Here is a 72,089-nt window from a genome sequence, read left to right on the forward strand (position 1 = left end):
GATTTACATCATTATGTTAAAGAGGAATGAGGAGAATTCTGCTTTACTTTAGCTATTAGGCAAACAGTGGGAATAATCTGGATGGTTTTTTATAATCAGAGGGAAGGGGTCAATGTCCTATCCAGTGAAATGTCCTGCTCTGTTCACAGAATCCCATTTCCTATATTTTCACTTACGTAGCTCTTTCCTTGTTCTGAAAGACTGTGGTGATAAAAAGGCTGGGAAAACTTACAAATTTCAGCAGTCATCCTGGTTTCAAAAGGACAATATTGGGCTAAATATAACAGTCCATAAATCAGAAGTGTTCCAAGAGTTCTGCCATAGACTGATGCTTTTTTTCTGCCTTCAGCTGATAAGAAGATACTACTTGCAGGATATTAAACACCCTCTAACATGGTTATAGCACCTTGGCTCCAACCTCAGTATTACATAGCTCTGAAATTAGTTAGTGTTTTTAAGGAAAGAGACAGACCATATGAAAAGTCTCTTCCTTTGGAAAAAAAATAATTAAAAATCAGTTGTGTGTGGCAAATACCACCTCATAGCCTCACAGCATGCCTTTGAAGATTAGGACTAGTTAACTAACTTGTCCTTTCAGAAGTGAATAGGTTTCTGGGGTTTCATCTTGTAGAAAAGTAGCCTTCAAAACATAGCATAATTCTTTTTTCACTTGCCTTTTTTTACCGATGACAAGCCAAACCAAAAATCATGTTATTTTAAAAGTTTGGCAGGACTCTGCAATGCCATAGTACTTCAACAAAAATACATTTTTTTCCACAATGTTTTCCTTCATTTTTTGTTAAGTGTGAATGCTATACCATGTAAATTTGTCAGGTGTTTGTGAAATGTGTATATTTAACTGCTTCCTTTCTATAAAAGCATATATTATTTTTACAGCTTATAGTAACTTTGCTTTAATGGTGCTTTAGTTCCAATGGGAATGAAAGAACATGTTGGTCAGACAAGTTAGTGTTGTCAATATTCTTATAGGAACTTTTTTTAATGAGGAGAGCTACTGTAGGATTAATAACAGTAATAAAATAAAATAGTTAACACTTTTGTAAGCTTTTACATCTTCAAGGCCTGTGATATCTAACCTACATGTGAATTAAAGACAATCCTTTCAAGAAAAAGAAACTACAGCAATTTACATCAGCTCAGAATGATATAGTTGCATGTGAACTAGCATTTTTATAACAAAGTTTATACTGAAGGAAAACATTTCTAAATATAATCCCAATCCCAAAATGTAAGTGAGAGACTCCTCTAAGGAATTAAAAAATAAAAATCAAATAAATAAATGATTGTGTCAAAAACCTACTCTTTAAATGACTCTGTGCTGGTTTAGCCACTATATCTACAGCTTGTTCTTTAATGTCTTGGTCTTTCTTCAAGAACTAGTCGCAGTCAAGTGTTTAAAAGCAGACACTATTATGAGAAAGTTTAACTTGATGAGTCACGTACTATTAAATATTGGTTTTAAATGTGGCTAGCAAGCTAATTTGAATAGACCCCTCAAATGTTCCCACAGACTTTTGCAATAGTTTGTCACAATTCTTCCCTGATTAATATCAGTGTAAGAGTAATGTGTTTCAGAGATGTAAAAATTGATTAAATGAGCATGTAATCAACATAATACTGTTTTGTTGGTGGTGATGTTGGTGGTGTTTGGGGCAAAAGAGTATTTTTGATGAGGATCTGTATTGTAGATAGAAATGTTATATTTTTCCTAATGCAGAATTTTAAAAGTCTTTTTTGTCTCCTTACATGTTTCTCAAAGGAGTGGAAGTTTAATACCAAATGTTGACATGTGAAAGAATTACATCTGTATAAGACTATAAGACTTTGCTACATTCTATTTTTACCATCTCAGTTCTGTTAGACGGTCTCATCCCAAGCATTAAAAAAAAAAAAAAAAGCAAACAAACAAAACCAGTTAGCCAGTTAGCACAACTGGTTCTGTAGTTCTTTGTACCAGCAAAGTACTGATGCAGTTATAAGCACTTATATTGATTTGATTCTGATGCAGTTATAAGCAGTTATATTGATTTGATGAAGATGATTTCCTGAATGCTGTTACATTTCCATTGGGACAACTTTTGTGTTTAAGAACACTTAGGGATATAAGTGATTTTCAGATAACAGGTTTAAAACATACATGTATATTTTATATTCTTTATGCTGTATCCATGATTAGAATATGTTTGATGAAATCTTCTGGATTTATTTTTAAAAAGAGAGTTTTCAGATTTTCTACAAGAGAAACCTGAGTCTGTTCTTCTGTAGAGAGGAAAAAGAAAAAAAGAAAAAAAAAAAAAAAAGTGCATCAATTAAAAACTAGCTTCCCTACAGCAACACTATATTTGGTCAAGCACCATGACTCATCTTTCCTAGAAATACTAGTGATATCACAAAGTCTACTTCCTTCTTGCTGCAAGTAAGTTTAATCTCCCAAGTACACAGGGAATTCAGTTTTCAGAAAGCCTGTAGATTTCTAATGCAGCAATGTTTCATTCCGCATTGGACATATAGCAAAGCAAGTGTTAAGCAGCTCTTCTCCTACTAGGAATTTTAAAGCTCTGTTTTTTCCCCTGGTTGAGCCAAAAGTTGTAACATTAACCCCCAAAATAGCCTGTGCAACCTTTGTGAACTCTCTGAATTTAATAAAGGTAATTATCTGGCTATATCTGTCTAGTCTTATGCTGAGAGAGGAAAGGCACAGCAGTAAGCAACGGTGAGGAGCAAGTATACCAGGAATACAGTGAGAGTCCTTTGGAGACCTACTGGAAGTGAAATTACAGCTGCAGCCTGCAGCAGTACAACTGTATTTTATGCTTAGATGGGGAAAATAGGATTGAAGACTGGCTGTCCAGCAGAACACTGTTTTTTTTTTGCTCTGTCTGGCCTGGACAATATATAATATTCACAAATAACTATGAGGCTAAAATATTCAATTTGTACAATGAAATGATTCCTGTTAAGTCAGCAGATGAAGCATATCCAGGGATTTTTAAAAGTGTACAGAATAGCTGCTTTTCAATGCCATTGGTGAGATAAGTTTTCTGTACCCACCGATTCACTCAAACTGAGAACAAATGGGTTTAGAGTAAGAGAAAGGTACTGAAGACATTAGTGTTGCAACTGCAGTGTGAAATCTGTGTGGCAGACCAGTGGGTGTCAACCAAAAGGCACAGCTTGGAGCACTGTCAAAGGCCGAGTGCTTATGTTTTGCGAAATTGTCTCATGATATTAACTGTTGTCAATCCAGTGATAAACACTGTGGAGTCTGCAAGAAGTTAGGGGTCTTAGAAGATGTGCAGGTCAATACAAAAAGCACAATCACTGTGATGTAAGGGGAATGCCAGATTTCAGTGTCATCAGCTTACAGATGAGCATGGAGCTCATGGGCAATCCAGCAGCAGCTGTGTAGCTGAAAATAAATTGTTATATGGATTCCTTTATGAGGGAAAGAAACAAGGAAAAGCGCAGAACCCAGTCAGGACCTTTTTGATCTATCCTGTCACAACGGGGTTATAAAAGTCTATTTCACAGGGAGACATTTCAAAAGCATCTGAGCTTTCAGTGCCTATGAAAAAGAAGTATTTTATTCCATAAGTATCACAGAAGAGATCGTATAACTGTATATGACATGTACAAAACATCTATGCTGTGTTCACATCATCATGAACAACATTACTTGGTAGAGGATAACCAAGAAAGTCTGTTGAACGGATGAAATGAATAGGATTTAAATTCCTTAACAGCAAGTACCTATATATTAGGAGCTAGTCTAAGCTGATTTCTAGTTTGCCCCTATAGCTATTGAGGAAGAAAATATTTAAAGCTGGGAAAAGGACCTGATTGTTGTAGGTGCCTACCTCTTTCCATTGAAACCAGCTGATAAGCCAAATGGGTATTCTGCCATTCAAAGGGAGCTGGACAAATCAGAGAAATGGGCAGAGGGGAACCTCATGAAGTGCAAGAAAATAAATGGCTAGTTCTGCACCTGGGTAGAAACAACTCCATATACCAGTACATGCTGGGGACTGAAAAGCTGGAAAGCAGCTTTGAAAAAAAGGCCCTAGGTGTCCTGGTGGAAAGCAAGTTGAACATGAGCTAGAAAGGCACCCTCATGCCAAAAAGCCAACAGCCACTTGAGCTGCATTATGCAGAGTATTGCCAGCAGGTGAAGGGAGGTGATCTTCCCCTCTGCTAGGGGAAAGCATTCTTTTGATATCGCACCTGGAGTGCTGTGTCCAGCACAAGAGCTACTGGAGAGAGTCCAGCAAAGGGCTCAAAGATGATGAAGGGGACAGAGCATTTCTCGTATGCAGAAAGGCTGAGAGAGTTTATAATTCTGTGTAAGGAACTCAGTAACGTAGCTCAGTAACAAACCATGGTACTAACCAGAAGATGGCTTTCACACAGGATTCCTTCAGATCTGGAAAACCAACAAATGTAGATAAGGCAACTGATGTATTCTGGGTTTGCATTGAAACTTTTTTGTACATGAAAACAAAAATTGAATATGGAGAATGAATAATTACTGTTTTTCATGAAGTTTCTCAAGCATCTCAGCACCTTTATAAAACTAAACATGCTTTTTAATCTTAAACACCTATAAAATTCTGAACTCAAATTGGAATGCATGAAACACTGCAAAGTGAGCATTAAAAAATGGGGCCATGCATGTTTGTTGTGTTTTCTATGCTTCCTACCAGTCATGCATATGCATGCACTTTGCATGGAAAAGAGTAAATAAATTATGACAGAAAGTATTTATCCAAAGACAAACCAGGATAGACCTAGCTGTGAAGGAAACTGAAGACAGGCATAAAAAGAGATGCAATGTAATACTTGATTTATGAAATCTTTATTTTAGCTGTAGTTTACATGGAATATAATTTAAGGTCTTATCAGAAGTTACTAAGTACCAGTGTACAAAGATACATCTGTTTTTGGTTTTCATATCAAACGAAGTTATCATACTACCAGAATGCTAGTGAAATACTGAACTACTGATATAAATAACAGATATTTAGGATGGGGCCACTAGTTGGACTAGTGCTGGGATTGGTGTACCTTAAAAGGCCTACCAAAAAACTTCCTGCCTTAAAAAAGAGGCTAGAGGCAGCCCACTCTTCTTCAACAAATAGTATCAGTGGAGATGTGGAAAACTCTCCTCTGAAGAGCTGTTGTGCTGCTCGATAGCTTTGCTCCCTGTGAAATACAGGTAATTTAAGAAGGTTGTCTAGTCCCCCTGAGTTAGTACCTGAGAGTACTAACTGAGAGTCAGTTAGTACCCTGAGAGTACAGGGAGGGTATAGCATGCCATCTATACATGGTGCAGCTCCAGCCACAGTCAGCTGAAGTTGGGATTACTTCTTCAAGGTGGAGTAAATTTTTACAAGTTAAAACTCTCTGTTTTGTTGCACATACCTACCACTGCCGGTTGTAAGAACAAATAGAGTAGAGGTAGAGCCACTCAAATGAGGTCTGATGCTGGAAGCAATGCATTTACCTAATCCCCTGAGATTGGGCAAGGAGGAAGGGTTGATCTGTGGGAAGCTCCACACTAACACAACCTGCAGTTTCCAAAGCCAGTGTACCTCTGCACAGCACTGCAGTGTGTTGCAGAGAAATGCAAGCACAGCAGCCAGCTCGGGCATCCCTGCATGCCACTGACAGCACAGCATGGGTCTGTCTTCTGGAAGCCTGACAGACAAAAGCTGGTGTTGTACTCAGCCTTTCTCAGTGCTTAATTAAATACAGACTACTACCTACCTTCAGTTCTCTGCTTCCTTTTCCTCTGTTTCCCAACCTTTCAGTGGGGTAAGGTTAGCTTCTTGTAGCCAACAGTGGTGCTGCAGTTACATTTTTCAGCTTACAGGCCAGCATATTTTCTGATATATTTTTTATCCAGTCTCTCTCTCTCTCTTTTTTTTTTCTTTTCTTTTCTTTTCTTTTCTTTTCTTTTCTTTTCTTTTCTTTTCTTTTCTTTTCTTTTCTTTTCTTTTCTTTTCTTTTCTTTTCTTTTCTTTTCTTTTCTTTCCTTTCCTTTCCTTTTCTTTTCTTTTCTTTTCTTTTCTTTTCTTTTCTTTTCTTTTCTTTTCTTTTCTTTTCTTTTCTTTTCTTTTCTTTTCTTTTCTTTTCTTTTCTCTTTTCTTTTCACAACAGCTAAACTGCTTTAGCTATATCTTTCTTCAAGAATTCAGAGAAAGATATCTGGCCCCAAAAGCTGAGCTTGAATTGCTGAGTTTGATGACTGTACGATGAATGAGAACAGACTCTCACAGTGAAGCACTTTCAAATAATTTTCCCTGTAGCTGGATCTGCTTCCTCTGCCTACTGTATTTTTGTGGTTTATTGTGAAGCTACTAATTTCTTTAATCCTGATAGAAGTAACGTAAGAGTTAAGAATTGATATCAGGCTCTAGACAGGTGTAGATGAATAAGTTGGTTCTTTCTTAATGTTTTCTTTCCTTTTTATTTTGCAAGTAATTAATATGTAGTGGATGCCCTTTTTCATTATAGAACCACTTCTCCCCGCTTTCATAGTGCCTATTATATTTAACTCAGTTTTAAATACTTTTTTTCAGCCACAGTTAAGCTTTGCCACCACAACAGCTTAATTTCCTACCCTCCCCTGAACCACCCACATGCTACAGCAAAAAGAGTCTATGTGGTTTTATCTTCATTTGCAAAAGCAGCTGGTCTCAACCTGTTCCTACACTGAGCATTTCATTTCATGCTGAGAGTGTTGCTCTGCTTTTGTTTTATCATTCTAGGCTCTAAGAGGCTCCTGATAGACCACAAAAAATCTCAGCAATGAAATGGAAGGAACTAACTCCTTAGCAGTGATCTAACTGCCTCCAGACGTCACTTTTTGTCTGCAGCACAGCACGAGGCTTTAGAGACTTCTGGCAATTAAAACAGTGCTATTAAGGGGTATGTCAGATAAAGTCTGCCATGTCTTTGCTATCTGAGGCCTCATTACCTGGGTTGTTCGAAGTTGATCATCCTGTCTATTTTGAAGAGGGGGAAGCCCAAGCCTGCAATTACTTATCTACATGTTTGAAGCTTGATAAGTCTTAGTTTTCTTTAGCACCTCACCCACTAAGAAAGAACCATTTTTAAGATTTATACATTTCAGATTTGGATTTCTTTTTCAGACTTTTATGAGAGCAATATGACCTTGTTAATCTTTTTTCCTGAAATTATAGACAACTTGTCATATCTCAAGTGGTGTCCTGTCACATGTTGAAGGCATCTCCCACCTCAGGTTCTGCAATGAGGGGTTCAGTCCTCATAACTCTCATTTCTTGCTCTCCTGTGTTTGTGCTGGGCTAGCACAGCCCTAAGGTTTGACTTCAGCTTCCTTACATGTGGTTGAGGAACCAGCAACATATGTTTCCAGAACTGCAGCAGGGGAAGGAGGTTGCTGATGGAGCAGTAAATATGACAGTGTAGTAAATATGAAATCTGACTGTGAAATGTTACAGAGCTACGTGATAATATTTAATCAAAGCAGCAGACTAAATATAATTTTAAACACTAAGTATAGAGTAATGTACATTGGAAAAAAAATCACCTCTACTATACATAATCGGTGATTGGCTCCGAACTAGATATTACTGCTAAGAAAAGGGATCTTGGAGTATCTCTGGTCAGAAAGGCAAACCGCAGATCAGGCATCATCAGCACTCAGAAACAAATGGCATGATACAAACTATTGGGGAAAAAAAAAAAAGTCTTTGCAAGATCCTATGAGTCCCTCTCCTCTCCTCTCCTCTCCTCTCCTCTCCTCTCCTCTCCTCTCCTCTCCTCTCCTCTCCTCTCCTCTCCTCTCCTCTCCTCTCCTCTCCTCTCCTCTCCTCTCCTCTCCTCTCCTCTCCTCTCCTCTCCTCTCCTCTCCTCTCCTCTCCTCTCCTCTCCTCTCCTCTCCTCTCCTCTCCTCTCCTCTCCTCTCCTCTCCTCTCCTCTCCTCTCCTCTCCTCTCCTCTCCTCTCCCCTCAATATAATCAAATGAGAAAAAACCAAATTATAAAAAGTAAGGATAAAGAAGAATCTTGCACAACTCTCATATGAGTCCTAAATGGATTGTGACTAGATAGACAGAAAATGGATGACTGAAGAGCAATGTGATAGTTGCCTATAAATGACTTTGAGAAAAGTTATTTGTGTTTATTATAATGTAAAAAGTAGAAGGAAGTATATGAAGCTACCAGGTGACAATAAAAAAAAAAACAATCTGAAAAAGGTTTTGTTCACAATACATTTATATAAATTGTGCAACACACTGCTCTGGTTGTCAAACTTTACCTGGCTTCAGAAACAAAAATATCTATTGAACACAGGGTAGCAACTTGGGCTCAGCGTGTCCCTGAATGGCTGGTCATAGCAGCCTCGTAGCTGCCAATGGGTAAGTACTGAGCTTCATTGTGCCCAGGTTCCTTTCATGCCTGACAGGGTTGCTAGTAGGCTAGAAGGATGTTTCTGGATAACCCAAAATAATATCTACTATAGTAATATATACCACTTCTAGCATGTATGCCATGAATTTAACATCTTAAGATTAATGATATTAAGACCTAATACGATTACACATAGACTATGAGAAGGTGGCATACTTTGTTGGTGGAAAACAATAAATATTGGTTCCTAATGTAGGTTTGAAGAAAAAATTGCCAACTACTAACTACTGTTGCAGTCCTTTTTTTTTTTTTTTTTTTTTTTTTAAAACAAACACTGCTGTTTGTTGTTTTCAGTTCAGAAGGTCTCTCATGAAATCTCAGTAGTGACAGGTGACTTATTTGCAGTGCATCAGCCACTCAGTTCCTGCAAAGCTATCATTTTATTTAAGAGCTCATCCATTTTTATCATTTACAATATCATTTAAAAATGCTTTTTTTTTTACTTCAGTAGACAAAATGGCAAAATGACCTTTAGGTGGGGAAAGTGCAGTATATTACTGAGAAAGATACTGATTTAATCTGTGTTAAAGATTAAAGGACTGCAATCTATAACTCTTATAACAATCTATAAATCTTGTTCTCAGGTATAGTGCCATTCACTTTGGCACTTGTTTTCAGAGGAAAGGGTGGTCAAAATTCTGTACAAGTTGCCAGACTGGATCTTCTGTTTTGCCATAAACTTCTTGTGTGTTCTTCCTAGATGAAAAATGAGGGTACTTTTTCTTTCATCTCATTTTCAACACTTTCTTTCTCCAATCAATCAAGCCTATTTCCTTACATATAAGAACAGCATCTATCAAGACAGAATACTGATCTTATTTGAGATTCTTAGGTATTGCTACAATATCATTAATGTGAGTAATAAAATAATAAGTAATAATTCGACTCTGGTATCTTTGCATTTCCAATGTGTCATAGGACAGAGTAACTGAGAACTGAATTTTGCTACTGAATTTACAGTATTGCAAACAATACACAGGGCAGCTGAATAAAAGAATCTAAAATTTATCAGGAATCCATTCAGCCATGTTTTTGTTATGTTGGAAGAATGATGCAATTGAGCAGTTCTGTAATTTCATCAGCCTCTTGGATATAATCTAATTTAAAAGTTATTGTACCGAGAAATATTTATTCAAAGATTCAGGAAAACAATATAGAATGCAAACCATTAAAGCCGCCCTCAGGTTATATCTTTATATTCTATTAACTTTGTACAACAGCTCCAGGTTTTCTTTTTCAGTTTAATTCAAATAAAGGAATGAAACACAGCTGCTGTGTTGTATAAGTTTTGAGAGGATAGAAACAATAAAGTGTAGAATCAAGCAGAGTTGCATCTTTTGATTGTATGTGTTTATGTTTATGCAGTTTTGCGTTAACAGCTCTATGTATTTTTCACTAATAGTGATGTAGCTCCCAGTTCTCTGAAAGCCATGACTTGAGGTACCTGACAAGTCCCACTGAGGCCAGGTTCAGCCCTGTTTAAACTGTGCTTGTCTGTGAATCTGTGCACTCCATCCCTCTCATTAGTATCTTCCTCCCATATTCTTGAGTGTTGCAAACCATGACAATATGCCTCACCAAGCATGCAGTCCTTAATACTACAGTGCTCAAATGCTGCAGCTCAACGTTCATCAGGCAGACTCTGTTCTGTGCTTCCAGAGTTAACTTTCTACAGCAACTGTTCTACTCTGCTGAACTTTGTCTTTAGTCTGTTTCTTTTGATGCCTGTCTTAGTAGCTTCTTGCCTGCCTTTTTCCAGCCACTCCAGACTTCCCCATGGAAACTTCATTCTGATCTTGTGGCACTGGTTGCCAGCAGCTTCCTTCCAGCTTTCCTTAGAGCCTCCTCCAGATTCCCCACTCTTAATTTACAACCCAGAACAACATCTTCCTCAGCAATCACCCCCCTGTGACTCCTCCCTCCTCTCAGTCTTGCCTGGCTTCTTCCCCTTGCCTGGAGTAGATGGCCTTTGTCCTTCTCTTCCAGCCTTATACAGCTCCTGTGCTCCTCCCAGGAACTCATGATGGGGAGGAGGCAATCTGACAGGTCACTGAAAGAGGTTCTGTTCAAATACCAACATGTTTGGCACAAAATATACAGAGTTTGGACAAGAGTCTTGTGAGCCTAATCCAATTTCCGTTAAAGTCAATGGAAGTCTTTGCTCTGACTGTAATGGGTGCTGGATCAGGCTCTGGTGGCTGGTGACTAATGTTCTTTTCATTGTAAATTTCATAATGCAAATATCCACAGAGGAACATGACCCAGAGAAATACAAGGTACTTATTTTTCAATATTCATTCCCAACTCTTGGCAACAGCGATCTAATACAAATATTGTTTTAAATGCTATCCAAGGAGACTGTTTATCTCTATTCTTCACCTAGCAGCCTAGAAAAACAAACTTCCAGTTTAGAAATCTGTTTGACTAAGGAGACATTTATATGAGAAAAGACTCATTGAATCTTTGTTAAAATAAAATAGATATTATCTTTTACTGCAAAGTTGAAACTCTTTTCTACCTGGGCTCCCTTCCTACTTCCAGTAAAGCTGTCACTTGAGGTATACAGGACCATCACTTTGCCACTGATAAAACATTTACTGTGGACTACAACTTAACCTTAGCTGTGCAAGCTTGCATATTTATTATGTTAATCCCTACACTTGGAATCTGAAATTACTATCTTGACCAAAATAAATAGCAGTTGGAAAGCCCTCAACTGTTTTTCGTTCTTCTGCAGGTGTATTCCTCATTTAATTTGGGGTGTGTACGGTGGAAATGATTCAAGTCAGTATCGACTACTCCCATAAATAATATAGATGTTTTCCATCCTTAGAATTCTACAGCATAGTGAGAAACAGTTGGCTGTGCTGCATTAGGACATAACATGTGAATATGAATGTAAAATCTACAGCCACTTCAGTAAAATGAATAATGAAGATATAAAAAATAATCTAGGCCCTCCATACACTTAGATTTAGCCTCAAGAAATTGGCAGCTAATATCTTCAAAGATTTCATCTCCACTGAAGATGCTTCTGGCCCTCACAGGTTATTAAAAAAGAAAAGAAATAATTGTCTCAATCTTTGTCTCCTCAGTTTTGTATGTGTAAAATGGGAATAAGGCTGTCAAGTAATCTTAAATTAATACTTTAAAAATAAGTGGATGAGTGTATCTGTGAAGCCCCCACATTTAATGGCAAGGTCATATCCAGGATATAATTAATAAATTTGTCTGTATTGCAGACTTCAGCTTTGGCATGCCAAAAAAAAAAAGGAATAACTATATTTAATAAGAGTGTATAACTCACCATTCAATAGACAGGAGCAGGAGAAAAATAGGATTTTGGAGCATGATAGTATTATGATGTATTGTGTCATGAAAATTAACACTCACTGTCAAGCTAGTCTCACATTTTATATTTTGTGAGTGGTGATTTTGTATACTTAATTTCTTTTTATCTTTGAACAGGCTTGCCCGTTGAGTAGATCACAGAGAAGTCTCCAGGAGATGTCACCTTGCTTGTTCCTTGTCACTTTGCTTGGTCCTTGGAGGAGACTGGAAGCAGGCAGTGGCTGGGAAGTGCCATCCTGGAAGCAGATGCCTTCACTCCCCAGGGCTCTGCAGGTGACCATGGAGCATGTGCCCATGGTACATGTCCAGTGCTTTCTTGCACATGCATTCAATGGCTTTGTTATATTAGGATATAAAAACACACTTTGGGCATCCCAGCCTGAAAATAATGCCACTATTTACAGTGTTTTACTTGTTATGACTGGACTTTAGTCCATCCTCCTAAAAGAGAATAGAAACCTGAACATTAATTTATAAGAATTTAAATGAAATAAGGAAAATGCATTTTAAAAACAATATATGGATTGTGCACATATGTTTTTAAAGCATTATTGTAGCTTTAACTGTGAATTTCAGCAAGATCTGTGCAATGCCAAAGTATAAAACTTCAGTATATAAAATGCTAAAACTTTAAGAATGTAGGTCTGTTTTCTCCATGTAAGTTATCTTTATCATGATAAATTCATGTTAGCATGTTTCGTTACTCTTTTTCATGAGAATAAGATTTGTGTTGTCTAATCTATTATATTGATTACACAATGATGAACTGCTTTGGCCTTTTCAGTATGCTGTTATGGGATTGGTTATCCATTCCAGTTCATTTCTGCAAGCTCCTATGGTTTAAAGATGAAAGAAGTGGAAAAGCCAGCCAATAAAATGACATAGCTGTAGAAAGGTTAAAGAACTATGCAGCGTTTGGCTAAAACTGACAAGCATTAAAGTTTGCATTTCTCATTCCTATGACAAAGATGGTAATGAGAAGAGAAAACAGCAGTATCTCATCCATTTTTACGACAGTGATTGTAATTAAATTGGAAAGGATATGAAAGCAACCTGTTCTTACTATAATTTATATGTCCTTATCTTACAGCCCTTCCTCAATTCTTCTAATTTAAAGTCAGCATACAAGGGTAACCTTTGGACAGTAATTCTCTGGGAAACATGCATGACTCTATGTACAGACTACTGCGTTAGAAAGTGGTGTATATATTTCTAAAGAGATTGATTGATATCTTCTGATATGAATATTCTAGACTAGAAAAGGAACATTTTAAAGTATGGGTAACAATTTTACTGCTTGATGGTCCCCAAAGTGAGCACATATGTCATATGAATCTTTCGTGAGTCATTATTCACATTTAATTCACATTCGCATTTAATAGGATTGATCTTTACTTTGGAGTGACCAGTGATTCTAGACTCAGGAATTTCTGTTTTCCATTAACTCAAACATTAACTTTTCTCAGGAAAATGGAAGATAAAAATGAGATGAAATGATAGGAATCAATCACTTTTATCAGTGTGGTAATACATAAAGGAATCAATTTCCTACAGAACTGTATGAAAATGTAGGACTGACTAAATATTTCACCATGGAAGATTAAGTTTTGATTAAATGAAAGTTGTTTTTTTTTTTTTTTTTTTTTTTTTAAAAAAAAAAAAAAAGGCTGGCCTACATAGAAAAATGTAAGCTTTAAATAATCATTGTGAATATTTCAATACCATGTATTGTCAAAAAGTTTATTTTTCATAGACTAAATAAAGGTAATGTTTGATAGAGTTATTATTATTATTATTATTTATCCAGTACACAGACAGTTTTAAAAGTTTCCTGAGAAATAATGACTGATTGGCTATCATTTAAAATCTCAGTTAGGCAACACTTTTTAACTTAAGCTCACCTTTAAGCATATGTACAAAAAGATTAACTTTGATGAGTTAGCTCAGATCAGCATCTTTGAGTAACAAGAATTGGAACCTTATGGCAGAGCCCAAGGAAGGAGATGTCTATATAAGCTTAAGAAAAGTCTGTGGCAAGAAATGCCAAACACAAATAACATTTGAGAATGGCCTTACATACTGATACAGCTGAATTTATAGAGGTCCTGCTGTTCCTAGAGTTATAAAATGACGCTATAGTTTCTCCTCTCTCACAGGGTGTGGATCATGCTATGACGCCAGTCCTCAGCCTAATGTTGTTGTTGCACTTTGCTCCCAGGGTTTATAACAGCTCAGAACATTATTGTATAAAGACCTACCACATTATTATATGAGGACCTACCAAGTTAATTGGAAACATTCTAGGAAAAAAAAAAAAGTTTTTATCTTTTTATCTAGTATGTTATGTGCTTATCTTGTATTTAGTCTTACATGTTGTAGTATTTGGGTTTGCAAGCAGCAATGTACTGTCATTTCTCTGTTTATTTATTTTTTGTAATTTAAATGGGGATAGTTTCCTTTAAATGTTTTCTATTGGTAAATATTTGTAATGATAAGAAGTGTGCATGACTGTATATTATTAAAAAAGTAAACAGATTTGTAATTCATTTTCAACTTCTGGTCAAAGCATTTTTCATCCCAGCTGGGGTCATCTCTTTGTTTCTGCTACTTTGATCACAGAATCATAGAATATCCTGAGTTGGAACGGACCCATAAGGATCATCAGGTCCAACTCCTGGCACCACACGGGTGTACCCAAAATTTTAGACCGTGATGACACTGTATGTATTTGAAAGGTTAATACAAACTGTTTTAGTTTGCAGTGTATGATGGAAAATAATTGTTTTATCAGCAATTTATCTGTTTTGTTCATTTATAAAGGTGGGCCTCTGCAAAGATGACTGTTTGTCTGGGACAGAGTGAACTTCTTGAGCGAAGCTGTGCTCCCTGAAAACCATTGCATGCACAAAGGATGCAGGACAGAAAGAAGGAGTTATGTGAAAATGCAGTCAGGAGGGAGAAGGAGTATGCAAGAGTCTGGAAGACTTTGGAGATGGCCACAAAGCATCTATATATGACTAGGTTTCTGGCAAGATGGAAATAGGCCAACACAAAAAGCTGTTGAGTTGTTGATCTCAAGTCAAACCTGGTAGAAACGTCCTTCTGTAAGAAATCATTGAGGGGGGAAGGTCCATCCGAGAGTCATTTAGTCATTTCAGTTGTTTTGGGATAACAATAATTAAAAGTGCCCCAAGTGCCCTTCTAAATTCTGTCCTGACCTAGGAGCCTCATCTGGTGCTTTTTTTTTTTTTTTTTTTTTTTTTTTTCTTTTCAGATGAAGTAGTGTAAACTCGTGCTTTGGGATCCTAAGATCTAAATGTCTGCAGATGGCTATCCATCCAGAGAACTAACGATGTAAGTGTGATGCCCTGGGGCATGTGCATCAAAGAACATTGTGAACTTGGCATAAGCTTTTGCAGGGGAAAAAGGAGAGGCCACAACTCATGTGCATACGTTTTGGTGCTGTGGAGTCTGAGGCAGTTTTGGATGCAAGATCTAACTTTCAGCCATAATAAGGGAAGGCAACAGTTTAACTTGAAATTCCAGGTTCAGTTCCTGCAGGTGATGACTTACTCATCTAATAATGAGGCAGGAGATATAGTGCTGTTGGGATATACTTGCTTAATGCACCATTACTATAATGACTTGTAATTAGACACTAATCACCATATAAAATGCTAATAGAATAAATGTACTTGATATTTTTTCATGCTTCTGGCAAAAGTCCTCTAGGCATACCATTTTCTCAAGGGCATGCTGAGCAAAAGCAGACTGAACAAAAGATTTGGGGCATGGCAGTCACTTAGCTGTTGTTTCTCTTTTGAAAGGGAATTATCGGTGGTTTGAGGATCATTTTAAACTGAGGAAAGTGTTAGGTGCCATTCAATTCACAGTCTCTGCCTCTGTGTCCTTCTGTCTTCCTTGCCTCTGCAGCAGCAATTAGCTATGGGGTTATGGCTCTGCTTGTCAAGAAAATGACCCAGGTGGAAATTAATATCTTCTTATTGTCAGATTACATTTTAGTCTGCTTGGTGGCAGGAGAAACATTTGGTTTGAAGATCTGGAGAAAGAGTCATGGAAAAGGACAAGGTACTTCTTTTGGTAATGGTCTTTGCTTATGTCAGCTTAAATTAATTGTCGATCATAACCTGACTTAGAAGGCATAACCTGACATAGTAGTCTGCAATACCCATACACAGGCAGGTGCACCTGTGTTTATGCTGTTCCCCTGCTTCACATCTGGATACTCGTGGGCTCAATATACTCACAGCTAGGTTCCCACACAAACTATCTCTGGATAAACCCTATTTCTATTCAGCTTTTTATCCCCCATTTTGATTCATTCCTTTTGTAAATATGCCAGTTAGCAATCTCCGGGTGTAGAGAAGGCTTTGATAGCTTTGGCTGGTTTCCATGTCAGTTAGCAGCATTATGTCATGTGTCTGCCTAGTGAGAAGAAGAAGGACTCTGTACCTGATCTGGCCACCTTTTACCATCTGTGGTTGATGTGATGACTAACTGGCTTATTCAGTTCCTTGACACTGGAGAAGATAAAAGGAACAATATTTATAGGGAAAAGCAATATCTTTTATTTAATCATTTGTGCTATTTAGGCTGATTTCATGTTTCAAAGTCCTTATTTCAAATCAAAAATTCCTTCTGAATAGAATAAGAATGGTGTCATAACTGGCACATTTTTGATGGTTATGAGAAGAAAGGTAGGAAAAGATAGGCCACATCCTAGCATTTTCCCCTTCAAAACTATGGCTAAAGTATCACAGCTGCTATTACACCTGGGTATACGGAAGAGTAAACAATCAGTGTCATATCTTTTAATCTTTTAATAGCTGATATTCTTTAAAATGTCTGTTTTTTAATTTATTCTTTCATGGAAATATACAAGAAGGCAAGTCCTCTGTACAGGTTTGCTGAATCTCAGGACATGTAAGCCTCCATAAATGATTCAAAAGGGATAGATTGCATACTGGTCTGAATATTATCAAGGGTTTGGTTATATTCACTGTAAGAGTCTCTTGTAATACTCCCAGATTCTTAACAATTCAGCAAAAGACTTTCTTCGATGTACTAGCAATAACATGCCACCAGCATAACTTGTTACGTAGTGACATCACTTTTTCGCTTTTGTGAATTCTAAGGTTACCATAAATCTTCTAGACAAAAAATGTGAAGCTTAGATTAAGTAATATGGATAACAGAAAGCCAGCATTTGTTAACACTTTTGCTTCTCTCTGAATTACTAATAGCTGATGATTTGCATATTGCATGTATCACTAATATCTATTATTGGATTGTGGGAGTTCTGCTTATTGGTTTTAGTAGTAATAGCAGATGCTGTGGCATAGGACAGATCAAATGAGATTTTAAATAGATAACATTCATAGGCATATAGAAACTTCTCACCTGAAATTGTTTTCCATCAATGCATAACCTGGGATAGAGGAAGACTCAGATTTTAAAGTGTTTGGGACTGCAGGCCTTAACATCCAGGCAGCCATGCCTTGTTTGAAATCCAGACTTCTGCATTGTGCTCCTCTCCAAGAAATTGCAAAATCTGGACCCCTGAAAATGAATGACAAAACAGCAGAAAGCTGAGTAAGGCTTAAACTGAAGAGATGAAAAATTACAAAATTTGAAAATCTCTGAGCCCTGCATGCCTTAGGAAGACATCCTCACCCAGGATCCACAGCTTGGATTTGTTTTCTAACACTTGGTCAGGGCATTTCCTTGGGAGATGTGCCTATCAGTGGGAAGGGCTGAACCATGATCTTCTGCCTTCTACATGAGTGCTCAAGCTGTTCTTGAACTACTGTGTTAAAGGGGGACAGTAGCTGTTGCCAAGACTGACATAATTTCAACTAAAGTATTAGTTTATGTCGTGTTTTGTATGCAGCCTGAGTCAACTAGATCAAGGTGAGACATCTCAACTGCATCAATGCTTGGAGGCTCTGCACAAGTGCAGAAAACAAATTTTACTTTCCTTAGGTATATGTGTACTCACCTCAGGGTAAGGCAAAAGACCAACTGTTATGGATTGGATTGCCCCTGTTCTTTCTCAATCTTTTTTTTTTTTTTTTTTTTTTAATTTTCTTCTTTTTTTTTTTTTTTTAATGTGATCATAGATTTCAGTTTTCAATTGGAATGATAGCAGTAATAACATTATCTATTTGAAAAATGTGTTGTTCTATAACCAAGTATACTTGAAAACAATGTCTGCTTTTTGTTTTTTTTTTTTTGTTTGTTTGTTTGTTTTTTTAAATAATTTTGCTAGATCCACATAATAACAGTTTACCTCTGATTTATTTTGATGATTAATTGCTATATTTGAAATATCTGTAATTATTATGAGGTTTCCAGATACATGATGAGCAGCAGACACATGGCTGCAGTTTCAAACTACGGCAAGCTATGTAAGATCTAAATATTTGTTACAAGATTCAGTCAGCTCAAGAGACTGATAAACCAAACTACTATGGTAAAAGTAGATACAATTCAGTAGGAGTTACAATTGATACTGTCCTGTAATGTGGAGTTAAATAGACAGTTCGATAAAAGGAATCTAAATGCTACATGTATATATATATTTGTTACCTTCATACTTTGCATGAATTTGCAGAGAGTTTTTGGAGTTTTATTTAACACCCACAGAAGACGATGTCAAACTTTCCATTCACTTTAAAGGTAGGTGGACTTGTTTATTAGTCATTTTAGCAAAACCCAGTGATTTTCCTGTCAGCTTTGAGGTGCTAGTGATCCTAGACTGCTCTGAAAGACATTTTGAAAGATGTGTATTGTTGGAAGATGTTTGAAAGATGCAAAGCATATGTTGCAAAATAGAAAATAACAACTTTTTATAAATAGGTAAGAACTTACAGGATTACTTAAAAAGAAAATTTTATAATTTCCAAATCACTGCTTTCATTGACAATGAAGTAGAACAGTAAATAATAGATTTAGAAGTAACATCTAGCAGTAAAACATTTTTGAGACTGGTAGCCTTCAGAAGATTTGTGTGTGTTGTAAACTGCGTGGAGGAGAGAATACTTTTCTGCTGTGCTTCTGGAATGCCTCAGCACAACAAGGCACTCACAGGTGCCTGAAGCTTTACGCAGTTTTACAGTATAAATAATACCTGTAATACCTACTAATTGTTAATCTAAAATAAAACCCATAAGCAGAACAAAAATTCAATCTGAAAAGGATTAACGCAGCATGAAGACATCCCTACCTGCATGGTTCTCCTACATCTGGTAGAAAAGAAAAAATGAGAAACTGCTACCAGAGTTTTACAGGGTGTTCCCTGCTATGTTTAGCTTTTACTTGTGACATTAGATGATCTGTCAGCATGTTTCTCCTTTATGTTTTCTCACTTATGTAAATATGAGATGTGTTCTGCCCCCTGATTATTTTGAAGCTTAGGAATGAATCAAATGTGGTTTGCAGTTATTTTACAGACTGATATAACATTCAGCCATCTATAGGGCTTCACTTTGTTTAGCCAAGTCTTGAAACATACATTAACACAGTGTAAGCAAATAAGGAAGGAAGGAAGAAAGAGAAAGAAAGAAAGAAAAGAGAGAAAGATAGAGAGAGAGGAAGGGAGGAAGAGAGGAAGAGAAAAAGAGAGAAAGAAAGAGAGAGAGAGAAAGAAAATCGAGATGATTTAAATGTACTGATGTAATGTTTTTTTCCTAATGTGCTGTTAAAGGAGGGGTTATGTCATGATGTACTAGCCACTGACATTATCACATGGAAAATTAACTTCAGATCAAATGCTTCCAGATCAGATATTATAGGATTACATTAACTTGTGGATTGTCTTAGTGGCGTCTCTTTCAGATGTAGATCTTGAGATGTCTTAATTTTAGTCAATATTTTTAGTGGGCATAACAGTTCAACAGTTACACCCAGAATTAATTTGTTGGGTTAGTTTAAATGGCTTTCTTGCTCCATCAGAAAGCATCTGTGGGTATGCCTCAATGATTCATACGAACATGGCATGCCCTTGTTTACTAAAATTAACTCTAAAGAAGGGCTAATTAACTTACCTTGAGTGATGAGCTTGGTTTCACTGCTTCTGATACTCAATTGACCTTCAACATCAAGCATTAAAAAGTATTTTGACAACCTTATAAACCCAAGTTTTTATTTGTTACAGCAAAACGTTGTGTAATATACCACTGTCTTTACTTTTCATTTTATCATTGAGTGGTTCTGTTGCAGTAGTGAGGAAGATGTGACAATATGGGCTGAGCAAATCTGTAGTGAGGGACTGATACCATTTATTAGACAAAGGTAGAAAAAAATGGATAAATCATCAGTGTAATAAGAATAGTCAAGGTTTCACTGTGAAAAACATCAGTGTAAACAGGAACAGAATCTTTCTTAAATCTATATATATTGAGATTTTGGCACCTCAGTTTCACCTAAGTCTTATCTAGTGTCCAGACCACCTAATTTCTATATGGCCTGCCTTATTTTGCCCATGCAACACTGTTTGAACTGGATTCCTGAAGCTAGGTATCCACACGTAGTTCAGATTACTTTACTCAAGGTGAAATTGCACTTCCAGAGTGCCATAGTCATAATCACCAATACTAGATATTCTGCTCTACCTGCATGTGACATTTGGTCCAGACAGGAGTCACAGACCTGGAAAACACCTTGATTGTAACCAAGGCTGAGTTCAGATTCAAGCAATTACGGCCAATATTCAATGAACTGCGCCCTCATATTCAGATTCATATTCCCAAGACTGCACAAAAGTGGAAGCAGTTATGGTCTAATAGGCAATGTCTATGTGTATTTCAGAGTGGGATCTGAATCACTAGTTAGAGAAGATTTCATTGTGAATATATGGCATTCCCTTCTCAACAGTGAGGGTAGCCACAGCTTCTTGCAACTGTAAACCTTCTTAGGCTATGTGGAGGTGATTATAGAGCCCAAATCTTTTGTTTCAGGAGTCAAATGAGCAAAACTAAGGCCCCTATACAAGATAGTGACTATCAAGAGGGAAATGAGATCCCCTCTGACACCTTTCTCTTTTATAAAGGGCCAGCTGTGCTCCATAAGTTACCTGAGTGAAGACCCAGGTTCTGGTAGGATGGACGTGCTCATCATTGGCTATTCCTTCGTTAGGCATTCACCAAGGACAGAGTCTCATTTATGTGTCCTTACAGTGCCCTCCGGAGGTCTTCAGGGCCACCTACAAGTTGTCTTTGAATGGAGCTTGTGCCTACACAGCTGTTCTCAAGTTAGTGGAACTGAGCACAAACTCTGGTGCTCGGTACAAAGCATAGTAACTGGAACTTTAATTAAAGCCATACCGAGTCAGGAACATTCCAAGGATAAAGGAGAATAGCTGAAAACGAAAAGAGTGGGAACCAGAGAATGCTCTGCTCCCAAGTCTGAGCATAGAAACTGTATAGAGATGGGATGGGATGAGGGGTCGGAGTGATGGGGCATGTTGAAATAAGTGGAAGAGGGGAAGGATGGGGGATGGATGATATGGATGTGCACAATAGAAGATGAAAAATAAGCAATGAGAGTCCTTACCATTCACAAACAAGCCATTCATGTGCTACTGTCCTACAGATATAATAGGTGATTTGCGGATAAATGCTTTATATATGGTCAGTTGCTTGATATACTCCACAGATGTTTTATATTTTCCACTGTTCTCTCTTATAAGGTAAAACTAACTCTTAATGAGAGCAGCAGGTCTAATTGAATGGTCTGTCTTAGGATTTGCTATTGTTATGATTCATTTCTCCAAGATGATCAATCTTGGTAGCCAACTCAAACAAACAAGAAAAAATTGTAAGCCTTAGGTTGAAATTACTTAAAATTTAATCAATGCATAATGGTTCCCAGATGAGACCTGTATACTTCCTTATACAAGTCTGCAGTATGTTTGTTAAACACAGCACAGTTTGCCTATCTTTCTCTAGGTGAAAGACAAAATTTTTCATGCAGGGAAAAACATATAACAAAAGCAACTGAGAAGCCATTCAGCTTATTCAAACCAGGACAGGATCTGATTGTATCCACCATCCAATAAAGTTTGTATCAGACTTATTTAAGTGTAACTGAATACCTAAGAAATAACTTAGTGTGAAAATGCAATCTAAGCTGCTGGCAATTCCCAGTAACGCAGGAAAACTAGGGACACCATGTGCACAGATGATTAAATTTAGGTGCCTACCTCACTTTTGTGTTTTAGAAAGCATTTGTCTAAGCTCTTGTTCTTTTGTGGGTTTTCCAAGGAAGATTTATCAGACAAACTGATGAACTGGCTGCCTTGTAAAGTGTAGTCAATTTGGTACAGCTCAGTTGATGACAAAAGAGCTATGATAATTCGTGCCTCCATAATGAATGCTGAGATTTTCTAGTTGTATGTTTGCTAGCAGTGGTGTGATGTATGTGTAGGTCTATTTATTTATTTATTTATTTGCACTAGGAAGCCTGCTGTATGCTTCATATATTTAACAGCTGCCTTAAAAACAAAGGACTGATTTTGTTCTTAGCTCCACTAGTTTAAATCTAGAATAATAACTAAAATGATTGATGGATTTAAATTGGAGATTCAGAACATTTGGTAATCTACTTAGCTGAGGCAAGTACTAACACTGTCATTTTTCCTGCTGAATATGAAGCTTCTACAAGTTCCTCCACCACAGCACACAGTTGCCTGTGATTTCTCTTCTCTTATTTTGGCATTGCTTCATACTTCTTCAGTGAAATGAGTTTCAGCTTACACCAGAAGGAAGCAAAAGGAAGGCCTCTTTAGTATCCTTGGGGAAGCCAAAGTGTATTTGCAGAGAAAATGCATTGAGAAAGAAGAGGAATAATGTGTTTATTTTTCTGTCTTCACGCAAATGCTGCCATAAATATAATTGAGGAAGAAGGCATTGCTCTTGGCAAACAAACTTCTATCAAGTTCAAGTGTCTGGAAAAGTTTATGCTTTTCTCTCGATCTATCTGTTTTGTAAGCTTTCACAGTACAGACCAGAGCAACATGGGTCTCAGTGTGCTAAGACAGAGCACAGAAGAGCATAGGCTTTGATACAGAAATCCATTGGAAACACCTGCCCCTAGCTACCTTTCAGAGAGAAGGGTTGCTTAGACACTGTGGTGCTTGGGGAAAGAAATCATTGCTGGACAGGAGAGTTCAACAACAGATTAGCTCTCCCAAAATGAAGGAAATTACTGTCTTCTGTCTTTTTAGCTCTTCTTGCTAAGGGAGAACATACATTACTCACTGAGAGCTCTTGATATTTTTTTCTACGTCTTGAAAAGTAAGTTTTCCCATATTTTTCCTATTAGCAGCATCTTGGATCATTGATTTTCTCATTGTCAATCCATCCTGAGACTGAGAAAACTATCTCTGTGGCAAATGCTGGCATTGTTTGGATGGATAAGTAATATCCAGAATAACAATGTGGTTTTAGCTGTCTTTTAATATGATTTAACAGGTGGAACCAGCAAAGTTATCGCCATAAGAACCAACACATTCTGAACAGATCAAGGGCAGTGTTTGTATCATAGTGTGTGAACCTTCTACCAAAAGGCTTGCACTGGGATATCACAGGAACAGCATGAGAAGGGTGACAGGTCTGTTTTGGCATAGACTATAGGATGGCTTCAGACAGGTGTGTATCTGGAGAAGAAGCACAGAAGCAGTCTTTCTTTGTGAGCTGCTAGGAATGCAGTAGCTATGCCTTCAAAACACAATTATTGGAGGGTGTAGTCCAGCTTCTGGTGTCAAAGTAGAAGGTAGAGAAAGCTGAATCATGGCTGCCTCCCCTCCCTGCATTCACAGGGGGAACAGAGCTTTAATTTTTTCCTGATTCCTCTGCAGACCCCACTGAAAGAAGGAAAAAGCGTTTTCCACCTGTGTCATCATTTCTGTATAACAGCCTGCTGAAAAGGAACAAATATAAAGCAGAGAGAAAAGACCATAAGTTATTTCCTAGCATACTCTTTATCACAGAATCACAGAATTTCTAGGTTGGAAGAGACCTCAAGATCATCGAGTCCAACCTCTGACCTAAATATATTGTATTAAGTGTTGGTCCTCTGGAAAAACAAAAACTAGCAACCAAAACAAAAAAACAACCCTCTCCCACATCAAATAATATACATCACAGAGCTAGAAAAAGAGGAGCGTTCATTGTTTTTTTGTTTGTTTTTTTCCACCATGATGTTGAAATTTATTTTAATTTCAGTTTCAAACACACTCCAAAATATTATTCCTAAAATAGATATCTATCTATCTATCAGGGCATTTTAGTTCTGTAAGACTGAAATACTTCATTTCTATCCCTCCTTTTTGTTCATGAAATGGAAAAAATCAGATGCTTTGACTTGGTGAGCTTTCTGTCATTGGGAATGCAGTACCAAAGCAATTGAATTCTGAAGTATTTTGATTTTGATGGAGTTATATTTTCTGACAGAGAACTGCTTAGCTAAAGTCATTCTGACAGCCTGGAATTGTGTCACTTGAGTAAATAGATCTGAGTAAATAAATTGCTCACTTGAGTAAACAGACTAACTGTTGGCATTAGTAGGTTGTTCTTTCCTTCAGAGGAGAAAATCTTTCTTTTTGTTGTCAGTGTTCCAGTTATTTGATGGCAGCAGAAGGATAAGAACATTCAAAGGACCAGGATCCAGAGAAAAATGTATGTTGCAGTGATGGTAGTTTTACTCTTCATCCAATTTCCTTCTCTACTCCAGCCCACTCATACTAGCCATTCCTATTTGTGTCTATCTATCCCTGTTCTTTCTTTCAGCCCTGCTTCTCAGACATATGGTTACCTATACTCTCTCCTCACAGCTCTGTATTTCTAATTAAGCAATGATTTCTGGCAGACTGTGGTATCCATAGCCTCATTTCACTTACACAGGAGAAGAGCAAGCTGCCTATTTGGCCCCCAAAGTGGAATGTGTCCTTTGCAGACAAAAATATCAGGCCAACTGGCTGCTAAATGATCATACCTATCCATCTTTCAGCCTCTGCAAACTGCAACTTTCAAGGAATTGTGATCTCATGTTTGATCACTTTTACCAAAGGGTTTAAATACATATGTAGTTGCCTATCTACTTTTCCCTGTTGACCGGAAAGCATGGGGTATTGGAACATATTGATAGAATGGGACTTGCCTCTTTTTCAGAAAAGGACCAGGCAACTTTATTTTTCCTGTGCTCTTAGGGGAAGGAGAAATCTGTTATTATGAAATGTTATGGATCAAGTATGTATTTTGGAAAGGTCTGAATTTGAGGACAGAAACTAAAAACAAACAAACTGAAAAATTAGTTGGAGAGTAAAAAGTACAGATGCATATTTACTGCCTGCATCTTTACTCAGTAACTCAAAATTTTCCTAGCGTCAGTTTACAAATGCCGTATGAGCAATGCGTAGAAAATGTACAGCTTCCCCTATGTCCTGTACAGCTTAGGGACTATTTGCTTACTTAGATTACATCATTTGGGTCACAATTAGCCCCTATAAAATGAGGCTGAGCAAATCATCCTTTAGATTCAGCAAAATGCAGATGGGGGAAATAATTAGTCATGTATTTCCCCTTTGTGAACAGCTTCCTTGTACTCCAGGAAAGGATGTCACCCTGTAAATTAGTCACTTGCAATCTGTCATTTCTGATCCATAACAGTAAAATGACCGTCCAGCTAAACAATTTGCAAAATGCTTGAAAACCCTTGTGCTACTATTGACTGCACATGAGTCAGATTTGCAACTGATTGCTTAATCAATCTGCACCTGGATCCCACATGCTATTCTTGCTCTGCCTGAATGAAGCAGCTAGGTAGTTAAGTCTGATGTGCATAGCCTTCTGCACTAAATGATTTCTTGAATTTCTGACCTCTAATCATCCCCTCTGTTACAGGAAAGCCTTATGACCTAGCTACCTGTTTTGTGATCTCCTGCATTTGTCCTGAAGTCCTCTTCCATTTAAATGCAGCTAGGTCCTTTCCTGGATAATAAGGCTCATCAAAAAAGGGATTTAGTTCACCAAATGAAGATATTTAGTAATATAATAATGGTGGAATTTCAAATTATGAAACCAGTTGAAAGCATAGTGCTAAATTATTCTGCCTCCATCGGTAACCATTTGTCCTTTGTTTATACAACACCTAACCTTCATTCTTCTCTAGAAATAATTTAGCAAAAGTTAAATTCCATGTGTGTTACTCTATACGTAAAAAGAGTAACAGTTGGGTTTTGCATTAAAAGCATTGGATTGTGCATTTTGTTACGAGCCACAATAGGTCAGATGAAAGAAATGGTCAGTGCTGTCATGGTAATTTTCTGCAGTAGGAACCCACAGCAGGGAATCCCTTTTGGATAATGCTGTAAATGAAGGAATTCTGTCATCTGGGGTGAGAACTAAGTCCTCCCACAGTGCTGAAAGCTGAGAGGTGACCACATTGGGCAATTTGGGCATTGAGCAAATTGGGCATTGGGCAATCAACCTGTTCCCCCATCACAGAGCCATTTCAACATTCCAATCGTATGTGGCAGCAATGTTATAAATGTGATTGAAGAATATTTATTGTCAAGGTTATCACATTGTAATAAAACATATGGGTACTTTAAAGCCCTGAGAAAACAGCTGTGTTTGCTTGGGTGGAGGAAGGCATGCAGGTGTAGTGTTAGCTGACTTTTAAAATAGATTCAGCTCAGTAGGAAAAAAGATGGACTCTGCTGAAAGAAAAAAAAAAAAAAAAAGACATGGGGGCAAGTACAGAAGGTAGGGTTGTTTTTCTGAAGACTAATAGCCTCTAACTTTCAGTCTCATCATTTTGTTGATGTAAAATGTGTTTAAGTGAACTTACGAAATGTCATATTGGTCTTGTAACTTTTTACTCCTTTCTCCTTCTCCCACGATTTTTCCTCCTGAGAAATTCAGTGCATCCCTGAGCTGAAGAGCAAGTAGGTGCTAAAGGGCTTTGACGCCTGTTTCTCCTCCTACCTGTAAAGAAGCTACCGGTGGAAGCTGCCAGGCCGAGCCGGGGACAGTGCCGGCTGCCTGAGCATCCCTGCTCTGCAGCCCCGACCGTGGTTTTGTCCTGCCACCTCGTGGTTTCCAACGGTATCGGGCAATCTGATTAAATAAAATCTCTGTAAAGGGGTTTGACTCCGTGATGTCAATAGTTTTAAATAGTTTTACAGCTTTTTTGTTATTATTATTACCTTTTTTTTTTTTTTTTTTTTTTTTTTTTTTTTTTTTTTTCTAAAAAGTCCTCAGGTTTAGTGCAGCCATTGGGTGCAAAGATGCTACTTGGGATAAATCTCTAGTTCAGTCTGTTAGGGTATGCCTGTTTCTCTGAAGGAAAGCAGAAACTGCAGTAGTTAACCAATACTGCTGCAAGAAAGGAAAGTGCAAAGTAAACTAAAGATAACTGAAACTCTGTAAATCAAATGGGATTCAGGGAGGGAGGGATGCTGAGGTGTTTCTTGAAGTGTTTAGCAATATCTGTACTGAACTGCTGGCTGAGGCCAGTGACAGATCTAGGAAACAGCAAGGAGGAAGGCAGGAGTGTTGATTCTCATCACTGTGTTGGCTTACTACAGACAAATTCTTTGGCTGATGTTTGCTCGCTACTTTGAAGCCTGTGGTTCAGAAACTGATGCTGTCTGGGTTCAAGAGGCTATACTAAGAAATGAGATAAATGAGGTAAACAAGATTCTATATATATATATATACTATCAAGGGAATAAATGACTTCTTTTGTAAGGTGGTAGTGGTTTTGCTCTGGTGTTTCTTGGATTGAACTTTGCTGGAAAGGGGGCAGGACTGCATTTTGGAGATATCTTGGCAGGCTGTAAGCAGCCTCTTGGTCCATGCTGCGTTAATAAGACAGTAGCTACCACTGAAGTTAGAAATGTATTACTACGGGTAAGTAAAAGAATGCACATCATAAGTACTAAAACTATATAGATATGTGGTGCTTTTACTCAGGTGGTCAGCTGAGCTCCACCACAACAGCTCTCTCACTCCCCCTCCTCAAATGGAAAGGAGGAAATACCTAACATGGGGCAGCTTCTGGATTCTTCTTACAGAAATCATCCCTGTAGGTACCAAAACCTTGCCACTTAAACTCACTACAATATATAATTGCCTAGTTATTGTTTTTAGGTCACACCAGTTCATCTCAAATTGTTCTACAGTGTTTTGAAGTTATGTTTGCTGTATATATAACCTGTAAATTCTGAGGGGCATCTCATGTAGGACAGAAATGGATGGACAAAATCAATTGAGTTAGGTGTCTAGAATGCTGAGTTCAGATTACTGATATTATATTGCTAGAGAAGATAATCCTCTTTGCTTCCACCTCCATTTTCTGAATGATAAATGGAAGTGATGTTGACTTAGCCAGTTGATGTTGTTGCCTGTTACTGACAATTTCCAGGCTGCTGTATAGTTTTGTGAGTTGTATCTACTAGGGCTAAACAAGAAGATGTTGTTTGGGACTTTCAAGAGCTGTAAGGAAATTAAAAGCAACATTTTAATGTTCCATTCATAGTGACAGCCAACATCAGTTGTTCTTCCACATGTTATTGTCAGAGGTTATAATTGATACAAAACTGAGGGAACCCCATTTCATCTTGTGTTATGAAAGCCTAGGACAACTTAGATGAAGCTTGGGGAGGTAGAAAGGCATGAAGTTCTGCAGCAAAAAATGGAGGGGGGGTGGGGAATGGGGTGGCAGGAAGCAAGAACTCAAGTCCTAACACTTTTGCAGGTTTATGGTTTGTCTTTATTAATGTTTTAAATAATTAAGTTAAATAATTGAGACACTGTCAATGGTATGACTGCAGAAGGAACAGACTTGCTTGCAAATGTATCTTTTCTGGTGCTCAGCTTGCACTCTTCAGTGGGTTACTTGTCCTGTCTCTTCTCTCTCCTCATGGGTCACATATGTTTTGATCACAAGTGTCTTTGATATTGATCCTTCTAACTAGAAACCTGCTTTCTTTCCTTTATTTTTTTCCAGTTTTACCCAAAGACAAACAAGGCAGTTGTCAAAGGTTTTTTTTTGTTTTGTTTAAGTAAAACTAAAAAATCCTGAAAAACGGTTGAGGAGCATGGAAAACAAAAAGACTTAGCTTGCTAAAACTCAGTATGAAGATCAAAGTATGTTGGAATGTTTAAGTGTATCGTGGGAGTTAATGTGTAAGAAAGGACAGGAGGCATAGGAAAGAATTTCAGGGAAGTAACTAAGACCAATTCTGGAAGACAAGCTGTAGGCAAGATGAGTATCCTATGGGAGTATTTCTATGATGAGTATTCCTATCAGTGGAAGCCTGATGATTAAAAAAATAAAAATAAAAATGTGAAAGTTATCTGTAGCTGATAAAAAAAAATCAGCTACAGAAAAATATTTCATTCCTTCTTGTTGCTAATACATATTCTGAACTTACATCACTAACTCAAAAATCAAGATTCGAGTTAATGAAAACTTACAATTCTTTCTTACAATGAAATTCTTACAATTATAACTCTGACATTTGTGATGTGATTTACTGTGATAGAATATATTTGTTTTCAAACTCCCTTCTAACATTCTTTCCCATGTAAGCAGAAGTTTTTCTGAGAAGAGTGGACTCCTAGCTTTACTTCCAGTGCAGTGTGGATGATTATGGTCCATCTCCTACAAATCAGGAGAAGAAAAAATGAGGATAACCATTGCTTAAACAACACATCCAAATGGTGGACTCCAAGATCTTTAATCCTCTCTTGCTTTTTTTTAATGTAAATAATAGTATTATTGTAAGACATTGTGACAAAAAGAAGACTTGTGGTACTATGATGTCTGTTTGTGTACTTTATCACAGTGTCTTGCACTTGAACATGTAGTAAGAATTTATTACAGTAATATGCACTTTAATTCCATTAGAGTTCAAGTCACAAACAGCCTTTTGTCTACTCCTTGCTGCAGAGGGTTTTGAGAAGACATGTTAAATATTAATGTTGAAAGAGACCACATGTAACACAGTATATTTCTCTGATACTAAGCATTGTCCAAACACCTTTCACTTTTAGTTCAATAGCTTTACCATTGACTTCAGTGGGAACAATTAGATAAACATGAAAAAAAATAAAAATCATATATATATATATAATCTGCAATAATAGGCATTGTATATACATTAAATATCATATTTTGTTGTGATTATTATGCAGGTCCTACTCATGGTTGCACTGATATATTTCAGAATTACAGAGTATTAATTTATTGATCCAGGAATCTCCATCACACATGCACACAAAAAAGTTACCAATTTTCTAATTAGGAGCAAATTTGTATCTTTAAAGTAAAGGGACCATATATAACACAATAGCATCTAGAGATTTTTTTTCTTAAACTTGTGTTGAAACATGGATGAATTAGGCTTGATTTTAATCATGACTCCAAGGGTTTAACATTTATCTACATTTAAGGATCACATTTGACTTTTGGTGGCCTTCTGAGCTAGAAAAAGAAGTGACAGAGACAGTTGGAACTGCATCCCAATTCTTGATTGCCAGAGCAATCTAAGCTCAGGTAAACAGGGTCTTTACATCAGCTTGACTTTTCCAGGAAGAAAAAGTAATGTACATGTTGTCTAAATATGCAATGGGTACATGATTCTGTAGTTATGCTAAAACTAACAAGTGATGGAAGTAGAGTTCTATTTTTAAAATTAATGGGATTGTTTAGTACCCTTATTCAAAACACAAAATCATTAAGGTTGAATAAAACCTCCAAGATCATCTGGTCCAACCGCCTCTCAACCACCAATATCACCCACTAAACCATATCCATAAACACCACATCCTGCCTTTCCTTACACACCCCAAGGGATGGTGACTCCACCACCTCCTTGGGCAACCTGTTCCAACCCCCGACTGCTCTTTCTGAGAAGAAATGTCTCCTAATTTCCAACCTAAACCTCCCTCAGCACAACTTGAGGACATTGCCTCTAGTCCTATCACTAGTTACCTGTCAGAAGAGGCTGACCCCAAGCTCCCCACACCTTCCTTTCAGGTAGTTGTAGAGACCAATAAGGCCTCCCCTGAGCCTTCTCTTCTCCCCACTAAATAGCACCAGTTCCCTCAGCCACTCCTCACAGGACTTGTGTTCCAGGCCCTTCACCAGCTTCATAGCTCTTCTCTGGACATGCTCCAGGGTGATCACACTTATTTTTGATACTGTTTTCTAATCAAACTTGCACATTATTTTAATTTTCTCCTATTTTAAACATATCCCTTACTTTTGTCATATAATTTTGAATCCTTTTTCCAGTTGTGTGATACGCTTTTTAAATACATTTTTCCATTTTTCTTACATTCTCCTTGTTAAAATTGACTCAATTTTATTGTATTTTATGCAGGTAGATTATAGATAAAATAATATGAGGAAGCAATATTGTGACAGAAGGAAGTGAGATTCTCTTTGCATTTTCTTTCAACAAGGAAGCAACACTTAAAATGAAAACTATACCTGGATTTCTTTTGTTACTCCCAGTTGCTTTATTCCTGGCACACAGTGAATTTACTACAGCAAAATCTAAGATTGTTGAAGATGGTGTTCATCAGAAAATGTGCAAGCAAAGGCTCCTGACACTGTAAAGCAATTCTTTTTTGTATCCCTAGTCACCTTAGCAAACTTTAATTCAATTCCTCAGTCAACCATCCTGTGTAATGAGACCTGGGCCAGAACTTTCCATATTGATTTATGTGAACTCTCTTTCTCTTGGGACTTATTTGTTCTCTTCCTCCCTACTGCATTCTCTATTTCTATTGTTTCCATGATCTTTATGTCTCCCTATTTTTTCATTGCTCTATTTTTCCCAGCTGCTCACTGTGATAAGAACAGAGGCATTCACTTATTTTTTTCCTGTCTGTGAAAAGATGTCTTTTCTATTCAAATGTTTTCTTCATGCATAAATATTTTGACACTGGGGTAAAATTAAAAAGAAGTAGTGGCTCGTGTTTATATATGATGAGGGAGCCAATGAACATTTCATTTTTTAAGCCCTATCAGAGAATTATAGAACAGAAGCTGAAATATATGTTTGCCCAGCCTGTCCCTAACAGGGTGAGGTTACTTGGTTCCTATATGACTCTTTCATGTGAAAATTGCTGAAGTGTGTAGTTTTTTTTTTTTTAAAATCCAATATGTCATTGTTAAATGTAGATTTTTATTATTATTATTATTTTCAAAATTTATTTGTTGTTTTAGCATATCTCACATTTATGAGAGTCCATTTAAAACAAATTTTTCATAAAGTGATTTCTTATTTTGAAAATTAAAGCTCACAGTGAGATTACTTTTTGGATCTAAAACTTAATCAAAACTATGGAGTTATGTTCTGAGTCTTTATAGTCTGTCCATTACCCTGACTAGAAAATATTGGGCCAATTTCCAACTGCTAGCAGTACAGGAAGGATGTTCCTGCTTGCACGTTGGATATTTATTTGCTGGTGCATCTGTGGGCCAGCAAGGAAGGAAGGAAGGCAGAGCAATGCCTAAAGCTGTGAAGGTGTGTTGGGTCTGTCTGAGCTGGAGTCACCTTTTCCCTGCAGCAGCCCACACAGTGCTGTACTCTGCACTCGTAGCTGGAACAGCACTGATATCACTCCAGTGTTGTGTCTATTGCTGTGTAGTGCTGGCACAGCATCAGGACTCCTTCCAAGCCCCCAAGAGCCAGCAGACTGGGGGTGGGCAAGTGATGGGGAGGGGACATTGCTGGGGCAGCTGACCTAAACCAACCAAAGGGATATTCCATAACACCTGATGTCACACTCAGCAATAAAAGGGGGGGCTCTCGTGGGGGAGGGGGCTGTTCCTCCTGAACAACCACTACGCGTTTGAGGCCCTGCTTCCCAGGACGTGGCCGAACACCGCTTGCTGATGGGAAGTAGAGAATAATTTTTCCTCTCTCTGTGCTTCCGCGCGGACTGATTGCTTCTTTTGTCTCTGTTTTTTTTTTTTTTTTTTTTTCCTCCCATTCCCTTTCCCTTTAATTAAACCTTTCTTATCTCAAACCTCGAGTTCTCTGTGTTGTATTTTCTCCCCCTTCCTCTTTGAGGAGAGGGGGAGTGAGAGAGCGGTTGTGGTGGAGCTCGGCTGCCCACCTGAGTAAAACCACCACAGAAGGAAGGGGGAGTAGGAGAACACAATATTAAGGAGCAGTCAAGATGAATTACATTTTCTGAGGTTTAAAGAACAGACCTGTGAGCAGATCTAGGAGTTAATCATGGATTAACACTGCTGGGATTGAGGGAGTCAGCTAAAGCTCAGGGAAGCTTGTGCTGGGTAGTGTTTAAAGGCATTATCTCACAAAAGATGAGCATTGCCATGGAAAATGTAAACAAGGGCTGCAATTATTTGCATTAAGACAGCATGACTAATCTCCTGGTTTTGCTGATCTGAGCTAGGACTGAGGTTCTCAGCCTGATGCTAGAAAGGGTTTGTGTGATTTCCCACTCACATGGATCGTTTCCAATTGCCTTTAAGGCCTGTGCTGCATGACATCCTTGTTCCTACAGGGTTAAGCAAAGGGACTGGATGTACTCAGTGGTGAGGATTCTTATATATTTTGAAGGATTTTACTGGGAAGGAAGCTGGGCCTCCAGTAAGTTCACTTGTATACATGACTATATTTGACTCTTCCCAAAAGCAGTAGAACTGTTAACCTGACAATAATTGTAACAGTTATGCCATCCACTTTTATGTGGATTCTTTTGATATAGGATTTTTAATGATTAATTAAATGATTAATTATCCATTATCCATTTATGAATCTATTTAGTAAATATCTTTCCATTGGATATAATTTTTAATTACTATTTAAATTAATCAAACAGCAGTGCAGTGGATTAGCTGAATGTATTTGTGCATGAGTGCTTTATCACTGAATTTTAGATTAACCTCTGGACAGAGCTATAAACATAAGGGACACTGTAATTTCATATACTCTGCTTTGGAGGACCCCGGCCTCCACCTTCCAACTCTGTATCATCAGGTTCTGTCTAATGCTGCTGACATTGGTTCTCAATAAACATTAGAATTCTGTGAGAGACTTGAAAGTTGGTAATACAATAATTTATGGAAGGTATGCATTAACTTGGCTTATTCTACTGACATTTCAGAGGTAGAGTGCAGCACAAAGTTTTTTATTTTTTTTTTTTGCTAGCAGTCCTTAATTGTTATACATGTGTGTGTTGAATATACCTCTAAATGAAGAGATATCAAAAAAGGGTGGAAATCATCCAGCCAAGGAAAATGGGATTCTTTCACCACAAACAAGCAAATACTTTATCTGAGCAGTGAGTTCTCTGATGGATTTGAGACTCTCCTGCCTTCTGCATTTTTTATATGTGTATAGCACAGTGGCTTCCAGAATGCCTGGCTAATGCAGGAATTTTTATCAACTCTGAGAGGTGATGCTCCATGTAAAGTAACTACAGGAGGCAACAGAGATAAAGGGTAGGACATTCTTCTGTCTCAGTGTAGGCACATATGAGTTAGTTATCTGGAGCTAGCTGGGCTGCATTGCCTTCAGAGGCACTTCCTGAGAATGATTCATCTCCATATAGGGCAGATAAATTACACAGTTCCAAAGTTAGCTGTGTCCCATACTGAAGAAGGATACTGGTTGTTTGTTATTCAGGTCCCAAGGTTTACTGTACCAAGGATGGCTAAAATAACTTGCTTCCCCTTTCCTCTCCACCCCCTCTATTCCCAGTATGTACTTTCTGAGAAAAGACACAACAACTTCTTTTGAATGTCAGCCTTGTTCCACTTATGCCTTTGACACTTACCAGTATCTGAATGGCCACAGACCAGTACTGCTGGTTATGGTGTTTGGTGTTTTGTGGTCTGAACAGCACAAGTTGGCCTACACAGAATTTTAAGAGCTGCTTCTCTGGAAGACCCTGCTTCTTTCTGTGCAGCACTGCTATATCTTCCCAGAGTGGAAAGCTATTTCTCCACACAGTAGTAGTCACTTTACTACTATACTACTACTATTTTTTTTTTTTTTTACAGAATTTGTATTTTACATTGTACTCTCTCTGTATGCTTTCAGCTCTTGCATAAAGTAGCTCCTTGTGCTCCTTGATGTATACTTTGTGAGGTACCTGCACTCTGACGCTACTTGTGCCAAATGTTAGACATGAATGTATTTATTAAAATGAACTTACGTGCAGTGCAATATTTCAAGGTATATGTTCTACATTCTATGGCAGGTTTGGTACCCTTCAAGGGTGATGTGCCAGTGGAGTTAGCAAAGAAAAGCATAGAATTAATGGTTCCTGCAGCACCTTGGTTGTAGTTTGGAGATGCCACCTTTCAGAGAAGAGAGTTGTAGCTGGTCAAGTAGTGATCCACTATCACTCAGGAAGTGCAGGCTAGATGAGTAGATGGTGAGGTGGATTGATAACTGGCTGGATGGCAGAGCTCAGAGGGTTGTGCTCAGTGGTGCAGAGTCTAGTTGGAAGCCCGTAGGTAGCAGTGTTCCACGTGGGCGTGTACTGGGTCCAGTCTTGAGACCTAGACAATGGAACAGAGTGTGACCTCAGCAAGTTTGCTGACAACACAAAGCTGGTAGGAGTGGCTGATACCCCAGAGGGCTGTGCTGCTATTCAGAGGGACCTGGACAGGCTGGAGGGTTGGGCCAAGAGGAACCTCATGAAGTTCAACAAAGGTAAGTGCAGGGTCCTGCACCTAAGGAGGAATAAACCCAAGCACTAGAACAGGCTGGGGGCTGACCTGCTGGAAAGCAGCTCTGTGAAGGAGGACCTGGGTGTCTTGGTGGACAGCAGGCTGACCATGAGTCAGCATTGTGGCCTGGTGGCCAAGAAGACCAAAGGTGTCCTGGGGGTGGCATTAGGAAGAGCATTGCCAGCAGGTCAAGGGAGGTGATCCTGCCCCTCTATTCAGCCCTGGTGAGGCCGCACCTGGAGTATTGTGTGCAGCTCTGGGCTCCCCAGTACAAGAGGGGCATGGAACTACTGGAGTGAGTCCAGCAGAGAGCTACTAAGATAATTAGAGGACTGGAGCACCCATCATAAGAGGAGAGGCTGAGAGAGATGGGCCGGTTTAGCTTGGAAAATAGGAGACTGAGAGGAGATATCATCACTGTATATAAATACCTGAAGGGAAGATATCAAGGTATCAAGAGGATGGAACCAGACTATTTTCAGTGGTGCTCAGCAACAAGATGAGAGGCAACAGGCACAAACTGAAGCACAGGAAACTCTGGCTGAATATGAGAGGGCACTTTGACAGAGCACTGACAAAGGCTGCCCAGGGAGGTTGTAGAGTCTCTTTCTCTGGAGATACTTAAAACCTGCCTGGATGCCATCCTGCGCAATGTGCTCTAGGTGACCCTGCTTGGCAGGATTAGATGACCTCCAGAGGTCCCATCCAGCCTCAGCCATTCTGTGATTCTGTAACTGGCCCAGCCCTGTGTAAAGCAGGGTTGTCTGGTTGCTGGTGGGGGCCAGGGTGTTACAGATACTTCTGCGTAGGAACAGTATGCTGGTCACTCCTGGAACAGTCTCCTGGGGCTGTCTGCAGCTGTAGCTCATAGGTGCAGCCAAGTCTGGAAGAGTCAGTGAGGCCCTTCCAGCTCCCAGGCACAAAATTCAGCAGTGGAAATTCTGTGCGCCCCGCCACTGTCATGTCTGCTACATCCTGATACAGGTGGTGATGCCTTTTGGGAGGAGATTTGCACACTAAAATACATTTGTACAAGGTTTCCCATCACCTGTCTAATTGGTTTGATGTAATTTGCAAGTTAGTAAGAAAATATAAGTTCAGACTTGGAAAAATGTTTTATTTTGTTCATTGTTTCTGAATTTTTATGGCAATATCTTGCAATCACCTGTCTAGTCGATCAAGGGAAACCAGCTGATGTGATCTTTTTGGACTTCAGCAAGGCTTTTGACACAGCTTCCCATAGGATCCTACTGGACAAAATGTCCAGCACACAACTTAACAAAAATATCATATGATGGGTGAGCAATTGGATCACAGCCAGGGCTCAAAGGGTTCTGGTAAATGGGGCCACATCTGGCTGGCAGATGGTCACTAGTGGGGTCCCTCAGGGCTCCATTTTAGGGCCAGTCCTCTTCAATGTTTTTATAAATGATTTGGATGTAGGAGTAGAAGGTGTTCTGAGCAAATTTGCTGATGATACCAGACTTGGAGGAGCTGCAGACTTGGATGAGGGTGGAAAGGCCTTGCAGAGAGACCTGGATAGACTGGAGAACTGAGCGATCACCAACCACATGAAGTTTAACAAGAGCAAGTGCCGGGTCCTGCACGTGGGACAGGGCAACCCTGGCAATACGTACAGACTGGGCGATGAGATGCTGGAGAGCAGCCCCACAGAGAGGGATCTGGGGACTGTGGTTGACAGCAAGTTGAATACAAGCCAGCAAACTGCCCAGGCAGCCAGGAGGGCCAACCGTATCCTGGGGTGCATCGAGCACAGCATAGGTAGTCGGCTGAGGGAGGTGATTGTCCTGCTCTACTCTGTGCTGGTGCAGCCTCACCTTGAGTACTGTGTGCAGTTCTGGGCACCACAGTACAAGAAGGACATTAAACTGTTGGAGAGTGTCCAGAGGCCGGCGACGAAGATGGTGAAGGGCCTAGAGGAGAAGACATATGAGGAGCGGCTGAGGTCACTGGGCCTATTCAGCCTGGAGAAGAGGAGGCTGAGGGGAGACCTCATCGCAGTCTACAACTTCCTCGCAAGGGGGAGTGGAGAGACAGGTGACCTATTCTCTGTAAACACTAGTGATAGGACCCACGGGAATGGTGTTAAGCTGAGTCAGGGGAAGTCTAGGCTGGACATCAGGAAGAGGTTCTTCACCGAGAGGGTAGTTGCACACTGGAACAGGCTCCCCAGTGAAGTAGTCACTGCACCAAGCCTGTCTGAATTTAAGAAGTGATTGGACTGTGCACTTAGTCACATGATCTAAACATTTGGGTAGACCTGTGCAGTGCCAGGAGTTGGACTTGATGATCCTTATGGGTCCCTTCCAACTCAGGATATTCTATGATTCTGTGATTCTATGATCTAAGAACTGAGGTACAAAACGAATGGGGATAGAAATCAAAGAGAATATAAAGGAACAGAAAAATCCAAGACTTCTTTCAGATATCACACTGTAAACATGTTTATTGCACTGTCCTCATCATCACAGGTATATGAGCGCCCACAGTGCAAGCTGAATTTTATGACCTTATAATAAATTAGAGAAAACAAGAGGGGGGACTGTAAAATAAAGTTCATGAATTATTCAGTGTTCCCCTAGTATGATTTTTTCTAAATGTGTCATTCTTTGCTTCCTTTCCTCCCTGCCTGCTTCAATTCCCCAGTGCAGAGATCCTTTCTCATTAAAGTGGCAGTCCTGATTAAAAACTCATTGGGTGAGGAGGATGTCTCACTTCACAAAGGGGAACAAGTGCAGAGCCATGCTGCCTCTGAGCACTGCAGTAGCCTCCAGCTGTCTGTCATCCTCATTTGTTTAGTCATTGAGCTCAGCAGGATTAGTGGGGTGCTTAAAGTTAAACAGAAATGCAAGTGTTTGCAAGGTTAAGGCCCAAGAGGCTTTTAAGAGCATAGGCTGGAGTTACTTGCTTCTGCCAGGACAGAGTAATTTGGGGCACTTATTACTCAACAGGAGTAATAAGTGTTTTTTGTATAATAGCAGCTACTAGGAAGAAAATTAATTCTGTGCTAACTGAAACCAGGACACCAGTAATAATAATAATCAGCAGGGTCTGTTAGTTCAAGGGAACTACAGCCTGAAAGACCCAAAGACCCATGCTTTATCCTTTAGTTTGTAATTTAGTGCTGTATCAAGTTAATAGAATCTCAGAATGGTTTGGGTTGGAAGGGACCTGAAAAATCACCTAGTTCCCCCCGCCCCAGCATGGGCAGGGACACCTTCCAACAGATCAGGTTGCCCCAAAGCTCCATCCAACCTGTTCCTAAACACTTCCAGGGATGGGGTATCCACAGCTTCTCTGGGCAACCTGTTTCAGTGCCTTGCCACCTTCATCAAGAAGAATTTCCTCCTAACATCTAATCTAAATCTACCCTCTTTTAGTTTAAAACCATTCCCCTTTGTCCCATCACTACACCCCCTGACAAGGAGTCCCTCCCCAGCTTTCTTGTAGGCCCTTTTTAGGTACTGGAAGGACACTAAAGGTCTCCCCAAAGCCTTCTCTTCTCCAGGCTCCCTCAGCCCATCTTTGTAGGAGAGGTGCTCCAGCCTTTTGATCATCCTCAAGGCTCTCCTCTGGACTCACTCTAACAGGTTTGTTCTCTCTCAAAGGTCAGTAAACAGATTCATGGCAGCAGCAGACTCTGGAGTGGTGAATTGCTGATCTTCAGCCACTTGCCAGTGTTTTGCATCTTGCAAAGATGAGGTGTGATTTTTTTATTTTTACATCCATGCCTGACTCATTCTGTTTTCTTTTGTGATGAAGCAACTTATTTGTACTGTTTACTGTTGATCTCAAACTATTTTATTTCAAATTACACAGATGAATTCATTTGTGTTGAATATTTTTCTTACAGATTTTTTAACTAGATACTAATAAATTCATTCTGTGCTTTGTGTATCAACCTTCCTCATTCTTAAACTTAATTGGGATGCTAGAAAATATCTAAAGAGATCTGTTAATATAAAGGTATTTATATGCTTATGAAGTTTGACTTCTGTAATCTCTTCACGATATACTTCAGGATAATGTATTAATGCTGTATTCAGTTAGAAGAAGGTTAATAGCAAAGTAGAATTCAATACTTTGTGTCCTGAGATGACAAAAAATGTATTTGTGAGAGTTATAGCAAAATTTGCAGAGATTAAAAAGTAATTCAGAAAGATGTTAAGATCTTTACAGTTAGTGTCACAAAGACAAGAGTCAGTAGTAAAGAAACATACAAAGAATTCTGAGGGGAAAAAAATCACTACAGCTATGGAAATATTTAGTAGCTGCTTAGAGCAACTAAGACTCCTCTTTTTTTTTTTTTTTTTTTTTTTTTTTTTTTTTTTTTTTTTTTAGTTTGGTGAATTTCAGAAATTTAAAGACTTGTAGGTGCAGATTCCTCCCACAGTTATTCTGGTTTAAGGATATTCCTGGGGTATCTGCACTGGGGCTGCTGAACTCCATCAGCCCTGGGCAGTGGCGGCTCAGGTACAACAGGAACTCTGTACTACATGTCAGAACAGTTTTTATAGTGACATATACCAAGTCTTTCCTTTCAAAACCCGTAGACCAGAATTAGCCTCTCACTGCCCACTGCAGAGTCCTCTCATAATTTTTACCAAAGTCTGGAGCTGGCCAGTGTTAGCAACAGTCTGGCTTCTTCATTAAACCAAAGCAGAGTTTTCTGTTATTCTGAGGCTTACAGAAGTTACTGGTTCCCTAATGGGTCAGAAATGCAGTGAGTGGAATCTTGTCTGAGTTTTCTGCATGTTTGATGAAGCAAAGATGAGCTCTTTAGGAAGCGCACAGGGGCGTTTTGAACATGCATGCTTGCCAAGCTGATGACTGAGCTCACATCTTTGCTCAGCAACAATTTTCTCTTCACCTGCAAATTAATGCTAAATTCTATAACACAGTAGAGCCCTATTTCCTGCATTAAAGTATCATGTGACAGTAGTATGATTTTTTTTTTTTTTAATTTTTTGTAGTGTTAACTTGCAGTGTTTATTTTAAAGGTCAATACAAATTAAAAATTAAGAAAATACATATATTGGATCTTTCTTTTCCTCTACTTTTCTCCTGCTTTTGGTTTATATACTTTGCATGCTGTACAGGGTGTAAGAACTCCAGTCAGATCAGTGCTATTGTGCACTCACTGCACCTACCCAGGGTTTATGCATCCTATATTTTATAGTAATAGATTAGTAATGTAGAGTGCAAGAAAGTACATGAAATAATGGGACCAAATTCATCTCCAGCACTGCAAGGGGATTGGAAATTGTCTGCCTGTCTTCAGAGAGAAGCTGACTGCTGTGTTGTGATGCTCTGCCTTGCAGCAGCTGCTGCCATGGTCATGGCAGGAACATGTTGATGCTTCCAGGAGTAGGAAGCTGAACTGTCAGGCTTTAAAAGAGCCTCAGGTTGTCCTGAACTCTGCTAGGTGAGGTTTACTGCAGAGCCAGCCTTGGGTTTGTACCATTTTAACTTCCTTCTAGCACTAATATAAGGAAATGATGTATTCTTGGAAGTGATTAAAATTCAGGTTATATTTCTGACACTGTTGGTTCTAGTTTTCTGGCTAAGTTATAGCACAAGAAAATACAGCTTGGCCTACCCATGCTTACAAGGGGATGAAGTAGCCTTTGTTTCTATCTTAATATATTGCAGTGTTCCTTGCAGTGCTAGATGTGTGCTGCTTTCCAACACAGAGGGGTCTATATTTCAGCATGAGTGCAGTGATCCATATACTGTTATTATCACACCATGCAACACAATCTCTAAAGCACCTTGGGGTCCATCTCTCTTGGATGAAAAGCATTATAAAAATGAAAGGTATGTTCATAATGGTTAGCAGCAGAATACTGCATTAGCCTCCTTGGGCTACAGTGATGGATTAAGGGGAACCATTGCCCTTAAGAAGAAAAGGCTTGAGTGAGTTACGTGCTTCCTCCTCAACGCACTCAGAGTGTGCATATATTAGGAGTAGTTTTGGCAGACTCTGAGAAGGCTGAAAGAGTTTGGGGAGGTTACCAGCTTTTGATAGTACATCTTGAGCATTATTTGTCATACTCATAACTCTCTTCAAAGTACATGCAAAGATTCACTTCTGGGCAGGGCATAGGGGAAAACAAGCAATATTAGAAAGGGAACATGATTTTAAATGTATTTAATTGAAAAAAAAAAAAAAAAAGCTTGAAGAGGATTAGCCTCCTAAATTATTCATGTACTTTTGAGATATCTCATTTAAATGACTTAATGGGAGGTCACAGTTTGAGCAGAGTGGCAGAACTAAGAATGCAACACTATCTTTAGCCTCACAGCCTATTACTTTATTCCCACCTGACAAGAGATATATATATACTTTTTTTAATGGAATAAAGCTTCCTGTGGGACTATATTAGTTGCAGTAAAACTTTCATGGGGAGAGCTTTCCTGAGAGAGAGAGAGACAGACAGACAGGGAGGTCTGCTGTTGGGCAGACTGCAGACTTAAGAGGTGGGAGAGGTTGGTTTGTCAGTTCTGTGCACTGTTTCAGAAAGAGAACGTCCCCAGTGAATTTCAGAAATACTTTATCTCATTAAAAGAAGTCAGACATCTTGGGTTTGCTCCAGCCCGGAGCACAGGATGTTTTTGTGACCTCAGCAAGTTCTCCAGAGCAGGAAAGCATGTTTCCTGTTCCACGAGTCTTCCCAAGGCATCCTGGCATAGTGAAACAGTTATATTTGTATTATATATGTGTGTATATATCTAGTCAAAAATGGGCATTGGTTTTTAATATTAGACTTTTTATATACGGACTTGCCTGTCAGAATCTGTGTGATTTTTCTTTTCTTTCCTGAAATGCAAACAACTGAAATGTGGTTTTAGAAATCTGACTTGCCCTGAAGCACAAAAAGGTGCTTCAGACAGAGTTGAGAAAAAGCAGATGGATTGTGTTGGAGTCAACCTGCGTCCCAGACTGTTCATCTGAGGAAGTGTCCTTCAGAAAACCCCATGTACATCCCTGCCTCAGCTGTTTGCTGATTTTATAAGCAGAAGAAAGTGACCTTTCCCTGCTCCTTCCTTTCCACACAGAGGAAGGAAACCATGCCTCCCCTGCTGTCTTCTCCACTGGCAGGCAACAAACTGGGAGTGAGAAATGTCTTAGACCTGCTAACATCTCCATCAAGGATGTCAGTCAGATCAGAAGCTGGCCTGTACTGAGGAAAGGAAGGTTCAAGTGAATTAAGTATTAAGCAATGCAATTTGTTCCCCTGCTGTATGCTTTTGTAGGCTTGGATAATATAACTGTATGCCAGTTCTTTTTATTTCATTTTCAATATATTTTAGAATTTTCTTATTTTAAAAACTTATTTTTATTTAGCTCTTAGCCTATCCATCATCCTCCAGATCCAGACGGTGACTCTGTTGTTTCATCTCCATTTGCTCTTTCTGTTCCTTTATCTTTGTCTCTTATCATTGATTTTTTTTTTTTTGTAGCAGTCAGTTAATATTTCAATATATTATTAGTTTGTATGACATTTTACAATCCTTGTAAATCAGAACAGGCCTCTTGAAATCACTGGATGTGTAAGTCAAATAAACTAACTTTCAAGATGGAAACTGGAAGAAATGTAACATAAACTTTTGACCCTGCAGAAGTAATCACCTTTGTGTCCCCGAGAAAAACTTAAGGAATAGATTTTTATTTTTTTAAATGCTACTTAAGAGCATAGCCATTCTCAAAAATACCTGCTACAAGTTAATCTGCATATTTAACTATGTAAATGAAACTCTATCCTTAACATATTTGTATCCTGTCAAGGCAGTCAGGCACCATGGCACTTTACTGATGTGAGACCTCCCCATGCCCAGATTTCCATCTGGGCTTCCACCAGATGGCCCTGCACTGGCAAAATGGTATTTGATCACTTGTGCTTCCATGGGGAGGAAGGGGCAGGTATCAGCTAGAGCAGATTTTAATGAGAAGTTTGGTAGAGCACAGATCACCTTCTGAGAGCTGAAGTCATCTGTTTTGGGGTTTTATATTGTAAAGTAGGAATTATTGCTGAATATTTTAGATCTGTGACACGGGGTCATGCCATCTTCAGCGTATTCTTCCAGCACTCAATAGACATAAATGTAGGGCATAAACAATATATAACTTGTTCTTTCTGCTAAGGAAGCATTTAAGTCAGGAGGGGGTTCTTCACAGAGAGGGTGGTTGCACACTGGAACAGGCTCCCCAGGGAAGTGGTCACTGCACCGAGCCTGTCTGAATTTAAGAAGAGATTGGACTGTGAACTTAGGCACATGGTCTGAACTTTTGGGTAGACCTGTGCGGTGTCAAGAGTTGGACTTGATGATCCTTAAGGGTCCCTTCCAACTCAGGATATTCTATGATTCTATGATTCTAAGTCCAAACCTTCTATGTGTTGTTTGGAATATTGCCTTTCACAGTTATGAAGAACTGGACTGTTATTGCTTATCCCTTGGATCTTGCACAGGTAATATATTAAACTGTATTATACAGCAGCTCTGAACACGTATAAAATTAGTTATGTATAAATGTTTGAAGGAGAGGGATTTCTCTTACCAACGCTAATGTTCAGCTCAGAAAAATCGGTGTTTTCTCCCTTTGTCCAGTAGATGGCAATATGTTACAGACTTGTGGAATTACAAAGCCCAGCGTTAAAACTGCTGGTTTTCCAAGAGGCTTTTTGAAACATTAATCGATCTGCAGAGATGCTAAATGCAGGAAAACCTGAAATATCCTTTGTGTGTGTGTGTGTGTGTGCATGTGTGTACCTCTAATTCAGTGGGAATGTATGACAGCAAAGGCAGAACAAAAGAACTCTCTGGGATGCAAAATTCCACATGAATTTTTAGCAGAACAGAAGAATTATTACATAATTCCTTATTAAGTGAGATTACAAATACATGCATATGATATATTCCCTGAATATAATATGTAAATTGTAAGGGCATTACAGTAAAGTAAACATTTAAAAAAGAGAGGGAAGAATGACATGGGGAAAGGAATAACATCATGGCTGGGGGTGGGAATGAGATGAGCAGAGGCAGAGGTTTGTTTCAGTTCTTGGCAATTTCTCTGAAAAGAAAACAAAAAAGAAAAAAAAAGCCTTGTAACAGGTTCTAAAAATACTAGGATGCATACTAAATTAATGATTGCTAAATGGGTAAATGTGCTGTATAGTGTGTGTGTATGGGGGGGGGGGGGGGTGCGGGGGAGGAGGGTATTTATGGCTCCCTTATTTCCATACGTAACTTTTGTTGGTCCCTTAGCTTTGTCCCAGCTTCACTACTTCACTGCATTTAGCTTGGGGCTTGAGGGGAAAGTCGTGCAAGAGCTTTACACGCACTATGATTTTTCCTTGGTATTGGAAGTGAGGCTGCTTTTCTGCACCCTTTGGGGAACTGCAGCTGCACAATCATGCTGGAGTAGTCATTAAGCTGCACCAGGGAACTGGGTCTTTCATGCATTAAAATGCTGTTTGCTGTCATATTTTGTGTTGTTGTAAAAGACATAAACAGCAGCTTTGTAAACTAAAGGGCACAAATATTCAAGGAGCAAAGCTAACAAGTCCAGTAGAACGTCAGGTAATTTTAAATGTTTTACACTGTATAAGCATTATTGTTTTTTATTTTAAATAGGGAAAACCAAAACAAAAAACAAAAAGGTGAAAGTAAAATTGTTATAATATTTAGCTAAATAATCATGAGTAATCTTGCATTTCAGGGATAGCATGAGATGAAACTAATAAAAACTTTCTCTTGGTTTAAGAGTTAACCCTACTTACACAATAATTTTTATTTCGGTAAGATGGCTTGTTTTAGTTGCAGCTGTTACGATTTCTGTATTTGCTCATGTTTGAGATGTTTTTAAGTTGGAAGGGATTTAAAAAAAAAGTATTTTTTTGTTTATTTGGAAGTATGTGAACATGAAAGCACTAATTGAACTTAAAAACCATTTTTCATACCCATTAATTGTTTCTTCCTTATCAAATTTGCTTGTACAAAAAGGTGTTTTTTCTTTCTTTTTTTTTTAAAAAAATAATAAAAAAAAAAAACACTCAAAAGAAGAGAAACACCCAAAAGAAGATAAGATCTATTGTCTGAAGAGCAAGGCTCTGCTCTTTTTACTTTGCAAGCTGTCACCAGATCCAGAGATTACAGAATTGGAATTCATCTGACAGGTTTGCTAATGGTCCCTAACATGAAGTAAAGGAAAAGGAAGCTCTCTGTAACAGTAACACACTGACTTTACAGAGCAGTCAGCTAGAGTTATTCTGGCAATTTTGTGACGGGCCTGGGGTTTTGAAGCAGACTCATTAAAAATGTCTTGTTATTCAAAGCTGGTTTAAAATTTTTATGACCATTTAGATTAGGAAAACTGAAATGGATTCTAGAGTTCAGGAGCTGTTAGGAGTTGTTTGACAATGTTAACATAATTGCTGATAATTCAAAAAATGCTAACAATGAGAGGTAAATAGGAAGAACAATCTTTTGAACTCCAACTCCAAAGAAGCCCCTTTATTATTATTTTTTAATGTATTTAGTTAAGAATGTATGATAATTTAGAAGATTTTGTTATATGTGGTACTGCAATCCTTAAATGAGGTGTTGGGGGACTTAGAAATATTACTTAGAGTTCACTAATGGAAAAAAAATATTATTAGGAAACATAATTGTTAAGTTAACTACAAATACTACAATCTAAAAATGGTCTTTATCTTACCTGTTGTGTTGGTTGACTTCTATTCAATCTAGAGATAGAATATGTAATTCCTAGTTCCCCCTAAGTCCGGTCATCTAGGATTTCATTCCCTCAGACTGGAGAGCTTTGAGCATTGCCAGAACCTCAAGCTAGACATAAATTAATTTGCTATATACAGAGCTCCCATACTTCTTCCGGTGTTTTGGTGAAATTTGTGCAGGTGTTGTGCTCGGTGTGTGAAATGGCTCCACTGCATTTGAGCTACACTCAAGTTGTTAAACTGTGCTTTTTCCAGGAGGATCAACAATTAGGGCAATCCAGAAAGATTTAGGTATGTCCATTGAAGTTCATCTTCTTGGTTCCATGAAGCCTAAACACTCCGAGTCCTGATAAAGGCAATTTCCACCCTTCAGATTACTGGGATTTGTCATGATGGCAGAAAGTGACAAAAGACTGGAAAATAAGGTCTCATCTTGTATTTCATTTTCTTCCTCAGCTGCAGGCCTGTTGGGGAAGGCGGAGAGGAGGGGGAAAAAAAAAAAGAAACAGATGTTGAAGCTGCAGATAGTAATAAATACTGCACTGTGCTCTGTTGGCATATAGAGGGACAAACCATATAGAAGTGAATGGAATCCTTCCAACCGAGAACTTAATCTATTCTTCAAGGTTGAGTCTTGCAAGATGCACTGACTTCAGTCATCCAATCACTTAAAGTCATTTCCCCACGGGAACGCTAGCATGATAAAGTTAAGCGGTATTAAGTACTGTGCTTCATTAGATAATATAGAAGTAAATGAAATGGCTTTCAAAGCCCAAATCAATCATGACGCCTGATATTTCTGTGATTCTTGTAGCAAAACCACTCTGCACCAGAGGATGTCACTGTGAGCACCCAGGCAGAGTAGCTAAAAGATGCTGCAGATGAACCCTTGCAGAGGATGCATGGGCAGAAAAGAGGATTCAGATTAGTACTCTTGCCATGCAGTAAGAGATAGCAATATCATGCTTTTGAGAGTTAAGAAAACAAACAAACATACAAAAACAACCAAACAAACAAAACCCAACAACAACAAAAGAAAACCCCTATAATTTAACTTGACATTTTCTTTTCAATGTGGTTTATCATCCAAAGTAATATATGTCTAGTTCTTTTCTATCTAGAACAAGCAAGATAAAAATAACAAATATACAAGCTAGTGATAAATACTGCTGCATCCATAAAGTTTCTGTTTATGTTGTTACAAGCAGGAGAGTTGATAAATTGGGAAATCCCTGAAGCACCATTTAGTACCCAGCACAGAAAATTTTATTTATGTAGATAAATAGCACTCCCTTAATGCAGTAAATCTGTTAGAGTGAAATCTGTGTGGTTTCAGTATTTGTAATGTGAGCATTTCAGCAGCGTAAGTACCAGTTTATGCAAATAGCTCCCAAACTCATCAGTTTTACCTTCCTTATTATTGACATCTATCTTCATTGAAGCCATGTACTGAGTGCACTTCATTAAGGCTGACAAGCCAAAGGCTGCTCGTTCTCCCTGGGAATTGCCATCTTCTTTACAATGCAAAAGCCATTAAATGAGCCTTTTACAGTAAGTCAACTCTCTCTGTTTCTCTCCCGCAATGGGGGGTATTTTTTTATTTTACTTCACAAATCCTGCTTAAAGAGACATGAGAAGATTCTTTACAGTGAAAAAAATTGCAACTTTGCCTTTCCTAGGAGGAATGTGTTTATTCCCTGTGGTCCTCACTGCACAATAAGATATTAATCATGACCTAGTATTTAAAACCTGCGTGGGAAGTTGTACACACATTATTATTATTATTATTTTTTAATGTCCATGGCAAAGAAATATTGTTTTTTCTCCATTGCTTCTCAAGGTTTTATTTTTCTCTATGTGTTATAATGTACCTGTCACAGTGATATTTAAAAGTAAAACACAAAAAAGTTCTCTGTATGCAGTGCTCTGGCTAGACCTACTGAATGAGGGAGACCTTATCAGCTGGTGGTGTTAGCAAAGACTTTGCTAGATCCTTTTTGTATAGGTTTCTTGCTTGATCACTTACTGTATGGTCATATGTGAGAGAGGTAATATGTTGACTTCTCTTACAGACCTACAGACAGACCCATTCAGTATCTTAGCTGCAGAGAAAAGGATTTACTTTAAGTTGATGTTAAAAAAGCAAATTGTGTTTTAGATTGTTAACATAAGCCTATTTCTGTATTGTACAAGCCAGACTTCCCTCTACCTTAAGAAATCCGTACCTTTTCCTAGTTTATGTAGGTACTTCTGTACTTTGCTCTAAATATATGAATACTTCTGTATGATGCCACACCAGGTGCCAGAGTTGAAATATGGTATTAAAGTTTGAATTTTTAATCAATAATTCTTAAAAACACTTGCCAAAATATTTACTGATTCCTTTCTTCCTTGCTGCTCAAGGCCGAGATGCAAGCTTTTGCTGTTGCTTCTTAGTCTGACAACATTAGAGACACTGTAAAGTACTGCAAAGGATGAAATGATGCTTTTGATGGAGATAAGAAACTTTGCCTTAATCTGTGAGATGTTTTCAAAAGACTACCACACCATTATTCAGTCTGGCTTTCTGTGTGTATGTGTGTGTGTGTTTTATTGCCTGCAGTCACAGAGATCAATTTGGATATCCTGATGTGCCTGGTGAGCACAGAGGCTGCAGCCCACAAGCTAATGGCTGAGGAGATGCTGCTCCATTCTGTGTGCCTTTCCTTCAGGCAGGAATAACCATTCCTGAGGATTTAACTGAATTCTTAGTTCAGAAAGAAGCAAAGATGATTTAGGATTAGGTCCTGGTAGTGGCAGGGAGGAGAACAGAGGACAAGATTTGGGATTCAGAAAAAAATTTCTCTTGGATAAGGTTTTTTTGGTGTAGACCTTGTGCACATTTAAGTTAGGGCTTATTTCATTTGTTTTTAGAATTTCAAAGCCTGTCTCAAAAAATTCTCTCACTCATGCTACATGTAGGAGTTGTTTTTATCTACTGCAGTATCTCAGTTTGCTGTTACTGTTTTCTCTCTGTTTCTCAGCAGCAATTCTGCCAGAGGCTGCGCTGCCCATAGGATCTCTGCACACAAGGGATGGATTGCAGTACTGGGTGCTAAGTGGGGCTCCTCAGCTGTATGGACCACTGTCTCAAGCAAGGGCAGATAGCTGTTCTTCTTCAAGTTTTTTTTTTGTTGTTGGTGGTGGATGTGTAGTTGGATGCCTTAAGTGCTAATTTTTGCAGCTATTCTTTGTCCTTAGCAGGAAGCTGTCTGCAGGCTTGGGCAGACATCAGTGTTATCAGCATAGGTCCACATGTTCAGCCTTTTCATTTTATGTTCCCAAACTGTGAGATTATGGTCTCTGTTTTATCTAAAATAAAATATTTTGCCTAAATAAAATATCACCAGGGAACTGAGATCTATGTCTGTTGTGCCAGTGATCTGAGATATAAGAAAAGTGATGGTCAAGAATTTGACTGGTAAGTCTTGGAGGCTGTGGAACAGGGGAAGATTTTTTTAAGAGGAGGTGTGCTCTTTCCCCATTTATTTTAAATTATTTTTTTCCTTCCTCTAACATGTGGATGTATGCAATTTCTAATGATTTTTTATTGTTTCTTTGTTCATAGTGACATAGAAGGAATGACCACGAAGTTCTGAAAATCCATGAGCTATTTGCAGAAAGTTTTGAGTCAAAATTTGAATCAAATGACTGTCTGTACTATAATCATAAGACAGAGTTGTCTGCAGAAAAAAAAAAACTTTCTCCTTCACACTTGTGGGTGAATGTGAGCCCAAATATTAAGAAAACTTTCAGATTCATTGTCCATAGTTTTCTTCAGGCTCCCATATTGTATTATGTTTTTTCCCGAGCAGCTTTGACCACAGAAGAACATGCAGGAAAGAAATTTTATGACCTAGATAGAAATAGTTCTTATAAACCAAGTCTGATACAGTTGGATACAGAATTTTTCCCTCTCTAATTTGACTTATTTTTGAAGTACCTGTTCTGACCAAAAAGGTGTGCATAGAAGGACTTGCTGACTTGGGTGATTGTCAGTTGGCTATTTTCAGTGGTTAAAAGACTCATTGATAATCAAAATACATATAAAATACCAACTTACATGGACACTTGTGTAATTTTAAAATGGCTCATAAAATATTAATATTTTATAGATTATAATTTAAATAAAGAAAACAAACAAAAAAATGACAACTGATATTAAGCACCCAAAGAGTCACTTGAAATGCTGACTCTCAGCAGAGTTAAAGCAAATATTTGTGAAGGACTGGTGTCAGCCAGAACCACCTTCTGGCACTGCCATGATGAGAAGCCTAACCTCTGCTCTTTCCAAAATAATTTCAAATAAATATTTTTTTTTCACTCCCTTTCACATTTTGTGAACATGAGTTCACAAAATTCAAGTTGTTTTGACACATGCAATCAAAGGAAGATATGAAGGTTCTGCAGCCCAAACGCTCCTCTCTTAAATGGTTTCCTGGTCTAATTTTTTTGCTGAGTGCAATGAGACCTGGTGATCAAGAAGGGACCTCAGATACATGTATGTGGGTATTTCTCCAAATCCTATGCTGTGCTTTACTTATATTTGCAGAAGAGTACTGATAATGCACCAGTGTTTTGGCTAGTAATGACCATTTTCCCCCTTCCCAAACGCCATTAGGCTGGGAGTGAATGAGAGAGTTGGGAGCAGACACGGCCAGGACAGCTGACCCCAGCTGGCCAAAGGTATATTCCATGCTGTATGATATCATACTCAGCAATAAAAGCTCAGGGAAAAGAGTATGATGAGGGAAACTGATGATTATGGCATGTATCTTCTCAGGTAATTGCTAAGCATACTGAGGCCCTGTTTCTCAGGAGGTAGCTGGACATCTGCCTGCCAAGGGGAAGTAGTGAATAAATTCCTCATTTTGCTTTGTTTCTGCAAGTGTCTTTTGCTTTTTTAATCACACTGCCTTTATCTCAACCCACAGCCTTTTCCATCTGATTTTCTTGTCCCTGTTTTGTTGAGGATGGGGATTGAGAGCAACTGGGTGGGGGTCTGTCAGGGAAGATGTCAGCATTACCTTAATGAATTGATTATTATTTATATATTGATATTATACAGTATGACCATAAAATGGGTGGTATGGGAGGTGGGTTTTATTTGGTGGGTTAGGGGGAGAGGGTGGTATTGCTGTGAAAAAGCACAGAGATGGAAGAACATGACGTTTGAAGTGTTCTGAGCAGTGAACCATCACAGTGTTTCAGTTATACACTAGGTGAATCGTTTGTTTGTCCTCTTAGCTTGTGTGGGCAAGTAGGGGATACTGCTTTTGTTCTTTCTTGCTGTGTTAGACAGCTTTTTAGGCAAGTTTTCTGTGCAAGGGATACAGAAGAGTGTGGCTTCAATTTCTTCCATGTCATCAGGGAAATCAGATTTTAGACATGCATCAGTGGCTAAATTAGGTGTGGGATTATGCTGATGTGATAAATCATTGTATCTTAAGGTATTTCATTTTTCGTAATGAAATGGTGAGCGTTTAATTAGGATATGGTTTGCTCATTGCATAGATTAAAATTCTCTAATCATTACAGTGTGTATTTATATATTTAATTTCTATAGAGTAATCCACCAGTTTAGGAAGAAAACATACCATTTCCCATAGGTTTTCTGTTGAAATCATCATCTTTCTGTGCAGATAATATTAACTGACACTTAGTTTACAGAATATTTTGATCAGGAGGATAGAGTCCTTGATCGAGCAAAACATTATTCTTAGTTTTAAAGTAATGTAAAATTCCAGAAAACAGTTTTTCCTTAAGTTGAATCATTATGATCAACACACTTAGGAATGGATAACAAACTGGATTATCTCAATCTGTATCTGAGATGAAAGTATTACCCATAAGGATCAGCACCACCATTGCCTAGAAAATGTTATGTCTCAATTCCTGCTTACATGAAATTGACGTGGAATTATATTTTGTTGTTTTCCTAGCCACTATGGAAACAATGCTACAGACAAGATAAGTTTTGGAGTTCTTAATCAAGCAGAACATCTGGAGAAGTCAGAGAGAGGAATCACATGCTTAAGTGCAATTCATTAGCTAGTGAGATCCATTAGTAAATAGGTAAATCAGATGTGATTAAAAATCTTGTGAGTTCTTCAATAAGTTTACAAAATATTGGAGTCTAGGTAACATCTCCAAATAATATAATACAATAGATCTTTATTTTGAATCTTTTCTATGAACTGTATTTAAAGTATTTTTAGTGCTGAATCTTTACAGTCATAAATTGGAAGTTAGAATGAAAGAAAAAGAGACGCATAATTAAGGAAGTTAATATGAGGACTGAAAAAGGTTATTTTTAATTTTCACCTAAAAACAGATGGAATGTAAAAATCTTCTGGAAAGAGTAAACATATCTTCAAGTGTGTAACATAAAAAATTTTGTATTCGTGAACAGTCACAGCTGAAATTTTTCTTACTGCCTTACTGAAAATGTTTTCTGCTTGCTGCATTGCTGTAACTAGTAAATAATATAATCTTCGTTGAAAACTTTGCACATTCATTTTCTCTTTACAAGCTTTTTTTTTTTCCCTCATTGTGATGCAAGGTAGAACTAATGGGGAGACAATGTGGAAAATTATGATATTTGATATTTCAACTCTATTGTTGAAAAAACAAATACCTCATATTAATATCAATGTCAAGAATTATAGGATTACCCAATTTGGGACAACTGTTTAGTAGCTTTGAGAAGCTGATGGTAAGATTTTATTTCTAAGTATGTCACATTCTTTGATGTTTGTGATATTCCCAAGAGTGAGAGCTGACATTATTTATATCTTCATAACACAATTCACCACATGCAATAGAAAGCAAGTTTCATTCCATTGTCTACAATTGTATTTCTGTTCCCATTATTGCTTTATTGTTTTGTTTGTTTGTTTGTTTGTTTGTTTTCTGGGCTGCAGCAATTTGCCTTTTGCAGATCCAAGGCAGATTAAATTGATGCATTTATTGACATATTTTTAAGACTGCTTGTCCAAGTTATTTCTTCTCTGTTGTTAACCTGCACTTCTTGACTTTATATTGACATTTATTTGAGGATTTTACAACATCTATTGGGTTCTCTTCTCTTCTGCTCTTGTGATCTGCTCTGGGAATGGAGGCAGCAGGGATGTAATTTCTGAAACTCTGAAAAAACAACTGCAGGTACCATTGAAGTTTTTCAAAACACAGGTCCCAATTCTGATTATTTCAGGATTTAGTATTCAGATTTTTTAATAAATTTTCAGATTATTTCAGAAAATTTAGTAAATGACTGAGTAGACCCGGGTGAACTATTTTTGAAAGAGTATGCCACCCGAATTCTAACCTTAGAGCTACGTTGTGGACAAAACTGCCCTTGCAAAACTATTTTGGCTCACTCTGTCCTGGAACAGTAGGCTGATTTATTAAGCAAGCATCTTACAAGATGCCACATTGAGATTTTTGGAATCTGATCTTTTTGTTGTTGTTTTTCTCCTAACAATGTGAATGGGAACCTATTAGGACCCCTATTCAGGAAAGGTCTTAAATCTGAATATATTAACCCATTTAGTACTTTCTTGAATTGGAACATAGAGGGGTAACTTCTGAGATCTTACTCAGATGACTGAGAATTTTTCAAAAAATGTCTTGGTGATTTGTAGAATTCAGTTCAATTGCTGTCCAAGAGATTACTGTCTATCTTTGAAATTAGCATATTAGTCATAAGCACTGCTATTGCCATAAAGCAAAAAATAACAGCTAGTCTACCTTCTGGATTCACATTTGACCCTGTGTTTTAGGAAAGGCACTATACTAACTGTGCTATTACTCCTATACACACTCAACAATTTTCACAAACTATATTATTGCTTAATGTCTGGTGCCAGAGAAAGTGATTATCCCCGCCTGAAAATGCCTTAGACCTTATAAAGAATTATGTCTAATCCACTAACTTTGGGAGTAAATATTACAAACTGCACTCACTGGGTGTAGTCTAATCCAATGAATTTGAATGTGAAGGTGCTGGAAGCCTGAAGGAACAGTTAAATATAACTAAGTTTCATTACATATTTCTGTTCCAGCACCTGTTCAGAGCTTGTCCGTCATACCCTGCCTTAGACTAGCCAAGTTTTAATGAGTTCATTCAGTACTTTACCTTCTCTTCATGATGTCTGAAAGAGCTTCCATTTATCTTGGTATATCAAAGTCCTATACAAAAGCTCATTCTCTTAAATATTACAGAAAGAAATTGCTCACCTCATTGATTGAGTATCCCTGCACTGTCTGTAGGTCTACTTCTACTTAACGAAATAAAGACTAAGGTATTGCAGTTCTGAGGAGCAAGCATCTATTTTAGTGAGTAAATTCCCCAAAGGAATGATGACTTCAGGACAAATTCAGAATTTCATTCCATTATCATTATCAGGAGTCGTGGATGTGTTTTTAAGCTTGGAAAATCTGAAGATGGAACCTTTACCACAGTTCTAAGATTTTGCTAAATAAATGGCAGAAACCTCCTTCTTTAAAGGTGTTTGTTTGTTTGTTTGTTTTCTCCCCTTGTGTTTGATGTTACAGTCAGGTTTTGAAACACTATGCAGTCACAGCACTGTGTGAGCATGACAGAGGAACATAAGGGTAGTTTTGCTCAGTTCCTTTGTGAAACCCTTGGGCTGAGCTGGGCAGCCTTAGTAACTAACATAAGTGTTTGGATAATCATTCTATCATATTATTAGTAGCATCACATTAATACTCCTATTATTGTATACCTACAAAAGCAGAAAAAAGTAGGAAGACATAACTTTCAGGAACAAGATCAGAAAAAAGTAACTTGTCACTGGTTATGATAACTTCTGCTTTATTTCTCCTCTTCAAGTGATTCATCCTTTTCCTAAGAAGTAATTTCTTTCTTTGCCCTTTCCTACTGTGATTCCACCCATTCTTTTCACAGGACTTCTAAATTCTTTTATACCTATATATCTTCTGTAATACCTCAATGTGGCTAGACAGAGAATCTTGTAAGGAAAGCAAGGTCCTGCGGTCTTATCTTTCAATAGCCAAACTTAATGCAGCTGAAAGCTTTCATTTGCTGAGAAAGAAACTGAATATGAGGCAAAGACCTAAACATTCAACAAAAGGAAATGTAATTTTATTGAGTAAGAAGAAAGAGAAATACAAATTAAATCCCAAACAAAAAAAAAATATATTTGCAAGAGTATATAAATTAAGTAGGGTAACAAGATTTTTTTTTGTTTGTAGAAGCCTAGAAATGATCTTTTGAATGATTGTGAAAACTTCTTTATCAATTTAAAAAATATATTTTCAAACCAATATTATTTTTTGATATCCTATACTGAAACTTTCTCAAATTTCTGTAGCTGCGAGCATTATGGTCCTGGTCAGTAGTGAGGACAGGTAGCGAGCCACTGGGAAATCAATTGTCTGTAGTATACCTAAGCTAAACTAACTACGCTAATTGTTTGCTAATGATAGGGAAGAGTCATAAGACCCTTAAGGAATATATTTAAGCATACATCTTTGTTATAGATGTGCTTGATGTGATGTTCAGAATGGATACATATGGACTTTGGAACTAAAGGAAGCCTCTCAGCACAATGATGATTCTATTCCTAGGCCTTGCTAGATTAAAATTTTAACTCCCTAGCTAATATTGGCTAACTTTTTTAAGTGACCAAAACTAGGATTCCACTAAAGGAATTCATTTTGAAATGAAAAAGAAGCCTGAATTACATATACTATTGCAAAACTGCTGTCTTACCTCCTTCTTTTTCTCTATCAGGAATAACATTTCAGTCATAGGATGCATTAAAAAAAATATTATATTGTTCTATGTTTCGTCATATTAATGAAAAATGCTGAGCATTTATGCTTAATAAACCAACCTGTGAATAATTACTTTATTAGAAATATAAAAAATCAGTGTGATAAGGTTTATGACAATCAGGTACAAAATGTTTGTCTCTCACAAGTACTATATCAATAAATGTAAGGTCTTAGCTTTCAGTGATCAAACCTCCAGATAGTAACCTTGATGATAAATCAATGTTTTACCATTGAAAATATGTATTATTTTTCCTTTAATAGCAGCTTTTTTATCTGTGTTCTTCTGTCTTTTATTATCATAAATGTGACAAGGAGGTAGATTTTATGTAGGAATGCTAATAATTTGATTCATTTTCTGTCAAGGAATATTCAAAAGCGGAGATCTCCATCTAAAAATAAGCATGTTTAGTAAGGAAAGCAGTGTCCAAGAAAAAAAAAAAGTCTTGTGTCAAAATCAGCCAAACTTTATATCATGTATAAAGAAATACTAGGTAGCTTTGCTTGCACTAGCAAAGATAATGTATGCTGTTGTCCATTCAAATCTACTACTACCTCCTAAAGGCTCTAAAGATTGTAGAGCATCAAGGAGTCTTGAATAATTCACTATTGTGCTGCTCCTTACTGTCAAAGAAGAGAGAAATGTTCATCTCCTGTCTTAGAGGCATATTCACTGCTTTCCAGATGATGCAGGGCAACAACCTAAATGTGATGCTGGAAGGTTAAAGGGAGGGAGATTGAGGAATGATAAATACAATTGTAAAGAGGGCAAAGACATGGAAGAACACAAGTAGCTGAATACTATCTCATGCTCAGCAGTGAGATGAAGCCCAAAAAAGTAAGCAGGGACAAATGAAGGTTTAGAAAGGCTGAAATAGAAAGCTAGATATTTGTATAAAATGATAAAGGTAAATAATAATAATAATAATATGGAAAAAATAGGGAAAATCACAAAGAAGGTGATTAATTTTCCAGAGAGTTAGGCTTGCAAAGGGATTCAAATTCCTATCTGCCTTCAGAGACGTGTAAATACTTTTTTTTTTTTTTTTTTTTCCCATGGGTGTCCTTAAAAGAGTTCTTTAGGCAATAGATGTCATGCCTTTTTTTTTAGCAGTCAAAAAGCTCTCAACATACTGTTCAAAAGATTTGAAAGGCTATTAGCAAACTAAATATTTTCCCACCTATTTAGCTGAACAAGGCTGATCCTAGAAGTGTTTTCTAAGGTACGTGCAGACAACGCTTAGATTGCAGTCACTGTTCATAGGATTACAAACAGCCAAGCTAGGCTTAAAAGGAAATGTTAGAATGCCAATCACAGTCTTGCTATGGCAACACAGAGCTTCATGCAGGTTAGTTCTGGCAGGCTTGTTCTGGGATGGGCTTTGGTGGAGGCTGCCAAAACCTGTAATGACCTGTAGTTCTGCAGATAAGGGTCTACGATCACACAGACGGTGCCAAAACCTGTTTGGATAGCTTGAGCTGTAGCTCTCCTCACAAAAGAGTCCAAACAGTGCTTTATCTATCTATATATCTATATCTATATCTATATCTATATCATCTATATCTATATCTAATCTATATCTATATCTATATCTAGTCTATATCTATATCTATATCTCTATAATCATCATCTATATCTATATCTTATCTATATATCTATACCTATTATATCTATTATATTTTATATTCTTATATGTTTATATTTTTATATTTTATATATCTAAATTACACTGTACACAAAACCATACACTAGTGACATTGGTTGCCTTCAACCAAAGAGGTAACAGCAAAATTGGTATCAGATTTCTCTCAACAGCAGCACTGCAGATCACCCCCTTCTGCAGAGCTGCTCTCTTTTTGATACCTTTTCATTGATGTTTGTCATCGGTATAAACTTTGCTGCAATATTTTTCTCCTGGTAAATAAACCGTGGACCTTTATCAGAGACATTTAAAGCTTACATTACAATTTCCTCCTTGTCAAGGCTTCATTCTCTGGGGAGGGCAAGGGAAAGGCTGAAAGAAACCGTGAGCTGGTAAAGTCCCACAGCATGGCTATAGCCAGAGGACCTGCAAATGGGCATCTCAGTTCTGTGCGCTATTTAAAGATGGTAGAAATGAACTATTGTAAGCATATGTTGTGAGTGTCTGCTGTTGCTCAATCTGACAGGCAGCTGTATACCATGCAGCCATTTGCGCACCCACCTGGGAGACATTATTGAAAAGACAAGTGCAAGAACTCGTGGGCTGAGATAAGAAAATGTAATAAAAAAAGGCAAAAAAAAAAAAAAAAGGAAAAGAGAAAAAAAAAAAAAAAAGGACAAAAAAGGCAAAAAAAGACAAAAAAAAAAAAAAAGACAAAAAGAATAAACAAAACAAGTGATGCACAATGCAGTTGCTCACCACCTGCTGACCAATGTCCATCTAGTCCCTGAGCAGCTGGAGCCCTCCAAAGCCAGCTCCCCCTGGTTTTATTGTTCAGCATGATACCATAAGGTATGGAATATCCCTTTGGCTGCCTTGGGTCAGCTGTTTTGGTTCTGTCCCCTCACAGCTTCTTGTGCATCCCCAGCCCAGAAAACCAACCATATCAAAACCAACTGCATCAAAAGCAGCATGGCCAGCAGCACGAGGGAGGTGATTCTCCCCCTCTGCTCTGCTCTTCTGAGACCCCACCTGGAGCACTGCGTTCAGCTCTGGGGCCCCTGGTGTAAGAAGGACATAGATCAATTAGAAATAGTCCAGAATAGGGCAACAAAGATGGTCAAAAGGCTGGAGCACCTCTCTTGTGAAGAGAGGCTGAGGAAGTTGGGGTTGTTCAGCCTGGAGAAGTGAAGGCACTGGGGAGGCCTTAAAAAATCTTTCCTAAAGGAAGCCTCCAGAAAAGCTGGGGAGGAACTCTGTCAGAGAGTGTAATGATAAGACAAGGAGTAATCACTTTAAACTAAAAGAGGGGATATTTAAATTAGAGGTTAGGAGGAAATTATTCACTCAGAGGGTGGTGAGGCCCTGGCACAGGCTGCCCAGAGAAGCTGTGGATGCCATATCCTTGGGAGTGTTCAAGACCAGGTTGGATGGGGCTCTAAGCAAACTGGTCTCGTGGGAGGTGTCCCTGCCCATGGCAGGGGGGTTGGAACTAGGTGGACTTGAAGGTCCTTTCCAACTCAAACCATTCTATGAACTATGAGATTTTTGTGTTTAAATTGTGCATAGTTTGCTCTTCACATTATGTAGCCATGTATTGCTGCCCCTAGCATTACCCCTAGAAGTTAAGAAAAAATATACTTTTTGTTATCTCTCTATGACCATCACAGTGTTAATCCATCTCCTTGTTCTGCACTTTTTCATTATTCTTATTGATTATTTCGTGTCTGCAACGTTGGGTGTGTAATTATCATAAGATACTAAACCATTTTTAATTAAATACTTTTTCCATGTTCTGTACAACAGTGCTCCAAAAATAGTTGTTTGCTATTGTATTGAACTTGAACTATGTGCTATTGTATTGAGCTATGTCTTGATGTTCTAAAAGACCTGTGCAAATGCCCATGTACATATGCTAACTTAATAAACAGAGCATTCACAAAACGCTATTCTTTTACTGCTTCTCAAATGTCAAGGAACCAAGCCACTCAACAGAATCACAGAATCATCTAGGTTGGAAGAGACCTCAAGATCACCGAGTCCAACCTCTGACCTAACACTAACAAGTCCTCCACTAAACCATATCACTAAGCTCTACATCTAAACGTCTTTTAAAACCTCCAGGGATGGTGATGGAACTGCTTCCCTGGGCAGCCTATTCCAATGCCTAACAACGCCTTCAGTAAAGAAGTTCTTCCTAACCAAGCCTCTCAACAACTTTCTGACAGAAGTACAAATTACTCATTTGCAAAGCAATAAGCAATAAGAAAAATAAACAGATGAATTACAGAGTGAATTGCAGAACACAATTGCATCTATGCTTGAATTGAGATTAAGAAAAAAAAATAAAGAAAAATAATTCATGATCCTACCACCTTCCAAGAACACAAGAGTAGTCTTTTTTTTTTTTTTTTAAGTTACATTGCAGATTGGTGAAGGCAATATGTAGTATTTTTCCCTAGGAATCTAGATGACAAGTAAATGTTTTAGGAAGAGGAAAATGTAAACAAACAAAAAGATGGGAAATGTAATGTTATAGATTTTTTTTTGTGAGTGATGGAACTAGGGAAGTTTATTTCCTGATGGAGTTCTGTCATGTGTCTTCAATGCAATACTTCTGGCTTCCACTCCCCCTTCCAGCCGCCCAACAATTATCTAGCTTGCTTTATACTGTCAGTCTGAAAACACTGGCTAGGGCTGTAGCCAAGGTACATGGTAGCTGCTTGGCTGCTGGCTGCCACCATGCTGGAATGATAAGAGCTGAACTTTTTTCTCCTTTTTATCAGAGGGAACACTCTTGAGATCTGTGCTCTGCAGAGCTGCTGATTTTCATAAAGCTTTTACACATTCACTATCTTTTGTTTTATTTATTTTTTTTATTATTTTTATTTTTTGCATTTAGCACTCCGCTGAATTTCATTGATACAGACTATGAGGTTAAAAAAATTACATGGAAAGATGAGGATGAAGAGGAAACTTAGCTGCATAAGGCCTATTGCCAATACAAAGCCAGACTCAAAAGCATAATATTGTTGTATACATAAAATAAATACTCTTTCCTCCATTTTTATAACTGAAATGAATAAAAAACTGTGAAAGTAATTTTGACATGTCCCATCTTAACCATACTTTCATCGAATTGCAATGGAAGTATTTCCAAATGCTCTATTTTTTTTTTTCCTTTATTTTTTTTCTTCCTTTTAAAATTATTTTTCCTACAGGAGTATCTGAAGATCCTCAGTGGGGATTAAAGCTCCACTGTACAACAGAACATCAATATCTGGAAAACCAGAGTAAAGCAGTTAAACAGAAAGTAATAGAGTCAGAGTACTGAATATCTTCTTCTCACCCACTAATGAGATGATGCTGGGGGAAAAGGAATACCAGCCTCTAGTCTTAGCTTTTGTTTGACTTTACTTGTTCTGTCCTGTGTTTCTATTCATTACACTCCCAAGTGCACGTGTTAAGTTTTTTTCAGCCAAAGAAAGGAAGAAAGTAAGGACAGAAGAAGGAAATTGAATTAAATGATGCAAGAACTTCTCCAATGCCTGCATGATTCAGATATTGAGAACTAAAATATTTTGTATGTTTTCTTAGGGGAAAAACAGAGTGAACAATCAGTTTGTGAACAATTAATTTGCTGTAGGCTTCAACATTTAGATGTGTCTGGCTCAGGAATGTGTTGCTTACTTTAGGGACAAAATGATTATTTGACTAAACAGTTAGAGTCTATTATATCACTTTGGACAAATGCTTCTATAATTTGTTATGTGAAACATCCATAAGGATAAATTAAATTAACTTGAATTTCCATTGGAAGAAAACAAGCTTCAGAAGAGATTGATTTCTAATTTTGATGCAGCTGACGCTACAGAAAGTGCTCCACTTTTATCTTGCTTGTTAAATTATTATAATCATTATTATTTATTTATTTATTTATTTATTGCTTCCACTCTGTACAAACTTTTTTTCTTTTTTTTTTTTGTCTTGGTAAGATAAATCTAAATAATTACACCACTGTCTCTCCAATTTATTCTTCTTCTCCTATTGTCACCTCTACCAAAAATCTGCTATGATATTTACATTAAGTGCATAAATGTGTAACTGAGTGGTGAATCGCATGCTTGAAGCTGTACACAGACAACAAAAATAGGTCACCGCTTCTCCAAGAAGCTGTGCTACAGTCATACTTCAGTCTTATTTTTATTTATTTTTACTCAGTAGTGAAGATTCAAACATAAAAAATGACGTAACTGTACTGGTTTGGCTTATTGACTGAAAACAATTCCAAACTAGTAATGCAAACTTGTAATCCATGAAGTGTCTTCCTAAGTCTACACAGGTAGTGGAAAACATATCTTCATTTAATGAAGGATTTATTCTGTACTGGTGTAAACCATAATGGTAATACTGTACCTTCTCTAAGAAGCTTAAACAAACTTGCTTGTCAGGGTTACAATCTCTCTGTCTAGTGCTAAAACTGATGACTTTAGCCCCAGGAGTTTCTAGCAGTGATGATAACACAGAAGAATGGGAAGGTGATGGTTCATTTAGTTCCCTCTTAGTTCCCTCTGCTAAGAGCTGTTCCATTGCTGTGAATTATACATCCAGCAGCAGTGTGAAAGTTGTCTACAGAGACAAGGGTTTGCTCCTGAGGTAAGTGTTATTGACCAAAGACAGATCTAATACAGAGAAAAGTCCTCTTGAGTCACCCAGCTCATTTGGACTTGGATACTGGAATAAATTAAAAATCCATTCACCTTCACTTTATTTTTCACTTTAGCAAATGATGTTTAACATTTAACCAAAAATAGACTTCAAGGAGGAAGTTGAGGAAATCCAAGCAATGTATATGACAGAAGAAATCTTCCACTAACATAAAGGGGTTTCACCCCATTGAAGTGAAAGAGACAGACTGATCCAGTGCTGTCTGGATCAAAGACAGCACTGTTGTTAAAGAGGATAAATTATGATTTATCGTTATGAGAATAACTACCATAGTGCTCAGTGGACTAGGAGTAATGTTTCACAGGATACAGGATGGGGTGAAATATCTTTATTACTGCCTGGTGGCATGAAGACTTTCAAGGGACAGGAGAGTAATACTAATAGCTTTGCAAGTGTGAGACTAGATAATAAGCAAAAGTATTATCCCATATTTTTTGCCTGCAAATGTTATCATTTAGCTGAGCTAATAACAAGCTGCACTTTTTGAGAAATGCATGTGGGAAGATCTGTCAGAAAATTCTGTTCTTTAGCTGTAAACAGGAGAAAATGAATGTAATTGCATTACAATACTTGCCAGAATTACCTCCTACTGTACTGTCATAGCTGGGGTGGCAGAAACTGTTTGCACATTATTTATTTTTTCTGTTCATCAAAGTTCTCCTGCATGGTTACTCTCACATGTTAAATAAAGCCCATGTAAATAGAGACTTCTAAAGGATAACCATAAGATTATTATGTACATAATAAAAAAGATAGCATGTATGTATGCACCAAGGCAAGGATTGACAAAATTTGATAATTTTAAATACCTTTAGATACTGGGTATGAACTGTACTGAGAAAAGAGAATGTATGGAGCTTTTTTACACTTACATAGCTGTATGCTTCCACTTGCTTTTTGCCTGAGCCACCTTAAAAATGGTGGTTTATTTGTTTATTTATTTTAAAAGAGTTGAATCCTGTTTTTATTAATATAAGATATATTGATAGATGCTTGCTATCCCATTTCCTCATTTGCTCATCCAGACAATCTCTCTAAAGTGGTTTGCTGCCAGCCAGGGGCCAACATTTGTGATATCACAAAGAGGATATCAAGCCTGGTAACACCAGAGAACTACCAGCCATTCTTACTCTTTCTCATAGGGTTGAATGAGGCTGCACTGAGGAGATTCTGAAATATCAGATGGGACATTATGTCCCTTAGAAAAATGGTGAAGGGATCAGAAGTGCAGGTAGTGTTCTCCATCTTCCCAGTTGGAGGCTGGGACCCAAGAAGGAGATGAATAGATCAGGTGAATGATTAGCTGCATGCTGGTGCCACACAGGGTCTGGGGCTCCACAAGCTTGCATACACCTTCAAGAGATCAGGCGTGTTGACACTGGATGATGTACAGCTGACCAGGTGGGGCAAGAGCGTTTTGGGCAGCAAGTGGGCTGGACTTACTAACCTTACTAACAAAGCTTTGAACTGGATGCGGTGAGGGGAGAGGAGTGACAGAAAAGAAATGGGGAACACCAATACTTTAGGAAGCAACAGGAAAATAACTGTAAACTGTCCCAAAGGAATTAGGGAAGGCTCCTCTAAAAAGATGGTGTGGATGATAGCCCAGCTGAAGTGCTTCTACACCAATGCACACAGCATAGGAAACAAGCAGGAGGAGCTGGAGATAATGGCGCATTTATAAAACTATGACCTAGTTGCTGTCATGGAAATGTGGTGGGGTAAATCACACAGCTTGGATGCTAGAAGAGACAGGCAGGGAAGGAGGAGCAGGGGCGTTGCCTTCTATGTTAAGAAATTGATAGATTGATAAAAGCTGCCTCTGAGAAACAGCTGTGAATAGGTATCCCACAGGGGTTTGTCTTGGGGCCAGAACTGTTTAGTATATTTTTCAGTGATGTAGACAGTGGGACTGAGTGCAACCTCAGAAAGTTTGGAGATGATGCTAAGATGAGTGGTGCAGTTGATACAGTGGTGCAAGTGGAACAGCAGGAAAGGATGCCATCCAAAAGGACCTGTATGAGAGATGAAAGTGGGCCCACATGAACCTAAAGTGATTCAATAAGTCCAAGTGCAAGTTGCTGCACCTTGGTCAGGCAATCCCAGACATGACTACAAAATGGGAGAGGCACTCATTGAGAGCAGCCCTACAGAGAAGGACTTGGGGGTTCTGGTGGACAAAAAGCTTGACATAATACAGCAGTGCATGCTTGCAGCCCAGAAGGCGAACTGCATACTGAGCTGCATCAAAAGAGGTGTGGTCAGGAGGTCAAGGGAGGTGATTATCAGCCTCTACTCTGCAGTTGTGAGATCCCACTTGGAGCATCCAGGTCTGGGGTCCCCAGCACAAGAAATGTGTACCTGTTAGAGCAGGTCCAGAAGAGGGCCAGGAAAATGATCAGAGGGCTGGAGCACCTCTCCTATGAAGACAGGATGAGAGAGTTGGGGCTGTTCATCCTGGAGAAGAGAAGATTCCAGGGAGATTTTATTGTGGCCTTTCAGTACTTAAAGGGAATTTGTAAAAAAGATGTTGAGTGACTTTTTACATGGGCAGATAGTGGTAGAAGTGGAATGGTTTTAAGCTAAAAGAGCGGAGATTTAGATTAGATGTTAGAAGATTAACTGAGAGGGTGATGAGGCCCTGGAAAAGGCCCAGAGAAGCTGTGGATGCCCCATACCTGGAGGTGTTCAAGGTCAGACTGGATGAGGCCTTGGCCAACCTGATCTAGTGGGTGTCATCCCTGCATATGGCAGAGGAGTTGAAACTAGATGATCTTTAAGGTTCCCTCAAACCCAAGCCATGCTATGATTTGTGATATGATGATTCTATGTTTCAAACACTCTCAGCTCTCACAGCATATCCATATACTTGACTCTCTTCCTTCTCATGAAGGACATTTGAAATAACACTGTATCAAAAGAGTTAAGTACTCTTCATTAAGACTACACTAAGTGAAAAACTGTCATCTCAGATATAAATGAATTAGAGGAAGAAAATACTAGAAAAAAAATAATGTCTCATTTATGACCAGTAAAATACTGATGTATTTGTGATAAGAGAGGAAGCTGGCGAGAAATCTTTTTTAAGGGGGATGTGTAGGGAGGTGTATCCTCCCCCCCCCCACACACATTTTTTTTCTACTATGCAAAAAACTAATCTAATAAACCATTAAGAATGTTATATGTGCTGATCTATCTTAAAGAAACAAGATGTGTCCTAAAAACATAAAACAAAAAGGTTTCATTATAGATAAAATCAAATGGAGTTCAAAGATTATAATTGAAGCAGTTTGTGCCTCAAGAAAGGATTAAGCTATAAAATAACTAAATGTGAAGCAAAGCAAAGTGTTTGAAAGACAGATAGGTCACCACAAAGGACAACCAAAATGAGAAAGATGAAAATACATTAACATCAAGAGAAAATAAGAAGTTTATTTAATTTAGTGTACAAAAAACAAGGCTAAAGTAAGAAACCAAATACCTGATAAAAGAATGTATCTGAAAAAGTAATATATCTTCAAAATAGACCAGAAGAAATGTTTTAGCATTATGATGAAAAGAACAGCAAAGTCTTCAGCAGAGACCTCAAATAAACTTCCCAAATATGTAACAAAAAGCAGATGCCAGGGAAACAAGTGTCAAAAATGTAAAAAAAATAAAAAAAAAATACTCAGAGGATCATCTTAAGGACTTGGCTATTTAAGACTGTTTATATATATATATTTGTAACAAAACATGAGAAACTAACTCCTATGTGGTCTACAACTTCAATGTCATATGCAGTATGATTGAATACTACAAGATATCCTTTAAGCATAAAACCATCCCTCTATTATTGTTATAATGTGAGAATAAGCACAAAGAACAAGTTTTGAAAGATAGGTGATCAGAAAAGTACATTAGGATCAGATAAGGACAGAAAATCTAGACAAATTTAGAATTAACTTGTTTAATCAACAGCTCAGTGTTTTCAAAATTCATAGTTAAATAAACAAGAGAAAACAAAATACTGATCCTAAACTGGTCCTTGAACTTTCTTTCAGTGAAACCCTTATTTTCGTCCTGAAGTCTGTCTATAGTCATGACAGGCCTTATATTTAGGATTGACAGCTGTTTAAATGGTTCTTTAGCAGTGTTGTGGAAAGATGTGTCATCATGAATCATGTCCTGAAGCATCTGCATGGATGTTATTTGCAGAGTTGAAGCAGATGTGTCGCTGGTTCCGCTCGAGTGGGCAGCCGAGCTCCACCACAGCCGCTCTCTCACTCCCCCTCCTCAAAGAGGAATGGGGAGAAAATATGTGAAAAGGGCTCAAGGATTGAGATAAGGACGAGAAAATCACTCAATAATTATTGTAACGGGCAAAACAGACTCGGCATAAGGAGATAGTGAGATTTATTGCCTACAACTAACAAGCGAGAGAAGTGAGAAAACAAAGGAAAAAAAAACAAAAGCACCTTCCCCCCCCATCCACCCTTTTCCACCTCCTCCCCCCGAGCGGCGCAGGGGAACGGGGAATGGGGGTTATGGTCAGTCTACAGCACTTCTTCTCTGCCGCTCCTTCTCGGTCACTCTCGTCCCCTGTGCTGTGGGGTCCCACCCACGGGATGCAGTCCTTGATGAACTGATCCGGCGTGGGCTTCCCACAGGCAGCAGCTCTTCCAGAACTGCTCCAGATATGGGTCCGTACCACGGGGTCCATCCCTCAGGAGAAAACTGCTCCAACCTGGCTCCCCTACGGGCAGCAGCTCCTGCCAGATCACCTGCTCCTGCGTGGGCTCCTCTCCACGGGCTACAGGTCTGGCCCGGAATCTGCTCCGGCAGGGGTCTTCCACAGGCGGCAGCCTCCGTCGGTGCAGGGCCACCTGCTCCACCGTGGTCTCCTCCACGGGCTGCAGCGTGGAACCCTGCTCCACCGTGGTACTCCATGGGCTGCAGGGGGACATCCTGCTTCACCATGGTCCTCACCACAGGCCGCAGGGGACTTCTGCTCCGGCGCCTGGAGCACCTCTCCCCCTCCTTCTACACTGACCTTGGTGCAAGGCTGTTCTCCCACTCCCTTGACTCTCCCGGCTGCTGTGTGGCGCAGCATTTTTTCCCTGTCTTAAATATGCTCTCACAGAGGCGCAAAACAACATCGCTTATTGGCTCGGATCTGGAAAACAATGGGGCCCTTCCCAAACATGGGGCAGCTTCTAGATCTTTCTCACAGAAACCACCCCTATGGCTCCCTGCTACCAAAACCTTGCCACGTAAACCCACTACAAGATGACAGCAGACAAAGTATTGTCAGTAGCACTGGTTATTTGTATCTTCACAGATTGAATGGCAGACAGAAATGGACCAATTGAACAATGGAGAAACTGAACAATGTTTATTTCTTCATACGTATGAAATCTCTATCTACCTCCATGGTCTGGGGCCATGGGGCATGTCAACAATAAAGTAGGTAGAGGCTTTAAAGGCTCTGGAACACCCCACAGTTCCAGACTGGAAGACTCTTGAGAAACTTTCTAGATAGAAAAATGCTAAGAGCTAAAGCCATCTTTGAAATCATTTACAGCAAAGATCTGTATCTTGTCAAATGTCATGAAGAGCAACATGCCATTCATCAGTTCAATTTCTGCAACATCAGCACATACAAATTACTATGTTTATAGTAATAAGACCCTTATAAATAAATAGTAATAATAAAAAAAAGTTAAATTAATTGTTCAATCTTGCTACTAAATTGTACTCTTAAATCTGAGGATGAAACTAAGCCGAAGTCTGAAACATTTGGCTATTATGCAAAGATTGTTGGCTATGAGAGTCCTGAGTATAGTTTTCCCAAATTCACTACTATTAGGCATAGCTCTCAATATAGCTCAAATCTCAACACTCTGGATGCTCTAGAAAAGATCTTAACAAGCAGTTAGGCACTCTCCCTGAAGCCCTTTTGGTCATTACAGACTTCTAAATACCTACAAGGATCATATGAAAAACTCGGGACCAAAATTTAGATGCTACGCAAACTTACATATTATACGGGTTCAGAGGCTGGTGGAAGAGGGAATTTGTGGTCTTCATTTTTTGGAATGTACATTCTAGCATATGTTTAAGAACTATTTTAATAGCCAAAGTAAAATCTTTGAGTCTTGCCCATAATTACCTGGCTCCTGCACTGTTCTGATAACGTTAGGTTTTGAACAATGTAGGATTTCCCATCTGTATTCTGCAGGGTCCTTTTAGCTGCACAAAGAGTTTACTCCTTTCTAGAGGACTGTACTTATTCACAATTATTCATTTTTCTTCCTCGGCACTGTACTTTCTCATTTCACACCATTTGGGAGTTTTTATTCACCTATGATGCACAATACATAAATATCACAGAGGCAGAAAATTCAAAGTGAGGAAAAAAGTTCTTTCATCTCAAGTGTATCAAATCTTACTGTCCAAAATGTTCTACTCAGCTACTATATTTTGCTAAGCCAAGCAATACTGAATCTGTTCAAAAATATCCACCAGTGATATTTTAGTGTTCAGAGATGTTTCTGCTTTATGCCTTCTCTCTGAACTATGGTGGATATAAGACATTTGGATGACTCCTGTGGAAATATAACATCAAGATTGAGAATTGGTACTTTCTGGAATAATTACACCATTTCAGAAACAATAATTGCCGACATTGTAATCTTAACTGAGAGTTTGCTGAAGCAGTCTTACCTCTTTACTGCATTTCTGCAGAGCACATCTATGAGCTCCTGTTCTTTCAATAGTATCTCTACAATACACATTAGCAAGATGGATGCTCTTAACTTGACAGGAAAATCTTTCATGGTTGTAAACCAGAAAAATTTAGTTGAAGTCAGTGACTCTGTATCCACTCTGACCAGATGGGAGGCAATGCTATTCTGTGAAGAAGTTGAATCCTTTGAACTCTAATTGAGACTATATTTTTTCCAAACAATTCCTACTTTCATTTATCACGTTCAGTGAGGAGCTTCTGGAATCCCCCAATTAAGTGAAATAAACAGATTCACAAACTGACACAGTTAATAAGAGTCCAGCATTTATAAAGCATGAAAGGAGCCAGGCTGGTCAGATCATAGAGTTACAAAATGGTTGATGTTGGAAGGAATCAATGGAGATAACCTGGTCCAATCAACCTGCTCAAGCAGGGTCATCTAAAGCTGGTTTCCCAGGACCGTGTCCAGATGGGTTTTGAATGGATGTAGACTCCAGAGCCTCTCTGGGCCACTTCTCAGTCAAATGGGCAGAAGAGAAGTGCTTCCTGATGTTCAAATAGAACCCTTTGTATTTCAGTTTGTGTCCATTGTGTCTTGTTCTATTGCTGGACACCTCTGAAAAGAGCTTGGCTCTGTTCTCTTTGCACCCTCCCTTCATGTATTTATAGACATTGTTAAGATCCTTCCACAAGCCTTACCTTCCCAGCTCTCCAAGCCTTTTCTCAGAGGAGAGATGCTCCAGACTCTTGATCAGTTCCGTGGTTATTTGTTGGACTCTTCACATCTGTCTTGTGCTAGACAGCCCAGTATTGGACACAGTACTCCAAGTGTGGTCTCACCAGTGCAGAGGAGAGAAGGATCACCTCAATCCTTCAATCTGCTGGCAACACACATGCAGCCCAAGATAATATTAACCTTTTTTTTTTTTTTTTTTTTTTTTCCCTCAAGAACACATCATTGGCTGATGGTCTTCCTGATGTCCACCGGGACCTCCACATCTTTTTCTGCAAAACTGCCTTCCAGTTGAATGGCCCTCAACATGTCTTGATATCTGAAGTGTTTCCTTCTCACATACAGGACTTCCCACATCTCCTTATTGAACGTCATGGAGTTCTTGTCAGCCCATTTCTCCAGCCTGTCCAGGTCCCTCTGAGTGGCAGCACAACCCTCTGGTGTATTCATCACTCCTCCCAGTCTTATGTCAGCAGCAAACTTGCTGAGGGTACTCTGCCCCACTGTCCAGATCATGAATGTAGATGGTAAAATGGACTGGACCAAGTATTGACCCCTAGAGTAATTACTGGCTTCTAATTAGGCTTTGTGCCATGGATCACTGCCCTCTAAGCCTGGTCATTCAGCCAGTTTTTAATCCACCTCACTCTCTGCTCAATTAGCCCATAATATTGGCAGCTTGACAATGAGGATCTTATGGGAGACAGTATCAAAGGCCTTACTGAAATCCATGAAGACAATATCTACTGCTCCCCCTCATCTGCCAAACTAGTCATTTCATTGTAGAAGTTTATCACATTGGTCAAGCATGACTTCCCCTTGGTGAATCCATGCTGACTACTCCTGATTTTTTCCTTGCCATTCGTATGCCTGGAAATTGTTTCCAGGATTAGCTGATCCATCACCTTCCCAGAGACTGAGATTAGGCTGACTAGCCTGTAGTTCCCTGGGTCCTCCTTCTTGACTTTCTTGAAGATAGTAGTGACATCTGTTTCTTCCAGTCCTTAGACACGTTTCCCAATTGCCATGATCATTCAAAGATAATCAAGAGTGGCCTCAAACTGACATCTCAGCCAACTCCCTCAAAAATTTTGGTCTAGCTGGATCAAAGAAGACATGCAGTACTTCAGACTTTTTTCCCTGTTCTGTGTAACCCGGTCCCCCATCTCACTCAGCAAGGGGCCCACAGTTTCCTTAGTCTTCCTTTTACCACTTATATACAAATGAGCTTTGCAGAAGCTCTTCTTTGACATTTCTTGAAAGATTCAACATTTGGACTTAAGATTCCCTAACTATGCATTCTCAGAATTTGTCTCCATATTCCTTCAAGGCTATCTGTTCCTGCTAATTTAAATATTATTACTTTTTTAGACATTTCTGACTTAAAATGTTATTTTTCAAAGGATTTGCAAAAATTGTTTTCTTCTAGCATCCATTTCTACTTTTGTCTTGTGACCTGATGATCACATCAATGTCTGTTTATGGTCAGTTTCCCCTTTAAAAAGATCTTGTCTGCTCTTCCAATTTAAATTCATTTTACTCTTCTTGGGCCCCAGTATATTTGTATCTGCATTCATATACTCATCCATACCAATATTAGATATATAGATATATAGATATTAATACATATTTATTTGTCTATATGGATATAGATATCCATATACATTTGCAGAACAAAGAGTAAGAAGTCAGATCTGACACTCTGAGAAGTCAAGATTGAACACTTGGTGGAAAGGTAACAAAATATTTATCTCACTTCTCCCAATTAACTAAATTCCAAAGGTCTACAATAAGATTTTCAGTCCTGCATAATTGAATTACAAGTACTTTTTTTTCCTTAATGTCAGTCTAAGAAGTCAATCAAAACTTCATTCCAGCTACATGGAGTTTATGGATATTGACAGCTTGTAAGCATTTTTGTTCTGAATAATTTATAGACAAAGATATATCTGACTTTGTTTTCATACTGGTAGTGTATCTTCATGCAAGGGATTACCGTGCAGACACTGGATGGAGAGGATATTGATTAGACAACTTTTAAAATGATGTAAAGGGACAAAT

Source organism: Aythya fuligula, chromosome 3 (genome assembly GCF_009819795.1).
Source record: "Aythya fuligula isolate bAytFul2 chromosome 3, bAytFul2.pri, whole genome shotgun sequence".
NCBI classification, from domain to species: Eukaryota; Metazoa; Chordata; class Aves; order Anseriformes; family Anatidae; genus Aythya; species Aythya fuligula.